The sequence below is a fragment of the Myotis yumanensis genome, unplaced genomic scaffold (assembly GCF_028538775.1).
Source record: "Myotis yumanensis isolate MYYU_CA2020_CCGP unplaced genomic scaffold, mMyoYum1.0.hap1 SCAF_16, whole genome shotgun sequence".
NCBI lineage: Eukaryota > Metazoa > Chordata > Mammalia > Chiroptera > Vespertilionidae > Myotis > Myotis yumanensis.
In genome coordinates this window covers 13,857,601-13,928,571 of record NW_027223767.1, presented here as the reverse complement: position 1 = coordinate 13,928,571, position 70,971 = coordinate 13,857,601, and the positions used below count along the sequence as shown (strand labels likewise).

The following is a 70,971-nucleotide window of genomic DNA, read 5'->3' as shown; positions in this document are numbered from 1 at the left end:
GTGCTGGGAAGAGAAATGCTCCCTCTCAGCCTAGTTCCTCCTTTCCCTGGGGTTCCATGGTTCCGGGTCTTATCTCTGGGATCAGAGATAATCCAGGTTAACATGTCTTGTTATTTCCCCTTTACACAAGTTTATGACCTGGTCCCAGGAGATCTGGGGACCAAACTTCCACCAGGTCTGGTAGCTCTGTGCCTAGGTGCCTAGGAGTAGACACACATTAGGTATCAATAAATGCCTGTGGATCAAAAGTGATCACTTGAATCCTTCCTTGATTGGGGGCAAGGACCTTAGGATTTCCCTCCATGTTTTTCTTCAAGTGCCCAGAGAAGCACATGGCATGCTCTGCAAATGCATTTGTCAGTTGGTGTTCAAAGAGTTTGCTGAGGTGGTTTCTTTGTTTCCCTGTCTGGCCCTGAGAGACAAAATCTCAATGGATAGAATAGAGTGGATGCTGGCTTTATCCAATGGCCTGCTTCTCTGAGGCACTCTAGAGCCATATTCTCAGACACTGTTCAGGGAAATCCAACACCCAATGTTACTTACTGAGCAAGCACATTGGGGGGTAGTAGTTTCTCAGTGATTCATATCTGAGTGAGGAGCTTGGAAGAAGCCAATCCTTGCTTGAGGCTTAGGCACACAGTACTCACGTCTTCTGGGCCCCAAGACCTTGATTGAGCCCTTGGGACATTGAGAGGAAAGAGTAATTCTTACCCAGGAGAAGTCCTGGATCTCAGGCCACTGAGAAACAGACAGAAGTAAAATCACCTCAAATCCCATCACCCAGAGACAATCACATGCAACATAGTAGTATATTTGTCTAGTACAGTATTTGCCCAGTTTGTCCAGTCAGTGAGCCCAGATGGTCAGTACCACACTGGTCCTTGGTTTTTCTCTTCTGTTCTGCCTCATGAGGATGGAGTTTATTGGACACCACGAGAGGGTAGTGCTGGGGCCACTGGGCTGGTTGGCAGCTGGGCCCAGGGCTGGATGACCAGCCTCTGTGTTCTGTCAGGTGCCCCCATGGGAGGCCAGCGCTGAGTCGGGCACACAGGGAAGCAGAGTCCAGGTTTCCAGGAGGGGCAGGTGTCGACTGTGAGAACCTTTCTCAATGGTGGTTTTGGGTCCTGAGGACCATCACCTTCAATGATTGTCCAGCTCAACACTGTCTGCTGACCTCCCGCTCACCAGAGCATCTGGGTAATAAGCAGAGCAGCTGGGGGCTCCCTGTGGGCTCCACCACGTTACTTTCCATGTTGTGAGCACATTCACACTCTGGTTACAGTTTGTGTTTCCAGAGTCTGTCTCGGTGCTAAACTGGGAATATGAACAGAAAAGCAGCTGGTCCTTCCTGGGTTGGCCAGGGCAGGGGACGGGCAGGGGACTGGCAGGCTCAAAGGTGGGGTTGGAGCTTCCAAAGATGCGGGTGGGGAAGTGCTTGACATGGGAGCTTCACGTTGTTCCCTTCCATACCGTTGACGAGGACCCACAGTGTGTTCTGCGGTGCTTGGCCCTGCAGGTCAGGCAGCTGATGCCCTCCAGGCACTGGCTCTGGTACTGCATGTCCTTGTCCTTGGTTTTCTTGGGAAAACACACTACCTTCTTGTTGTTCTCCTTGTCCACAGTCATGGACCTGGAGGGTGTGGCTGCAGCCTCACCACTGCTGGGCAACCTGCTGACCTGGAGAGACTGGAAGGGGCACTTGAGGGTGTTGTTGGCAGTAGCCTGGGCTGTGTTCTCAGAGTCTCCCTTTCTGTCTGTGGGCTGGGCTGCCGTCTAGTCATCCACCTGCAACCCCATCAGCTCAGCACCAGCACCCTGGCTTGGGGAGGACTTGTCTCCACTCAGCGACAGGGAGGAGAGAAGGTGTGATGCCTCCTTGTTTCCTGCAGACCTGTATGGTGGGTGGACGAAAGCACTCTAGAGCCCAAGCAGGCCACATAATCTAAGTGTCCTGAGGCGACCCAGAATGGTCCCACAATTCCAAGTTCCACCACTCCCACGAAGAGAATGATATTCAAGGAGTCCTCACTGGGGCTCTTCTGTTTGTAGGTGAGTGTGGCCTCCACGATGGACAGTTGGAGGACACAATTGGCTCCTGTGATGTAGAGTGTGATTCTCAACACCATGTCCAGGGTGTCCTGCACAGCCCTCTGGGCCACCTTGTAGAACAGGTCCCGCCTGGACAGATCTTGGAATAAGCTCTTGTAGTGGTAATGCACAGAGCCCGGGTACCTGGCCATGAGGTGGGAACCCAGCTGGATGACCAGGAAGTGAATGTAGCCCAGCCAGGGGGACAGGGGCACAGGTTGTAGGACAGCAGCTTCAGGAAGAGCCATAGCACAGCACTGAAGTACTGCTGTGCCCCTGACACCACGATATTCACAGGCTGGCGGGCTGGGCATTGTAGTGATGATATTTCTGTATCTATCAGATGATGGTGTTGAAGGCCGCCTGGACCTCAGCCTTGGAGCAGGTGCACACCCTGGGCAGCATGTTTTGCTGCAGGACTCAGGTGGGACCTGCCCCTTCCAGTCGGAGGCGTTGAGGAGGAGGATGTTCTGGGACAGCTGGCTGTCAGAGATGAGAGGTGGTTCAGCTGGTCGTACACCATCTCCCTGGGGATCTGCAACTGGCTCAGCGGGTTGGGCAGTGCTCGTTGTCCAGGCTGTTGGCCCGCTTGTTCCTGGCTGTGCCACCTGCAGTTCCTCGGGGATGTGCTCCAGCCCCAGCGGCCCTCCTGCTCCCCCTTGGATCTGGTGGAGGCGATGAGGGGAGACTCGGTCTTGGTGATGCGCCCGCTGGTTGCTTTGGGTTTATCTTCTCCGTCACCTGGGTTGGACCTGGAGGCTCCTGCTGGCGCTGGCACTGTGGGTGCTCTAGCCTCCATCTGCCAGCTGGGCTGGGACAGGTCTTCTAAGAATGGCCTGAGACAGGGCTTCAGGGTCCTGAGGACACTCTCATGGGCCACTGTCACGGTTCTCTAGTGAGTCATACAGCAGATCCAGGTCCTCCGCCACCTCAGGGACATATTCTGAAGACTCTTGCTCTGAGTCCAGGACCTCCTCCCACTCTTGCACCCTGAGCAGCCACACCCCAACTTTCTTGTTGGCATCTTGTTGCCTGGTCATGATTGGCAATCTTACTACACTTTGGTGTTGCTTTTTGGGCTCTTCAAAGTCGAAGTCCTCCTTCTTTTGGTCCTGCCCATGCCCGGGATCATAGCTGCCGTGCTGATCTGAGAATATTTCATACTCCATCTCTGAGTAATGAACCCGGGACTTAGCCTTGGGGCTGGCCTTCTGGGTGCTGTCCTTGGGGTCGATGGGCTGGCTGGACAGGGAGGCGATGTTGACCTCAGCCACGTGGGCAGATGCCTCCGTGATGGTGCTATGGAGGCTCAGCATCTGGCCACCCTCGAGGGGTCGCTGCATCCCCTCAGCCATGTCTATGGTGCCCATGGCGAGCGTCTGGTAACCCAGGCTAGTCTGGTTGTTAAGGCGCTGCTTCTGCTGCAGCATGGTCTGTAAGTTGTTGCCTTTTCTCTTGAGAGTGTGAGGGTACTGCAGGATGATGGTCAGCGCCAGGTCGGTCTTCACTTGACCACTAGGGGGCAGCAGAATGTCATCAGACCTCAAGATGTCTTTGGAGCCCTGTATTTTTACACTGATAACCACACCGCTGAGCTCCCTCTCCAGCTTCTTGTAGATGAGCAGCTTGGTTAAGGTGAGGCTACACAGCCTGGGCAGGCAGGTGGGGCTGGAGCATTCCACCTCCCAGGTGGAAAATAAGTTCATGGGCACCTGTGTGTTGAGTGCGGCGGGCATGCTGTCCAGCCCGCTGGTGCCGAGATGGGGGTCTGATTTCCATCCTGTGTTGGGAGAGGGGCACATGCCAACAGAGGCAGCTCATAAACTGCCAGGTGGGTTGGAGAGTCCAGCTCAGACTGAACCCCAAACACTCAGTGATTGGTGGCAAGAGGTGGCAAAGGTGTGATTTCAGGACCACATGCTAACCTGGTGGCCTTGAAAACTCAGAGACCTAAAGTAACCACAAAGGATGGTCTGAAATTAAAGTGCCATTTGGTTTTCTTGTTTTTTTCTTTTTTTAACTAAAAGCAGTTTATGGTGGGTAGTGGTGTCCTAGGCTGTCATCTTCCTTGAAAAAGGTCAGTCTTTATCTTAACTGAGCCTGTCTATTGTCTTTTTGTATCCATAACAACATATTTTTGGAATGTCAAAGAAATTTTCCTCTTTATTCAGACCCTCAGAGCACAGGCACCGCTCTGCTCTCTGCAGAGACCATACATCCCTCATTGTTACCGAGTTCACTGTTAACTGTCCCGCACACACCTCAGTGAAAGACGTGCGTGTCTATCATTTTCCCTCTTATCCAGGCCCAGAGACCTCCCTGCTGTGCTTTCTCCTGCTTCCCTCATCTATCAACAATGGATTTCATGGGACCCACACAAGTCTCCACTTTTGATTGTGATGTATACAATGAGGTGCAAAGCTGCCATTCTCCAGAGCGTAATTATCTCCTTCGGTTGAGATTTTGCTTCACCGCAATTGTCTATACTGTGGCTCAAATAAATTCACAAAAATTCTGCACAGGTTTTCATATTTTCTACATGGACAAAAGGTTCTCGGCAGGCACCGTAGACTTGGGGGTGAGTTATGATGAGATACATTGGTTTCTTAGTCATTTCTTAGCAGAGGATGGACAGCACCTCCCTGTGTTAACAAGGTCACCCTGGGATTTCTGACAGAACATCCCACTCTAAGATGGGAACACAGAGGCTTTTCCTGGGGTGGGAGGGTCTGGATATTAGGACATGTGGGTTGTTCAGGGCAGCACCTTGACATGACAACAGGAGGGGGTCACGTCCAGGTCCCACAGCAGTGAACAGCTGGATCGCCAGCCCTGAGGAGGCCCCGGCTCCTGACCTGGAGGGACCACAGGAATGTGGTCCTCGGGGCAGCAAAAGGCAAGGCAACAAACTTGGTACCTTGAGCCCCATGTCCTTCTGGGAAAAGCATCCCCACTAATCATGATGATGTGTAAGAGTGGGAGAAGGTGTGTAAGGATTGTCAGGCAAACATGGACACTTGGAGATGGGCATTAAAAAGGGAAAGTCTGTAGAAAAATGCAAAAATACTCTTTTTTATTATAAAGTGAAATTGAGCAAAGTCTTCTGATATTCCTAAAACTTTGTGGGCAGTAACTTTGCATCTCATCTGAAAGGGGCTGGACAGTGAGAGTGGGTTGTGAGGAGGATACGGGCCCCAGAATCCTTTGGAAATTGGACTCTAGGAGGCACCTAGGGGAGTAGCAGGGCAGCTTCTGGAATCCAGGGCTCCCTTTGACTACATGGACCCTGGAGTCTGGGTCACCTCAGCACCTGCACTCACCCTGCGGCCGTGCTGCACGCTGGACGATGTATGGGGCACCTGTGCCTCCTGCAGAGACATGGAGATGAGGACGCCATCAGTCAGCTCCTCTCTGTTCTCCTGTGCGGAGCTCTGTAAAGACAATTCCCAGTCACCAGGAGGAAAGCCTCAGAGCCCTGTTTTGCTGGTTCTGTGACCCTCCACTCCAGACACACACACACACACACACACACACACACACACAGAGTGTGATTCGCTCAGACCTCCACTGTTGAGGAAAAGGTGTGACCACCTGAGGGCTAGGATTCTCATCAGCACAGATAAGGGACCCCTCTGGAGCCCCATCTCCACCTGCCTGCCCTGTCCTGGGTGTGATCACAGCAGGACCTCTAGGGGATCTACTGCCCTGAAAGCCGTTCATGCCCCAAGGTTCTTCCTTCAGGTCCCTCTTCCCAACACATGAAGAGGAGGGAACGTGGCCTGCACAGGGATGGCGCACAGAGGTGGCCTGGCCTGAATGGGTCTGACCCAGGCCACCTTGTGTTACCTGAGACCAAATTCCAGAAAGTGGACAGATTGGTCAGGGACGAGGATTGAACCAACATCTGCACCGTCTGAAAAAGCTCTCACTGCGGAGTCTCCGGAAGCAAGAGCACCCATCACTGGAAACACAGGAAGAGAACATCTTGCTCTGGCAAATGCCTCTTGGCAAGTGAGCTGCCTTGTGGGCTAAAATGTGGTTGCCTGGTTACAGGGGTTGCAAGTCCTATTGGATAGTAACCTCATACCTGGGATTGTCTTCCCTGAGTCCCCTCATCTCATGACAGCTATGCAAGTAGTCCTGTGGGCTGCTAGCTGCAGACCCCTCTTCTCCATGAGACACCTTATCTGTGCACAGTGGCACCAGCATACCCCTGGTCCCTAGAAACTCTGGGTGCAGCCAGGGTCCCAGACTTGAGGAAACGGACCTGGGTTCAGACTCAACCCCTCATTCTTACCTCGTCTTGATCCTGGATAAGTCATTGTGCCTGTCAGGGCCCGTCTCTCTCCTGCCTGCAGTGGGTTATGGAGCAAGAGCTTCTTAGGGCTGTTCAGGCTCATGTGGGGGAGGAGCTATAAAGTACGAGGAGGAGAACAGTCACATGTAGGTAGTGTCTCCAACCTCTTTTTCCTTCCTGTTGTCACCTCCTCTGTGTCTTCTTTTCTTCTAATCTCACCCAAGGTCATCACATCCAGAGTGTGTGTGTGTGTGTGTGTGTGTGTGTGTGTGTGTGCTCGCACGCGCACAATGCTCCCTTTCTGGATCCCAGAACAAAATGCCCTCACATAGGGATAAACAGGCAGGAGCTGCCCAGTATGTCAGGATTTCTAATTTCCAGGCCAACTCTGTGGGAGATGGGAGCCTTGGCCTAGAAGGCCTGAACATTCCTGAACTCTGGGCTCTGAATGCCATGTACCCTGTCCATTCCCTGCCTGACTACAGGCTTCCGTTTCCCAATTATCCAAAGAGGATGTGATTCAGGACTCCATAAGCATGAGCTGAGCATAAGGGGACCCGGCTTTCTCCACTGCAGGTGGGTTGTGGACAGAGGTGCACCTTCGTGTTTCCAGATCTGGGCGCCTTTTCAGACAAATATTGTCTAGTCTGCCTAGTGCCCACCATTTTCCCCATGCCATCTCCATGTCTATACACGATTCCACCAGCACAGCTTTTTCCAGAACCCCTGAGGAAACCTGGGGGCACCTCGGACCCCCCTTTGAGGACACAGCTGGGTTTATCTCAGCCTCTGCATTCTGACCGTCTGTGATTCTGGGCAAGGCATGGACCTCTCAGGTCAACAGTTCCCTCCTCAGTGACTCCCCATGGTCCCCACCTTCCTCGTGTGGTGTGAATGTGTGCCCTGCCCTTAAGTGTGGGTGTCAAGCATGGCGGGATACAGGGGCTCTAAAATATATTATGTAGCAAATACGTATCCATATGTCTATGTTCCAGGCAGTGACTGGCCTTAGCATATGAGCAAAACCCCTGCCCTTTTGAAGACCCAGATGCATAAAGAATGTGCATTGTCACACCATCTCTCTGGTTCGAAACCATCAGGAAAGATGGTCCCCACAAAAGTCCTTGAAACCCTGATTAGACAGCCAGGGGTCAAGCTCCCACTCCTGAACCAAAAACTGCAACCAGGGGAACGGGATATGGTGGTTGGCTCAGACCTTGGTCTCATGATCCGAAGGGGAAATCGATGGTGGGGAGCAAAGAGCAAATGTCTTCTCGCTTCCCCAGGCCAGGGTCTCCTTGCTGGAGGCTCACTCTTCTCTTGGGATGTAACCAAGCTCCCTGATAAGCTGAGCGGGCTGAGTCATCTTCTTCTTTCTCCCTGGTTTCCTCCCGAAGGTAAAACAATAATAAAAATGTACAGACACATACAGTCTACCAATTACACATTAATTTCACAGGGATGTTGGTGTGTCTTCAGTTCAAGCCCTCAACAACCCCTGTGAAGGGGCAGGTGCTATGGCCTGAATGTTTGTGTTGCCCCAAAATTCACACATTGAAACCCTAATCCTCAAATTAGTGGTATTTGGAGATGGGACCCTTAGGACATAACTAGGGTTAGATGAGGTCATGAGGGTGGGGCCCCATGATGGTATTTGTGCCTTTAGAGAAAGAGACACCTGAGCGCTTGCTCCCCGCCTTCCCCACCCCACATGCATGCAAAGAGGCATGTGAGGACTCAGTGAGGAGGGGGGCCCTGCACGCCAGGAAGAATGTCCCCACTGGGGCTTGTCACACTTGGCACCGATCTTGGACTTCCTGCCTCCAGAACCATGAGAAAATGAATGTGTGTTTTTTAAACCACCCAGTCCATGGCATTTGGTTATGACAGGCTGACTCCACTCAGTAGGGCAGGCTTTACCCCTTGTGTCCCAAACCCCGCCAAGACCATCTGGAAGGGGAACAGGGGGGACTTTGAGGGAAGGCCTCCCGCACTATGTGCCCAGGAGGAGGAAGGCTGATGGAAGGGGGGAGGCGAGGGCACGGGATAGGGTCGCCCATCCCACATCTCCCCGACACATACTGCCTTGGATCCTGGGTGCAGGAACCGGACCCTCAGACTCAAGGAGAAGTTTTTGCCTCTTCCCAGGCTCAGCGTGAGAGTGAGACCCGGTGACAGCCTGGGAGAAAGGGAGCTGGCCCGGGAGCCAGGACTCGTGGTCCTAGTCTCCGCTCTGCCCCCTACTTGCTGGGGTCACTGCAGGTACCTCCCCTTCTCGGGGCCTCAGTCTCCACATCTGTGAAATGAGGGCGTTGACAAGGCGGGGAGATTAACAATGGCTGCGGAGGACTGGGATGCTGCACAGACACGCTCCCAGGAACAAACTGGAATTACAACTAAAACGTAGAAAAAATTCCTGAATAGTCAACAGAAGACTCGCTGAAGAGAACCCTGACACCCGAGGACCAAAAGTGAGACCGAATCGAGACTGGTAGGAGGGTTGGAGGCACAAAAGGGCTGGCCAGGCGCCCACAGACAGCAACTGAATTTCCAAAGAGGTATCTCAGGGGTAGGGGGTGGGGGTGGGCTGGAGGAAGTCAATGGGGGGAGGGGGGAAGGGGACATATGTAATATTTTCAACAATAACAAATTGTACATAAATAAATAAATAAATAAACTGAAGGCATTGATCCCAAGATCCTTTTCAGCTCTAGCGTGTGGGTCTTCCCCATGGAGGTGATAAAGAGCTGGGATGACAGGGAGAAGTGGGCAGCAGATGCCCAGGGTGTGTGGCCCTTGTCCCTCTCTCCTCCCTCACTCGGGCTCTGGGTGGGGAGGTGGAGCGCCAACAGCTCCAGGGAGATCGGCATCCATTTGTCCCTTGAGGATCCCCTAGCCCAGTCCAGGCCCAGATGCTTAGTCATACTTTTTTGAGTAAATATCATGGTAAAAAGACATGACATTTCTGGGGCCAGTCTTCAGCATTAATAAAGGATTCCAAGAACAGGTGACCTTTCCACGAAGGATTTGTAAATGCCAAAAACTACATGAAACCTCTCTTTGTGAGGCAGACAGGACCGTCACAGCTCAGCCTTTATTCCCTCACATGTGAGGCCGGCCCTTGCTTCTCCCAGTTACATGTGCTGTCCCAGGGGAGGAGGGGAGTAGAGGAGGAAGAGGGAGGGGAGGAGGAAGAGCAGCAAAGGGACAGGGTAGCCCTGAGAACAGTGTGGGGCTTATGGGACTCTCGGCCACTGAGCAGGCCCGTGAGGACGAAGCGCGAAGCAGCCATTCCTTAGCCACCACCGCAGGACCGTGTGTCCTGTCTATCCAGGACAAGGAAAGGGTGGCCCCTTCCAGCAACCATCCCTATAGTCCCAGGCTGGCCTCCTCCCACCCTCCGTAAGAGCCCCCGTGCCCCTCCCTCGCTGGCCTCCCCCTCCATATTTCACAGGCCCCACAAGGCAGGCAGCAGGTGCATGGAGAGAGCAGACGCGCCCAGTTCCGCTCTTCCCAAGTCTGTTTGCTCAGATCCAAAAGGGACCGCCCTCTTCAGGGTTACACGATGGGGCCATGACATCTGAGGGGCCTGAGGGAGACATTCCCATCACGTGCCTGCCTGCCCTTCAGCCTTTCTCATTTGCACAGGTTTCTGAGTAGGAGGCGGGCAGGGGAGTCTGGGCACCTTCAGAAGTGGGTTCTGTCCTCAAGCCAGAGATCGTACCAAATTCTTCCCTCTGCTGCAGGGACCAGGGGGGAGAGAGTCCCTGAGAGGGAAACCTCTGCGTGTAGCTGCCCTCCTCACATCAGTGGTGACGGCCCCAGGCGAACACTCCCTGTGGCTACCTCTGCCGGATGTGAGCTTGATGCACTGCCTTTGGCTGCCCCTTTGCAGGGTTCATCACATAATGGTGCTTGACAATCCTGATTTTCTTCTAAAAGGACACGCGTTGTAGCAGAGGAAATAATAACACACATCAGTGACATGCAGCAATTGTCCAGTTAGTGAGGACAGAGCGCATTTCAGGGCCCGGCTCAAGCGCCTCAGTCATGAGGGTTTTTAAAGTCTTGAATCTGAGGGGGGCGGGGAGTGCTGCAAAGAGCTTTTCAGCTCAACAGTCACGTTTTCAGGGCTGTTATTAATGGGCAAGGCCACGTGCTGAGCAGTAGGCAGCCCCACCTAGAGAACCCAGGCCCTGCCCCTCCCCAGCCCCACAGTAATGAGAGATGAGTCCTAGAATGGCCCTGTCAATTAGGTAACATGAAAAGGAAGCTCAGAGAGGGTAGGAAATTTGCCTCAAGTCACACAGCCCCACATGGAAGACTAGAGCTCAGGTCTTTGCTGTCTGCCCACCCCAGGGAGGTGAGCTCCAGCTGATCCCTGCCGTCTCTCAGGGAGGAGGGACAGTGTTAACACAGCTGAGCTTGGCATTCTCTGTTCTTCCTGACACCGGTTACGCCAGCCGAGCTCACTCCCTGGTTTGGTAGCAGGAATGTCCCTGGATTCAGCGAGGCAGGCGAGGGAGCTGGTAACGTCTCCTACGCTCTCTCCATGGACAAGGCGGAGAAGTGGGGACAAGGTAAGGCTGCAGTTGGTAAGATTCCCACAATCTGCTCCTCAGCCCACCCCTCACCGGGAGAACTCCCTGCACGGGATGCGGCCACAGGGTGTCGATTAAAGGAGACTTGGGATCAACATGCGGGAAGGTCTCTATTTACCCACATGGGCTTTCTCTGCTCTTGGTTTTGCCCTCATTACCCCTCCTTCCTTCCTTCAGTCCTATACACACATCAAGCACCTGCTGAGTCCAGCCTTACACCAGGCGGTGGGATATCATGGAGAGCAGAGCACACATGGTCCCTGACTTGATGGTGTTGACAGCTGGTGGGGAAGACAGGCAACTCAGGAAGCAATCGCCACGCAGGGTGGCGAGTGCCATGACTAGAAGGTCAGGTCTCATAGGAGCGCTGGGCTGGGATTTTAGCCTTGGGGGCAGGAGTGGTTAAGTATCCAGGTGAAGGGTGTGGGACAGGAGCAGATGCATCCAAAGAGAATAATATGCAAGGAAGTCCACATTTCAGACAGAACAGCGGATCCTGCAAATAGACCAGTGTGGCGAGAACACGGACATGAGGCTGCCACTGTCATGAATAAGTGAGCACAACGTGTCTCCCAGCCAGGAAGCCAAAACCAGAAGTAAGATCCCCCAGTCTAGATCTTGGCCAGAACAGATGAAGCCCCTGGCCTTCCCTGGGGTTGGCTGACTCACCGACGCCCGCTTCATCCCCGGCTTCTGCGGCCGATGCCTGACAGTGAGTCCCGCCTTTGAGGGCGTTAGAGCCAGGAGTGCGTGGCTGCTTCCCTCTATGAATGGACTCAGGCCCGAGCAGCAACCTGGGCAAGTCTGCTCTGTGCTCTCTTCTTGAAATTCCTGTTGTGTTATTTCCTCCGGAAGTCTGACTCCCTTGGTTTTTTTCTTTTTCTTTTTCTTTTTCTAAATGCTTTAGCCTCTGACTCTTCCTTTCACATTAAGGACTGCCTGGAATTGCTGGGCGGGGCAGAGAAACAGATTCAAGGCTAAGCTTCCAGAAGGAACATCTGAATCCTCGTCACAGAGCTGGCCTGACGGGAAACCTGTGGTGAGTGACAGGCTGTGGAGGAGCCGGCACCAGTGGGAGATGTTTGGGTCGGGAAACAGCCCCCTGGGCTTGAGGGCACTGTGGTCACTGCACCAGCACCCAGCACAGCCCTGCAGCCCCGTGGCGGTGGGTTGGAATCTGGTCCCCACCACTCGTGTCACCTTGTGAAAGTCACTTAGCCTTTCTCATCCTCAGTTTCCTCTTCTGTGAAATGGGAATAATTAAAACCCACTTCATCGGGCTGTTGTGGTGTATAAAGGACTAGGAGCTAAACATGCCTTCAGCACATGTGGCTTTGCTTCCTGTCCCTGGGCCCATAGGCACCTACACGGGGCTGGGGTCCAAGGACGGGTCACTGCCCCTGAGAAGGGGGGGGCCAACAAGGGAAAGGGGGGTTCAGCCTGTGGAGGGAACCGGGGCCCAATATTAACTAAAAGAGGTGAAGTGGGGAAGGGCCCAGCTGGGAGATAGGGGAACACATGACATTTGCAGGCAGGAGCGGGAAGGGCCGGGGCTCCAATGAAGGCTGAGGTCTGGTTAGCATAACTCAGCCCCAGCGTCAGGGTCTGATAAGATGACGGCAGGACCAATACTGAGCCCAGAGGGGGAGGCTGGACACCTCCCGCCTCACGTCGGGCTTGATCCTGGCACCTGGGCACCAACCGAGCCTAATGGTGGGTCTGCTGAAGGGGGTCTCCCAGGGTGGCCGCCCCAGATGACAGGCTGCTGGGGGCTGTGAGGGGAGAGGCACCATGTCCTACCTCCTGGTGTCCGCTTCTCACTACGGATGGGGACACAACTGTTGCCAGATGTGGCCACCTGCCTTACCACCTATTCCTCCTCCCCAGGGAGCTCCTTCCGAGCCCTCCCGACTCCAAGAGAAGCTCTGGCCGCTGCCAGTGACAGAAGTCAGGTTGCCTTTTGGTTCCAGTGCAGGTGAGCATCCCCACTCCCTCTCGGGGCAGCCACACTCCGGTGGGTCCTCTTGTCACAGCGGCCGGTCTCCCCTGCCACTCAGGGCTGGCAGGTCTGATGGAGGAGACGCCACCAAGTAGAAGCACCGACCAGCCTGCATCTGCCCCCAAGCCCTGGCTCACCCCATGGGCCAGAGGCTCCTTTCAGAGGAACTCACCAGCACGGCCATGGGGCGACTGCGAACTCTGAGCCTGTCCGCTCTCCCCAACTCCAGGTCCCTGCCTGGCAAGGGCAGCCTTGCCTCTGGGCCTGGGACCCAGGGACATCACAGCCATAGCTCCTGTGTAGACACTGCACAGGCCTGTGAGCTGACAAAGCACGTCCGTGTTTCCAATCCCATCAAACCCTCACAGCCCTGTGAGGAGGCAGAGCACACACGGCAGCTGCAGCCCTGAGAGGCAGGCGGCTTGCACAGGGTCCCATGGCCAGGCCAGGAGTGAGAGGAAACCCAGGTCTCCCATCCTCCAGGAGCAGGCCTTCTCCTCTCAGCCTCAGCGGCCCTTTCACAGCCTGAGCGTCCTGTCCGGCAGGTAGGCACGCTGGGCTGTGCGGGGCCTTCAGGAGGTTTCATCCACACTTGGGTTCGGGCAACATCGGCTGCAGATTCATGAACATTGGCTATTTCTCCTTCCTCATCACAAGGAGGCAGACACCAAGAATTAGGCTACTGTCACTTTCAGTTCTCCCTCGACGCAGGCACAGAAAGCACTGCGCTCAGGGCCAAGCCTTCAAGTTCTCGTTCAGCTGCCTCAGTCGTGTGGCTTTGGGGGAAGTAGCTCAGCTACCTGGCCTCCGTTAGTCATCCTTAAATGGGAATGATGCCGCCACAACCACCACCACCATTCCCATCTGTGGGAGCCATGCCAGAGTCACTGGATACTCAAGGTCAATTAGAGAGTGAAGGCCATGCTGTTAGCACACCAACGGCCAAGGCCACTCTGAATATGGGAATCTTAATCAGTATGTTTAAGACTAAGATGCCATACACAAGTGCAAGGACAGCAATCTCACGGTACACTGTGCACATGTGCCTTTTAGTAGCCAAAATATGATGTCACTATTGGCAAGAGGCCTCTTTGTCTAAGTGCTATAATCCACGTGACTGACCAGCTAGAGTGGTGTGGAAAAGGGGGAAAGGCTGGAGAGGCTTGAGAGAGGCTACTGAGGCTGCTAAGGTTAGGAGCTCAGGTGCTGCTGCTATGTGAGGCGGTAGGTCTAGAGGCAGCATATGGCTGCTCAGATAATGACTTGTAGGTACAGAGGCTACTGCTACTTTGTGGGAAAGATGTATTTGTTCATCAACTGGTGTGCAGCTGCCTATGGAGACTTTGTTGTGAAGAACTGTTTTGTCTGATGGCCATATGGCCACTGGCTCCTACAATAAAGACTCCTGCTTATACACCCACAGCTTCTCATGGCTTCTCTGTCTACCACCTGGCGTCCAAGAAGGTCCAGCCCCTGGCAGAGGGGCTCAGCCCTGATAGTTAGCATAGTAGGGCAGGATCAGGACCAGTGCTCCTACACTTGGACCAGCAGGCAGGATGGAGAGTGAGTGCTCTCACTCCTGGTGCTGTGAGGAAGATTTAGGAGTAAGTACTCCAAGAACTAGGTCCTGCTTTGACACTTGGCATAGCCGTTAGCAGAATTCAGAAGAATATACGGACTCAGAACAGCTATGCTCTGACACCATCTCAACATGCCCCGAGGTTCCTGCTTCCCACCTGAGGTATTAGATCCTCAGCTTCCCTTTCAGCCCCTCCCGGAAAAGAGAGGACCCACTCGGATCCTCTTCCTGATCACTAAACCTCCAGCTCCCGGTCCCAGCTCAAACCCAGTTTGCCCAAAGCCAAAACAAGAAACTCCCTTCAATGGTATATGGTGTCTGAGAGTTAAAATAATGCATTGTTTCATAAATGGGAACATACTTATTCCCTCAGCTTTGCACAGCATTTCAGTGTGCCAAGCGCTTCGCTTTGAGCATCTCACAGAAATCACATGGGAGAGTGGGAGGGGTGATCTTCCCGGGGTCCTGCCAGGGGTAACATGGGAGGGGCTGAAACCAACGGCTCTGGACTCGTGGGTAACTGTTCTTTCCAAACGATCCTCTAGAAATTGAGGAAACATTCATTCTGAAATAGCTAACATGGAAAGAGAAAGGAAGAGACATCAAAAGAAACTAGTACGTTTGGTGAAAAAAAGGCTGATATAGCTCAACAGAAAACCTTGCCTACAGGTTCTACTGAGCTGAACCCAGAGTGAACAGAAGCAGGTGGGGGGAGGGGGAGAGTGGACAATCAAAACAATCGCTTTTTTAAAGCTTCACTCTGTTTCAGACAGTGTACAGAGCGTTTACATTGGAAAATCCCATGTAATCTTCAATACAACCTTATCAGATAGGTGCTTATCAGAAAGTAGGGTAATAGAGCAACCACCAAACAACTGTTGTGGTTATATAGGGTCCACAATGGATAAAGGAGAAATAACATGAATCATAACAATAAGAAAATGTGAAACCAAAGCAAAAATAAATGAAACAAGGGCAGGTATTGAACTTAAGCAACAAGAAGTAAAATCAAAGGAAACGAATATCATGCAAGAAACAAAGGTGAATTCAGAGACTGGTAAAGACACATGGACAGATTTAATTGTTTGCTAAATAATTCTATTTAACTACTGTATAATTACTAAATAATAATAATTTCTAGACCATAAGACATGAGAATTCTGTGAATAAAGTATACTACCTGGTAGAGAATAGAAATAGTGAATAACTTTTGACTTTCTTATAAAAATTAATAGCAAAATAGAAATGCCAAAAATATAAAGGTCATTGCTAAAAGAACAGTAATACTTTAGTTTCCAAGTCAACGGGAGTAGGGAGGAATAAAAAAAAAGACAACTAACCATTTAATGACAGTTTAAAATAGGAAAACAGAAGTAAAGAAAAACATAAATAAGTTGGTAGACACAGTACAGCAGTAATCACACAAAAAGTTTAGCAGTTAAACTCATCTGATAAAGAACAGACTACCAGTTTAGATTTTTTAAAATACAACTACATGTTGCTTGCAAGTGACAGAGAAAACTTGAAAAAAAGAGAAAATAAAAAAACAAGGCCAGGCAAATATTAAAGGAAAGCAATACTAATATGAGACAAAATTTAAGACAAAAAAATAATAAAAGAAATAAAGAAGTACAGTACATCAAGATTTTAAAAAACACTCCACTAAAGAGATATAACAACCATAAACTTCTATCATCTAAATATCCTGTCTCAAAATATATAGAGTAAAAACTGGAAGAATTACTAGGAAATATTGATAATTACCCAAATGCAGAAGAAGAGCTTAGTTCACTCACCAGAAACAAATAGATCAGGCAATAAGAATATAGATCATTTGATCCACATAATTAAAAGATTGACCTAACAGAGAAATATGTAACCCTGCTCCCAAAATCATGGAATGTAATTTTTAAAAATTTTTTTATTGACTTCAGAGAGAAAGGGAGAGGGAGAAAGAGATAGAAACATCCTATCTAATAAAAGAGAAACATGCAAATTGACCATAACCCCAACACCCTTCCCATTGGCTAATCAGCAGAATATGCAAATTAACTGCCAACCAAGATGGCTGCTGGCTACCAGGCAGCTGAAGCGAACAGGAGGCTTGCTTGCTCCAGTGATGGAGGAAGCCAAGGTTCCCGCCTGCGGCAGCCCAGCTTTGAGTTCTGGATGCAACAAAGCTGCAATTAGAGAACCTAAACAAGCTCCAGATAGCTGCTTTCAGCCAGCAGCGGGCTCAGAGTTTAGAGCGGCAGTGATGGCAACAGAGTTTCAATTATAGAAGCTAAACAAAGCCCAGATATCTGCTTTCAGATATCTCCTCAAGCTGGAGCTGGCCTCAGAGCTAAAGCCGGCTCTCAGCTCCAGTGACAGCCATAGAAAGTAAATAAATCCCAGAATAAAAAAAAAAAAAGGATAGGCTGGGAGCTTCAGTCACCTGCCAGCCTGAAAACAGCCCTCAGCCCCTCAGCCAGACTGGCCAGGCACCCCAGTGGAGACCTCTACCCTGAAGGGGGTGCGGGCAGCCTAAAAACAGTCATCAGCCCATCATCCAGGCTGTCCAGGCACCCAAGCGGGACCCCCACCCTGATCCGGGACACCCTTCAGGGCAAACCAGCCGTCCCCCTCCCGTGTGTGTGTGTGTGTGTGTGTGTGTGTGTGTGTGTCCCCACTGGGGGTCTTCCCCCAGCCACATTGGACGCTCAGAGCAGGCACTGTGTGTGTGTGTGTGTGTGTGTGTGTGTGTGTGTGTCTCTGCTGGGGGCCTGCCCCCAGCCACACCATGGAGGCTTGGAGCAGGAGCCCCTCTGTGTTGATCTCTCAGGCTCCTGGCCTCCTCTGCATGTTGTACTCTCCCTTGAACTATGGCCAGTATGGGGGTGCTGCTTGCAAGCCAGGCTTTCCTGCTTCAGGATCGCCATGGCGACGGGGGAGCAGGCCCAGCTGGGGGCTGCCCTCAGGCCAGGCTTTCCTGCTCCCTGATCAGTCACAGCCGGGGGCTGCCTACAGGCCACACTTTTCTACTTACCGATGGCCGGATCACCACAGTGACCCAGGGCTCAGCGGCACTTTCCTGCTCTCCAGTAGTCATAGGGTCCCAGCTGGGGGCAGGGCTTAGCAGTGCAGGGCTTAGGCGGCACGGGGGTCCCGGTTGGGGACTCAGGCGGCACATAGGGGTCCCGGCTGGGGGTGGGGCTTATGCCCCACTGCCCAGGGCTGCACACGGGGCCCGGATGGTAGCTCGTGCTGTCCTGCCCTGCCTGTAGTATAGGATAGAGGCCTGGTGCATGGGTCGGAGCCAGCTGGTTTGCCCTGAAGGGTGTCCTGGATCAGGGTGGCGGTCCCCACTGGGGTGCCTGGCCAGTCTGGATGAGGGGATGAGGGCCGTTTTCAGGCTGGCAGGTGAATGAAGCTCCCAGCCTATCCTTTTTTTCTTTTTTTTTTTTAATTCTGGGATTTATTTAGTTTCTATGGCTGTCAATGGAGCTGAGAGCCAGCTTTAGCTCTGAGGCCGGCTCCAGCTTGAGGCCTCAGCTGCTGAAAGCAGATATCTGGGCTTTGTTTAGCTTCTATAATTGCAACTCTGTTGCCATCACTGCCGCTCTAAACTCTGAGCCCGCTGCCGGCTGAAAGCAGGTTTTTGGGTTTTGTTTAGCTTCTATATTTGTAACAATGTTTCTTAGACTAGAGCTCAGAGGCTGGCCGCTGCAGGCGGGGAACATTGACTTCCTCCATCACTGGAGCAAGCAAGCCTCCTGTTCGCTTCAGCAGTCTGGCTGCCGGCCGCCATCTTTGTTGGCAGTAAATTTGCATATCCTTCTGATTAGCCAATGGGAAGTGTTTGGGGGTATGGTCAATTTGCATGTCTCTCTTTTATTAGATAGGATATATCCACAGAGGAACATATTAACAAACTTCCACCCTAGCTGATTCGGCTCAGTGGAGTGTCAGCTACAGACTGAAGGGTCCTGGGTTCAATTCTGGCCAAGGGCACATGCCCGGGTTGTGGGCTCCATCCCCAGTAGGGGGTGTGCAGGAGGCAGCTTCCTCTCTGAAATCAATATAAATATATTTGGAAAAGAAAGAAAGGAAGGAAGGAAGGAAAGAAGGAAAGAAGGAAGGAAGGAAGGAAGGAAGGAAGGAAGGAAGGAAGGAAGGAAGGAAGGAAGGAAGGAAAGGAAGGTAGGAAGGAAGGAAGGAAGGAAGGAAGGAAAGGAAGGAAGGAGGGAAGGAAGGAAGAAAGTTCCAAGTTTATTTTTCCAAAATTTAATAAGATACAGAAGTTGGAGTGTATTGGTTCCTTTGTTGTCACTCATTAAAATAACCATGAGATTTTTACTATCGTTCCAGTTCATTATTTTTATTTGGAGCCTCCCAGCTGGTGAACTGCAAATGGGTTGTAAATATGGGCCCCTCAGACTGAAGCCCCAAGGCCAAATCCCTCCAGCTGGGAGCAGCTTCTTGGGTTTCACCACTTTACTTCCACGTGTCATTTCCTAAGTGAGCCACAAAGTGAAAATCTTCAGAACTGCCGTGTCCATGGTCTGCCCTGTGTTGTGTCTGGCTTCAGGACCTGTTAAATCCCACCGAGTTAAAAAGACATACTATATATTCTTTGGCCAATGTTTGATTTAGGATAGTTTTATCTAATTTCATTTCTTTCATTAGTCTAAAATATCTTTTTTTATTGTTAAACTCAAAATTATAAACATGCGGAGTAATATGTATTATTGCTCTAGTCCAGTGAAACCGTTTATAGAAATGTGACTACTATCTGCCCTTTGGGAGAACCCAGTGATGAGGGAGGAAGGGGGGGACAATAGGTAAGTGGGAGGAATAAAGGGAAAATGAGGCCCCTAGGTGGTGCGTCTAGAGTACAGTGTGTTCACTGTGGGCACACACAAAGCAAAAGGGACTCTCTAGGGAGGGAGGAAATAGAAAGCGGCCTGGCTGTGAGAGGAAGACTGAAAGCCCTAAGGCAGTGGTTCTCAACCTTCTGGCCCTTTAAATACAGTTCCTCATGTTGTGACCCAACCTAAAATTATTTTTGTTGCTACTTTATAACTGTAATTTGCTACTGTTATGAATCATAATGTAAATATCTGATATACAGGATGGTCTCAGGCGAACCCTGTGAAAGGGTTGTTTGACCGCCAAAGGGGTCCCGACCCCCAGGTTGAGAACCACTGTTCTAAGGGATGGGGCTGTGGGTTGGGGGAAGAGATGCTGAAACAACCACAGGCCGGGGGTGCTCATATGGCCACACTGTTTTCCACTCTGCTGGGTCGCAGGTACTCGTAGGGCATATAGAGCTTTGCATTCCGGACCTCAATTTCCTTATCCAGGGCAGCCAGCTCCTCCCTGAACTTCTTCAGCACAGCTTTGGGCTCAAGGCCTGAAAAATACTCCTCCTTATGCTGGCCCAGAGCCACCTGAGATGGAGAGAGAAAAGCCGCTGAGAGCCTTATGAACCCCAGTTTGCAGCGCCACACCTCCCCACAGCTGCCCCCTTCCTCAGGGACCAGGCCATCCGGCTCTCACACTAACAGACTGAGGTCTGCCCAGTTGCCAGGTAATGGACATCTGGAGAGAAGCCTGATGAAAGTTGGGCAGTGTTGCCATCACCATCTCTAGTGTCACATCCGTGTTGGTTGGTGGGGGCTGCCGCATTGTGCAGGGTGCGTTAGGGACCCAAGCATACCATTCCAGCTAAGAAGGGGCAGATATCCAGAATCAAAGTCTGCTAAGCATAAAAACCCCTTAGCCACCTGCACACAGCTCCCCACCCCCCGCCCCGACTCCAGGTGCAAATGCCCACTGCCCCCCTATAACAAGTACCTGGCCCGGGTGGACAGAGGCATGCTGGCCAGTGCAGGTGAAGATGCACATGGTGACAAAGTGGCAAAGCTGGTCCCAGGAATCTAAGGACATGGGAAATCCTGCAAGAGGCAAGGAGAGTTAGAAGCTGGGAGGCCAGGAACAGAAACAGAGCTCAGAGAGGCTGAGCAGGGAGAATACAAGAGGGAAGAAAGGGTGTCAAGGACTCTGAGGAACTATTGTGGGAACTGACTTGATCATGAGTTGTGGTGGGAGAAACGGGGACATCTCCTGGGCAGTTCCTACTCAATGAGGTACTGTTATGGCTCACACTGGTTCACACGTGTCAGTTATGTTCAATGTTGTGGTATTTAGCAAGCTGGTTGACATCACAACAGTAGCTACAGTGAAAATATTTACACCAAGGAAATGGGCAAACGCTAAAAATCAGGGCTTTTTTTTTCCCCCAGAGAGCCAGTGGTTAAGCATTTATGAGCAACTACTGGTCCCACTGCCTCTGGGACCTAGAGGGATTCTTCTTGCATAAGAATCTGAAAAGGCCATGGGCATTTTAATAGGGGTTGGACATGCTTCTGGACAGTTTCATAGGAGCAGGGAGGGTTCTGGGGATGTTCCCAGGAGGAATCTTCCACACTGGAGGTCTCAGGGGAGGGGCTCAACTCACCTTGGTCCTGGGCCCCTAGCAGGCCAATCTCAGTGATCTCTCGACACCAGGTCTGCAGTTCAAGGTCCTCTTTCACCGCCTTGTCCGTCTTATAGTGAAGACTCACAATTCCCTCCACATAGCTGTCAGCCAAGGGGTTGGGCCAAGAGAGCTGAAGCTGACAGGGAGCTCCAGGCCCTCTGCTCCTTGCCCACATGGCCAGGTCAGGGCACCCAGCCCTCCAACACAGATCACCTGTTCTCTCAAGCCACTCCCTGACCGCCCACCCTCCCCCCAAGCCCTGCCTTCCCCTTGCCTCACCGATACATGATTTCCCACAGCCGCAGAGCATCCTGAGCATAGTAAGAAGACTTGACTCCCAGAAGCCCCCGGTCAGTCAGGTCATCAGGGGGACAGAATGATCTATAGGTTAAAGAGGTTCTAGCGCACTTAAGCAGCTCCACGTGGCCCCCCCCCACCGGTGCTCACCACCTGAGAAGCAAGAATGGGCAGGGTCAGGCAACTCCACCTGCCAGAGGCCAGAGCCAGAGGGAGCATGAGCTCCAGGAGCCCCCTTCTCTCTTCATACCTGGTCAAAAACGCCCCTGTCTGAGATCAGCCCATTCCTGGCCCGCACATTAATTTCCATGGTGTATCGCAGGTGGGGGATTATCAGCTGGAGGAAGAGAGCAGGGAAGAACAAGTCAGGAGAGACCTGCAGCAAGTCCCTGCAGGAAATTGGAGCTGAAGAACAGGAAAGGTGCCAGGTCTTCAGGAAAAGCAGAGACATGAAGTTCAGTGGTCTCTCGACACCAAGAGTGTTCAGTCAAATTGTAATTCATTCCACAAACCATTGACTTAGCCTGACTGGTAGGTTAGCTTGCTGCTGTGGTCCAGCCAATCAGGACTGAGCAAGAAGGGCCAGAGATATCCTGGAGCCCTCCCGCAGTTCCCCCCTGGCCCTATCACGCACCATTGGGGTCCTTCAGCCTGGCCTGTGCCCTCTCAAAATGCGGGATCCCTAGGGGAATGTGGGAGAGTCGGTTTCAGCCCAATCCCACAGGCCACTCCCCTTGGGAGGGCACCAGAGGCAGGGCTCGTGGCTGGCGAGCGCTGCTCCTGCAGCATGAGCCTCTCCTAATCAGAACTGACTGAGCCCGAGCCCCTGGCAGTCACTGTGGGGCTGGGATGAGTGGGAGAGGCAGGTAGGGGCTGCAGGCAGCATTGGACTGCGGGTTTCGGCCCAATCCCTGCAGGCCAATCAGGGGGACCGCACCCATGCATGAATTCGTGCACTGGGCCTCTATCTAGTTGCTGTATGATAATGGAAGAAACCATTCTCTTTTTCTTTTCATATACTAGTAAGACTGTTCAAGTTCTAGTTCAATGTTTCTCAACCTTTTTCATTATCACTCCTGTACAGAGCCTTTTCAGATAATGTTTTCTCTCCTGCCCCCGGGAAATTTTAATGCTACATTATACTATATCTGTTATGTACTATATATATGTGTGTGTGTATATATGTATATATATATGTGTGTTTATTTTTTACTGACTTCAGAGAGAAAGGGAGAGGGAGAAAGGGATAGAAACATCAATGATGAGAAAGACTCATTCATCAGCTGCCTCCTGAACACCCCCTACTGGGGATTGAGCCTGCAACCCGGACATGTGCCCTTGACCAGAACTGAACCTGGGACCCTTTCGTCCATGGTCTTGACCCACTTTTACCCCCTGGGAGGGGTCTAATTGCCTCCATTGGAATGCATGCTCTACCCCGCCTACCTGCAGAACTTCCTCTCCTCTCTTCTCCCTTTTGGCCATTACACTCACCTCATTTCCGTTCTTCAAACAGGCCATGCTTGCTCCTGCCTTGGCACCGCTGCACTGTTCTCAGCTGTTCCCTCTGCCCAGAACAATGTGCACCTTGATCATCTCAAGGCCGGCTCCTCAGAGCCTCATTCTCTATGTCATCTCAACAAGGGAGCCTTTCCTGGCCACTCAGTCTGAACTCCACATCACATCGCTCTGCTTGGATTCTCTGCATTGTACTTATCACTGCTGATCTGTCATAATACAGTCTTTATTGTCTGATAGCCCGAAATGGAAATGAAAATCCCCAAAGATCAGGACCTCTGTCTAGCTTAGCACAATCATCTAGAATGGTTCTTGCCCCATTGGAGGTGCCCAAGAAGAAAAGTTAATAAGTAAATACTCAGTTCAAATTGTCTGTTAAAAAAAACCAAAAAATAAAAAACAAAAAAAACAGGCCACTGTTGTGGACTGGAGCCAGTCTAACTGGCCTGTGTGTTACTATTTTAGAACAGGTCAAAACTGGCTGGAAAAGTCTTCTATGTTATTTGCTTGGTCTTTTCTTTTGCTATGGAATCCGCAGTTATTTGTGTGCACTGTCTATATACTGTATGTTCATCTATCTGTGTTTTAAACATAAAAAGAGCAACACTTCTCATATCCCACCCCCTCATCCCCCACCTTGCCAATGAATCATTTCCACCTCCTTGGGAGGTGATGTCACCTGTTGAAAATGCAGAGCAAGCCACCTCACTCTCTTGCTCTCTTGTCTCTCATTGGTTGGCTTTTCCCCACAGCCTGAGATTCCACAGAGAGGGTGCCTCCAGAGGCAGGACTGTGCCATGGGGCAGAGAGGCAGGCAGGAGAGAAGGGGATAAGGTATTACCTTGAAGATAGGGTGTATCGATGGAAGGCATCTCATGGTAGCCATAGCGATAACCTCAGCCATGAAATGTCCCCTCAGAAGATGAGAGACAAGCTCGTGAAGCTGGAAGTCAGAGCTCCGGACCCAGCATTTGGCCAGGAGCCAGGCCATCGGGGGGTCCGTGGGCAGGAAAAGTGGTGGTGGTGGGGATCCCATGCGTGGCAATTGGAGCTGGAGCAAGGATAGAGTGTGGGGGCAAGAGGATGAGTGGCCAGGTGCCCAGCAGATTCCCCCCCTTTGCATATTTAACCCCTCCCTTCTTCCCCAAATTTGCTTAGCTTTCTCCATCTCACCGCTGCTACTCCCAGCAGCCACTATTCCTTCTCCTGACTTTCCTACCACTCAGTGCATTAACAATGTACATGCTGCACTGTCCGGCCTTCCATACGAGCTCCTCTTCTACCGACTTCCTGGCCTCCACTTGCCCTTTCACTCCCCTCAGTGTGGACACGATTCAAACCCCCTGCTTCCTTTATCCCACACTTTTTCAGAAAGTTCAGCTTCTCTCTAATCTTTCAAAACCACCCCCATTTTTCTGATTAAGTCTCCAGTTCTCAGCTAGTCACTAGCTAGATGTAACAATTTGAGTGTCTCCCCATCTATAATAATAAAAGCTTAATATGCTAATTAGACCGGACGTCCTTCTGGATGACCTTCCAGACGAAGCAGGGGCTGCAAGAGCAGCCCGGGTCCTGGGTGCCTGCCAGTGGCTGGAGAGAAGCCCGGATCCCAGGTGCCAGAGGGAAGCCGATGCTAGCAACCGGGGAAAGAAAGGCCTACTCTTGCACAAATTTCGTGCATTGGGCCTCTAGTTACCTCATAACTGCCCAGACAAAGGCCCTCCTGAGCATTTTTTCCTCTTTATTTGTCCTATTTTTACAGGTGTCTTGCCTAACTCTTCCTTTTCTCTTTCCTTGATTCCAGGCCAATTTAATTTTCCTCTGCATGCCCACCTAGCTTTCCTCTGCACTCCCACAGCTATTGCCCACAATTGAGTCCATTACCCCCATCTTGGGCAATTGCTGTAACATGACACCCTAATCTCCAGATTTAACATTTCCCTTCTCTGATCCATCCGAAACAAAATGACCCAAAGAATGTGCCTATAGCATCTTTCACAATAGCCTACACCAGCTTCCTGTGTCATACACCTTGATTTGGCATCCGCCACCCGCTACAGTCTGGACCCTCTCACCTCACATTACCCCCCAGCACAGCAGCCGAATTGTCCACTGACAATCTAACTTCTCACACTCTGCACACCCCATCTCTGCCCAACCATCTTCCCCTGGGAGGAGGTCCTGCTCCTTCGCCAAAGCTCATGCCCACCCCACCTCCCATGACCCCTCCCACACTATTTCCATCCTCAGGTACTTCCTTGGTACTGGAGCATATTTAGATTTTCCCAGTCTCTCTCTCCAGCTAGATTGCACCTTTCTGCCTTTGCCCATTGCCTCCTTTACTGCCGCCCCCAGGGCTTTAGCACAAGTGAATCCTCAGTGAAATTCCGTGAAGGGCTGAGCTGAGAGGGTCAACAACGGGGAGCAGAAATCCTGGGTCCTCTCACCTGGATGACCATGGGCAAGAGATTCCCATCAGGCTGCAGTTTCAGCATGACCAGAGGGACAGCCAGGTATTGCTGGCTACATAGGATGACGTTAGCCTTGATCCCATCCAGCAGGGAGAAGTCGGCTTCAAACAGCGTGCCTCCCTGGATGGGGGCACAGGGCGAGGGCTATCAGTATAAGGTATCTTCTTCCCACCCTGATTCCCCAAAGGAAGGAGAAGAATAAAGAAACTAACTTATCCCCATCACCTACTTTGTAACAGGCAATGAATCACATGCTATCGCTTCACATAAGTCTTACAAGCACTTGAATTAACTCCAGGTTTATATATTTTAAAAAAAGGAAACATAATAAAATAAGATAGGTAACTTGCCTGAAGTCACACAGTTTATAAACAGCACAGCCAGGGTTCAAACCCAAGTCTGTCTCACCCTATAATCCATGAATTTTCTCTACCCAACCCATCAATTGATCCTTGTTGACTCCTGATTAATAAGCCCACCCCTGATCTCATTCTCTTGCTACACACTCCCCCAAATCCTTAGCACCAAGGCCCAGTTATTTCTTCATTTTGATTGCATCTATCACCCATCACACACTTCCTCCACAATATGCTTTTCTCAGTCGAGGAGAAAGGCCATGTGGTTGCACACCTCCAGGATCACTCAAGATTTCCCCTGTAGAATCCCCTCTTGCATCTGGGGGCAAATTGGGCTCATAGTGGGGCCCAGAGCAGCATAAACACTGACCATACTCCCATTTCACTGTGTGGCCTCCTTTGGGCCATTATGTCCATACCTGCAGCTCCTGCTCCAGCTGGGTCTGCACCTCCTCCATCCCAGAAGGGAACACCAGGCGGGCAGGAAGGCGACTGGAGCGCCTTAGCAGCATGGGGTTGGCGCCATTGAGAAACTGGTACCCAAAGAAGGCATCCTCCTTCCAGGAGTCCCGCACCTTTTCTGAGGGTGGCAGTTGTGGAGCAGGTTGTGAGATCTGATCTCCTGGTTCTTCTATCCCCCACCAAACCATTCCCTCTTGCCCCCAGCCCACCAGAGGAACCCAGACCTCAGGTCTCTCAGCCCTGGTTCCCTAGATTGGGTGGTAAGGGTCCTGGGAGAAGTACTGGGATAGGGATACTGACTAGCCAGCTTGCTGTGGTCCCACCAGAAGATCCTATTGAAGTCATCCAGATCATTCCAGGGAACAAGAACGTTTAGAGAGTCTTTGATGGCTAATTTGGCCAGCCTTCAGGTAAGGATAGGCGAAGGGTTTGAAAGTTAGTCTCAAAATCACACATTGTAACTATAAGCACCCTCCTTGGGCTAATCCAACCCTGTCCCTGTTCAGTCCATAGGAGCCCCTGGACCAGGATGCCTCCCTCTCCTCCAGCCCCCACTGCTCTCACCCCTCGGCCAATGAAGTCTCAAAGTCAATTCTTTTGTCCTCCAGAAACCTCTCATCTAGCGGCAGGTCACCTAAATTGGCCGCAGCCACATTCAGGATCAGCCCATCCTTCCAGTTACCCCATCTGTGGTGTAGAAATGAAATCAGGCTTTGATGCCTAGAAGGGCCAGGACTCACTGCCTGGTCAGGAGGGGACAGGGTGGGGTAAGGCTAACCGGTACAGCTTCCTTCTCTCTTCCAGCTCCTCCTCCCGGTGTTTCTTGAACTGGCCTTGAGGGTCCTCTACCAATGTCCGGCCTAGAAGAGGAAAGGCCGCGGACAAGGGCATGGACTAAGAGGCTTCTCCTGAGAACCCCCACCCCACATCCTCCTCCCCCAGATCCCCCTCCCCCCCATCCCTGCCAGGGGTGCCTCTCAGCACACCCTTGCGGGGGAGGGGTCACCCTTCAGCATCTTCCCCAGCCTGTGCACCAACTCCAGCAATCCACCTCTTCCGAAAGGAAAGAAGACCAGCCCTCTGTTTCCTGCCCTCACACCCTGTTCCTCCTTCTCCCCCAGCCCCAGCCTCTCTTGGGCCCCGGAGGCCTCCTCACACCCCACCCTGCGCTCACCTGTGCCCTCGGGGAGGGTCAGGACGCCATTGCCCTCCACCCAGCGGTAGCATGGGAACCTGAACTCGTCCCCACCGGCCCCAGGGCCCTGCACGGAGATCCAGTTGCAGAACCAGGCGTCATCCTGCAGGAAGTGCCTTTTGCGCATTTTCACGAACAGCAGCGGCCCCAGGTACTCCTTCAGGTCCACCTGGAACTCCATCTCCTGCAGGCGACACAAGCGGCTCAGCATCCATGGCGATCGCCTGGAGGGGGGACTGAACTGAGCCCAGCTCCCCGCCCAGGCCCTTCTGCTGGGCCTCTGGGAAGCAGCGCCAAAGGAGCCAAAAAGAGAAAGGGGGGCGCTAACCAGGTGTTCCCAAGTCCCCATAATGGGCTGTGGAGCTCTACAGCCCAGATGAGGTGGAGGAGGGAAGATGTACTCCTTCCTGCCCTCTTTCCTCCTGGTAGTCACTGATCCAATGCAGCGCTGAGCTGGGCGCTGGGCACTGAGTGGGCGCTGGGCACCGCCGCGGGCGAGCACACCATTGCGTGGGGAGATACACTGTGGACCAGGCACTTGCAGCCTAGAGACCCAGGCGCCCCCTCAGCTTGGTGTGCGCGGAGACCTCTAGGTGTGGGGGGTTTAACCAGGGAAAGTGAGAGAGGGGGGAGGTTGGGGAAATGTTGCCAGGGAGAGGAAGCGAGAGCGCTGAGGCTATGCCCAGCACAGAGCGTGTGGGAGATGAGCATGACTAGATGGTGAACAGTCTTGAAGGGTAATCCAAGAATTCGGTCCTGAGAACCGCAAAAGCCATTCAAAAGTTTGCGGGGAGGGGTGTGTTAGGAGTGGGGGTGTATTTGGAAGATGTGGATCTGGCTGCAGGAGGGCTTGGAAGGGCAGGAGAGGAAGCTGCTGGGCAGGGAAGAGGCTGAAGGTGGCCACGTAGGTTCATGCGGACACTGGTGGTCGGGGGCGGGGCGGGCATTGGACCCGGAAGCCGGAATGTCCAGGAGGCAGAATTGACAGCGCTGGATTCTTGGTTGGAGGCGAACAGAGCTGGAAGCTCACGGGACCCCTGGGGGGTTGGGGTGGGGGGAGGCAAGTGGAGAGATGTGGGGGTGGGAAAGGGAGGACCTCGCCTGGTCAGGTTCCTTTGAGGCGTCCTCGGGACAGGCATCGGGATCTGGAGGGTTCTGGAAAGAGCTGGGTGGGCGACGGAAATGTGGGGATGGGAAATGGGGAAGGAAAAGTAACAGGAGCCCGGGGCGAACCAGGTAGATGTGATGAGAGAGGGGAAGGGGCCAGGAAATTCAGCTCTTCGTTTCTCTCCTCCCCCCACCCCCACCCCCCATGCCCCGCCTCGGTGGAAGAGGTTTGAAATAGAATCTCAGAATGGAGGAAACTTCCCGGGCCAGGTAGCTCCCTTGGTTAGAGCGTGTCCTGACACCCCAAAGTTCCAGGCTCATCCTGGGTCAGGACACATACAAGACTCAATCACGCATAAGTAAGTGGAACAAAATCAATCTCCCCCCCCCCCCCCTTACTCTCTCTTTTCCTCCCTCCCTCCCTCCTCCCCTCCTCTCAAAATAAAATCGAGGAAACCAGAGACAGGCAGCCCCTTCATGATCTCTGCATAAAGAGAGCTCTGTGAAGGAGGGTGGGCAGGAGCATCCTCTCCATCCCACGGAAGTCAGATGGCCCGAACATTTATTGAGCGCCTGCTGTGCGCCACGCTCTGCCCAACTGGTCTCTTCCCAGGAATGTGAGGGCCTCCGGGCTGGGGGCCAGCTCCCGCAGCTCACCTTGCCCCTCGCTGGCCACAGGCGTTCCCGGAGCTCGGCTTCCCCGTGCTGGCCCACCAGCCACAGCTGCACCTGGTTGCTGGAGCCCGCGAAGAGCGAGGACCCCGTGGACACGCGGATGCGGTAGACACCCATCTTCCACAAAGACGTTTCCTGCCTTCTGAGGGGGAAGAAGAGTGGAGGTGCTTAATAAAAGGGCTCAAGACCCCGCCCCCCTAAAGCCTTGTTTTGAAATTGCAGACTTGCAGGGTGTGGATGGATGGCAGGCCTCCAACCAACCCGGCCTGACCAAATGCAGCCCAGAACTGGGCCCTAGCTCAGGAAGGCGGGGCCTAGGCAGTTTCAGGTGCAGAACCTTATCTTTGTGGGAGGAGGATGGAATGAGAAAGCAGAGAGGATTTGGACCCAAAACGTGTAGGAAGAAGAAATTGTCGCCTAGCCCAGCAGGCAGGTGGAGTGTGGCTGGGAAGTTACCTCCATCTAAATGTTAGGTTGGAGAGAGCCCAGGATCAGATACATGCAGATGCATGATGAGATAATGGACCCTCCCTGGAATTTCTAACAGATCAGTGTGCCAGACACAGATATGGGCTCCTCCCTGGAATCCACATGACCCCCACACAGATACTGACTCCTACCTGAATACCCTGCCGACCCCTGCAGCGGGAACTTCCTCAGCTGAATACCGTGATGACCCCCACGGCAGGAACTTCCTCAGTTCAAGTCCCTGCCCCTCACCCAACCACAGTACATAAACAGTACCCCCCTCCCTGTTGGCGCCAATCCACTGGCCCTGTCTTTGGGGTTCCTGGGTCGCCCGGGGACGCAGAATAAAACTTTCTCCTTTCCTATTCTCTGACTGGCTTGGTTCTCCTTATTCTCTGCACCACCTCCTGAGCCACCTAACATTTGGTGCCTTGAAACCCGGGTGGTGCGAGCACCCCATTTGGCCATCCCTCCATGGCTCAGGCTGCCCGCCTCTCCCTCCTCATGGCTCTGGACCCCTCAGGACCGCATTTCTTCAGCTCGGCAGCCTTTTCCTGGTTTGGCAACTTTGCGGTGAGTCCTGTCCCACCCCCGTGCAGGTCCCTCTTGGCCACCGGCCCGCCGGCGTCTCTGTCCATAAGACGCGTCAGAGATTGCCTTTCAGGACCCTTCCAGGAAGGCTCCTCCGGACCTCAGAAGGTAGCAGAGACGTCTCTACCTGCCCCTGTCCCTCCGTCCGTCTGTAGCTTAAGTCAAACTGCTGGGACGCTGGCCTTTGACCTAGACTACAAGCCACAGGTATCGAGCACGGGGAATCCAAATTCTAAACCTGATCTGAGCACACCTCTAGGGTGCGTGCCCGCCAACCTGGCTAAACACTAGGCCTGCCCCGGACCTGCGTCCTATTTCTGTAACGTAGCACAGGACTTTGACTTTGCCATCTGTACTGATCTCAGTAATTTCTGCCAGCGAACTGGGAAATATGTCCAAGCCTCTCTCTCTGTCTCTCCCTCTCTCTGCATCCCCGTCCCTCCCCTCAATGCCCCTTCTGTCTTCTCTCCTCGCCCCATCCTCCCTTCTCCCCCCAAGCTGTGGCCGCGCTGCATTGTGCACCACAGAACCCGTGGTGTGTGCAGTGCGTGGGGGGGGGGGGGGTGGGGGGGGGGGGAGCGGCAACAGCACCGCCATCGTCCCCGCATCCTCCAACCGCCCCCCCCCCCCGCCCCCGACCCCACCAGAGACCACTGAGAACACCTCCAGCACAGGCCACCTGTTCTCCCGCCGGCGGGTGCTCCTGTCCATCCACACTCTCCCTTCCTCCCTCCCTGCCTGACCCTCCTCCAGCAACACCTTCTCCACTACCTGCTGACCTCACCTCCCCTCTTCCACCTGCCCCGGAGCTGCGGGGAAACTCAAGCAGCTGGGTGACTAACCCCGCCCCCACTCCCGCCTGCTTCCCTAGTCAGTCGTTTGCAGGCCCCTGGGAGGTTGTAGCATCTGAGTACAATTGAGAAGTGGCTGGGGTCCTTCTCTGCCAACCCCAACCTATTCGCCTGCCCAGGATCATTCATCCCCACCCCTCCCGTTCTCACTCCCCCTTACGACTCTGACATAGAAACCTGTACCTCACGCTATACCTACCCTCTGAGAGTTCTAACCATCCACCTTCCTCTGTGCACTCCACCGAATCTCCGCCCCCATGACTGCCACCAATTGAATTCACAGATGGCTGGCCAGTTCCCTTTGCGAGAGGTTGCAGCTGGGAAGGATTTTATCTGGGTAGCCATTCCCTCTCACTCTCTGATCTTCCTCAGCATAAGCCTGAGCTCAGAACAAAGGGACCCAGGTCTCTCCACCCTGGGTGGGTATTGGACAGAGGTGCATGCATGTGGTTCCAACTCTGGGCTCCTTTTCAGACAAATACTGGCCAAATGCCCATCTTACCTGCTGAATGCTCACCATGTCCCCCAGGCCTCTCCATGTCTGTGCATGATGCCACCAGCAGATCCCTTTCCAGAGCCCCTGAGGAAACCTGGGTGCAGCCAGGACCCCAACTTTGAGGACACACTGCTGGGTTCATCTCAGGCTCTGTTGGGCTCAGTATCTTGTTCATTTATTCCTAAATACCCTTCTGGAATATTACCCTTCTGGAAAAAGCATGTGTGGGTATCACTGATCTCATCAAACAAACAAACAAACAAAACACCTCTCCCTATCAGTTGAATTGGGGCAGATTCTATTAGCAAAGATAGATATTTGCTAATATTGCTATAACATTCCCTAGTTGGAAACAGGTTTTGATTAAAAACAGACATTGGTTAAATATTCCTGCCATTTGCACAGAAGCTTTACTCTGAAGGAGAAGACAATTAGCTGGATGTGGTTAGGAACAAATAAAGTAGCCCCAGTATCTACAGGGGTCTTAGTGGCTTCCCTTTCTGTGATAATTTCACCTGCTCCCAAACTATCAGTGAGAAGGGGAAACACCCATGGATCAACCCTATGGTGATTTTGTGTTGTTGTTATTTTCCTTTTTATAAATCCTATTTCAGTTTCTTATGATTCTAACAGTGGACAGACTTCTCTACAGGAATTTTCTTGCAAACCTTATTTAGAAAGTGTGTTGCATTTGCTGGCAGAAACCATTAGCTATATTAATTGGAATCGGTTAGAATAGCCAGGATTACATGTTCTAACAGTTAAATGCCTTTGTGAACCCATCAGGGTCATTGAGAAAATCTGGAACAATTGCTGGTTCCTCTCTTGCTGAGACAAGCTTTTCTCCAAAGGGAGCTGTTAGAATTCCTATTCTCATTTTTCTTTAAGTCAGTAGGGAGTGGTAGTGGAGGGGACTGAAGGGGAAGGAAGAAGGGATGGGAAAGTGCGAAGGATATAGTGGGGGAGCTAAAGAAAGCAGAAGAATGGGGTGGTGGCATTTATTAGCTTCATAAGAGTTCAGAGACAGTCTCTAAAATTTCTAATTCCTTAATTGTTTTTAAAAGAATTTATTTGTGCTTCTCCTTAGAATCTCCTGATTTCCAAATCAAGATATGCTTCCATTCATTCATTCAGTTTAATGTTAGACCTGGCATTTTTCTTATTTTTATTGCATGCCAAAAATTAATTTAAGCACACAAATAAAACTGCATTTTGGCCATTTGTAGGTGGATATTTTCTAGTTAAATCATAAAGCTGTACTGGTTAGCCTTACCCCACCCTGACCCCTCCTGACCTGGCAGTGAGTCCTGGCCCTTCCTGGCATCAAAGCCTGATTTCATTTCTGCACCACAGATGGGGTAACTGGAAGGATGGGTTAATCCTGAATGTGGCTTCAGCCAATTTAGGTGACCTGCCAGATGAGAGGTTTCTGGAGGACAAGAGAACTGACTTTGAGATTTCACTGGCCAAGGGGTGAGAGCAGTGCCAGTTACCTATCTTCTTTTATCATGTTTCTTTCTTTTTCTTTTTTAATAAACCTGGAGGAGAGGGAGGTATCCTGGTCCAGAGGCTCCTATGGACTGAATAGGGACAGGGTTGGATTAGCCCAAGGGGGGTGCTTATAGTTACAATGTGTGATTTTGAGACTAACTTTCAAACCCTTCGCCTATCCTTACCTGAAGGCTGGCCAAATTAGCCATCAAAGACTCTCTAAACGTTCTTGCTCCCTGGAATGATCTGGATGACTTCAACAAGATCTTCTGGTGCGACCACAGCGAGCTAGCTGGTCAGTATCCCTATCCCAGTACTTCTCCCAGGACCCTTACCACCCAATCAAGGGAACCAGGGCTGGGAGACCTGAGGTCTGGGTCCCTCTGGTGGGCTGGGGGCAAGAGGGAATGGTTTGGTGGGGGATAGAAGAACCAGGAGATCAGATCTCACAACCTGCTCCACAACTGCCACCCTCAGAGAAGGTGCGGGACTCCTGGAAGGAAGATGCCTTCTTTGGGTACAAGTTTCTCAATGGCGCCAACCCCATGCTGCTAAGGCGCTCCAGTCGCCTTCCTGCCCGCCTGGTGTTCCCTTCTGGGATGGAGGAGGTGCAGATCCAGCTGGAGCAGGAGCTGCAGGTATGGACATAATGGCCCAAAGGAGGCCACACAGTGAAATGGGAGTGTGGTCAGTGTTTATGCTGCTCTGAGCCCCAGTATGAGCCCAATTTGCCCCCTGAAGCAAGAGGGGATTCTATAGGAGGAATCTTGAGTGATCCTGGAGGTGTGCAACCACATGGCCTTTCTCCTCGACTGAGAAAAGCATATTGTGGAGGAAGTGTGTGATGGGTGATAGATGCAATCAAAATGAAGAAATAACTGGGCCTTGGTGCTAAGGATTTGGGGGAGTGTGTAGCAAGAGAATGAGATTAGGGGTGGCCTTATTAATCAAGAGTCAATATGGATTAATTGATGAGTTACGCAGAGGAAATTCTTGGATTATAGGGTGAGACAGACTTGGGTTTGAACCCTGGCTGTTCTGTTTATAAACTGTGTGACTTCAGGCAAGTTACCTATCTTATTTTATCATGTTTTCTTTCTTTTTTTTTTTTTTTATAAACCTGTAGTTAATTCAAGAGGTTGTAACACTTATGTGAAGCAATAGCATGTGATTCATTGCCTGTACTAAGTAGGTGATGGAGATAGGTTAGTTTCCTTCTTGTTCTTCTTCCTTTGGGGAATCAGGGTGGGAAGAAGATGCCTTATACTGACAGCCCTCGCCCTCTGCCCCCATCCAGGGAGGCACGCTGTTTGAAGCCGACTTCTCCCTGCTGGATGGGATCAAGGCTAACGTCATCCTATGTAGCCAGCAATACCTGGCTGCCCCTCTGGTCATGCTCAAACTGCAGCCTGATGGGAATCTCTTGCCCATGGTCATCCAGGTGAGAGGACCCAGGATTTCTGTTCCCCCATTGTTGGCCCTCTCAGCTCAGCCCTTCAAGGAAAATTCACTGAGGATTCACTTGTGCTAAAGCACTGGAGGTGGCAGTAAAGGAGGCAATGGGCAAAGGCAGAAAGGTGCAATCTAGCTGGAGAGAGAGACTGGGAAAATCTAAATATGCTCCAGTACCAAGGAAGTACCTGAGGATGGAAATAGTGTGGGAGGAGTCATGGGAGGTGGGGTGGGCATGAGCCTTGGCAAAGGAACAGGACCTCCTCCCAGGGGAAGATGGGTTGGGCAGAGGAGCTGAGGTGTGCAGAGTGTGAGAAGTTAGATTGTCAGTGGACAATTGGGCTGGCGTGCTGGGGGGTAATGTGAGGTGAGAGGGCCCAGTCTATAGTGGGTGGTGGATGCCAAATCAAGGAGTATGAACACAGGAAGCTGGTGTAGGCTGTTGTGAAACATGCTGGAACCAGAGATTAAGGTGACATGTTACAGCAATTGCCTAAGATGAGGGTAATGGGCTCAGTTTTGGGGAATAGCTGTGGGGGTACAGAGGAAAGCTAGGTGGGCATGCAGAGGAAAATTAAACTGGCCTGGATACAAGGAAAGAGAAAAGGGAGAGTTAGGCAAGACACCTGCAGAAATAGGACAAATAAAGAGTAAAAGATGCTCAGGTGGGCTTTTGTCTGGGCAGTTATGAGGTAACTAAAGGCCAGATGCACGAAATTATGCAAGAGTAGGCTTTTCTTCCCACGGCTGCCGGCAGCGGCTCCCCTCTGGCCCCCAGCATCTGGGCTTTCCTCCAGCCGCCAGCAGGCACCCAGGACCCAGGTTTCTCTTGCACCCCCTGCTTCGTCTGAAAGGTCATCCGGAAGGACGTCCAGTCTAATTAGCATATTATGCTTTTATTATTATAGATGAGGAGACACTCAAATTGTTACATGCCAGTGACTAGCTGTGAACTGGAGACTTAATCAGATGACTAAGGACGGTGTTGAAAGATTAGTGAGAAGCTGAACTTTCTGAAAAAGTGTGGGATAAAGGAAGCAGAGGGTTTGAATCGTGTCCACACTGAGGGGAGTGAAAGGGCAAGTGGAGGCCAGGAGGTCGGTAGAAGAGGAGCTTGTGTGGAAGGCCGGACAGTGCAGCATGTACAATGTTAATGCACTGAGTGGTAGGAAAGTCAGGAGAAGGAATAGTGGCTGCTGGGAGGAGCAGCAGTGAGATGGAGAAAGCTAAGCAAATTTGGGGAAGAAGGGAGGGGTTAAATATGCAAAAGGGGGGAATCTGCTGGGCACTTGGCCACTCATCCTCTTGCCCCCACACTCTATCCTCGCTCCAGCTCCAATTGCCAAGCACGGGATCCCCACCACCACCACTTTTCCTGCCCACGGACCCCCCGATGGCCTGGCTCCTGGACAAATGCTGGGTCCGGAGCTCTGACTTCCAGCTTCACGAGCTTGTCTCTCATCTTCTGAGGGGACATTTGATGGCTGAGGTTATCGCTATGGCCACCATGAGATGCCTTCCATCGATACACCCTATCTTCAAGGTAATACCTTATCCCCTTCTCTCCTGCCTGCCTCTCTGCCCCATGGCACAGTCCTGCCTCTGGAGGCACCCTCTCTGTGGAATCTCAGGCTGTGGGGAAAAGCCAACCAATGAGAGACAAGGGAGCAAGATAGTGAGGTGGCTTGCTCTGCATTTTCAACAGGTGACATCACCTCCCAAGGAGCTGGGAATGATTAATTGGCAAGCAGGGGGATGAGGGGGTGGGATATGAGAAGTGTTGCTCTTTTTATGTTTAAAACACAGATAGATGAACATACAGTATATAGACAGTGCACACAAATAACTGCGGATTCCATAGCAAAAGAAAAGACCAAGCAAATAACATAGAAGACTTTTCCAGCCAGTTTTGACCTGTTCTAAAATAGTAACACACAGGCCAGTTAGACTGGCTCCAGTCCACAACAGTGGCCTGTTTTTTTTGTTTTTTATTTTTTGGTTTTTTTTAACAGACAATTTGAACTGAGTATTTACTTATTAACTTTTCTTCTTGGGCACCTCCAATGGGGCAAGAACCATTCTAGATGATTGTGCTAAGCTAGACAGAGGTCCTGATCTTTGGGGATTTTCATTTCCATTTCGGGCTATCAGACAATAAAGACTGTATTATGACAGATCAGCAGTGATAAGTACAATGCAGAGAATCCAAGCAGAGCGATGTGATGTGGAGTTCAGACTGAGTGGCCAGGAAAGGCTCCCTTGTTGAGATGACATAGAGAATGAGGCTCTGAGGAGCCGGCCTTGAGATGATCAAGGTGCACATTGTTCTGTGCAGAGAAACAGCTGAGAACAGTGCAGCAATGCCAAGGCAGGAGCAAGCATGGGCTGCTTGAAGAATGGAAAGGTGAGTGTAATGGAGAAAAGGAGAAGGGAGGAGAGGAAGTTCTGCAGGTAGGCGGGGTAGAGCATGCATTCCAATGGAGGCAATTTGTCCCCTCCCAGGGGGTAAAAGTGGGTCCCAGAACCATAGAAAACTTCTAGGGTGCAAAAACTTAGAATATTTTATGTATAAAGCACATATATACAGCTCTAGCTGGTTTGGCTCAGTGGATAGAGCGTTGGCCTACGCACTAAAGGGTCCCAGGTTTAGTCAGTTCTGGTTAAGGGCAGATGTTGGGGTTGTGGGCTTGATCCCTATTTGGGGGCGTTCAGGAGGCAGCCGATCAATGATTCTTTCTCATCATTGATGTTTCTATCTCTCTCTCCCTCTCCCTTCCTCTCCGAAGTCAATAAAAAAATAAATAAAGCACACACACATATATAGTACATAACAGATACAGTATATTGTAGCATTAAAATTTCATGGGTGGGGAGAGGAAACACTATCTGAAGAGGTTCTGTAGAGAAGTGATAATGAATAAAGGTTGAGAAACATTGAATTTGAACAGTCTTATATGAAAAGAAAAGGAGAATTATCATACAGCCTCAAGTCAATGGTTTGTGGAATGAATTACAATTTGACTGAACACTCTTGGTGTCGAGGGACCACTGAACTTCATGTTTCTGCTTTTCCTGACGACTGGACACCTTTCCTGTTCTTCAGCTCTAATTTCCTGCAGGGACTTGCCACAGGTCTCTCCTGACTAGTTCTTCCCTGCTCTCTTCCTCCAGCTGATAATCCCCCACCTGCGATACACCATGGAAATTAATGTGCGGGCCAGGAATGGGCTGATCTCAGACAGGGGCGTTTTTGACCAGGTATGAAGAGAGAAGGGGGCTCCTGGAGCTCATACTCCCTCTGGCTCTGGCCTCTGGCAGGTAGAGTTGCCTGACCCTGCCCATCCTTGCTTCTCAGGTGGTGAGCACCGGTGGGGAGGGGGTGGGGCAGGGGCACATGGAGCTGCTTAAGCGCGCTAGAACCTCTTTGACCTATAGATCATTCTGTCCCCCTGATGAACTGTCTGACCGGGGGCTTCTGGGAGTCAAGTCCTCTTACTATGCTCAGGATGCTCTGCGGCTCTGGGAAATCATGTATCGGTGAGGCAAGGGGAAGGCAGGGCTTGGGGGGAGGGTGGGCGGTCAGGGAGTGGCTTGAGAAAACAGGTGATCTGTGTTGGAGGGCTGGGTGCCCTGACCTGGCCATGTGGGCAAGGAGCAGAGGGCCTGGAGCTCCCTGTCAGCTTCAGCTCTCTTGGCCCAACCCCTTGGCTGACAGCTATGTGGAGGGAATTGTGTCTTCACTGTAAGACAGACAAGGCGGTGAAAGATGACCTTGAACTGCAGACCTGGTGTCGAGAGATCACTGAGATTGGCCTGCTAGGGGCCCAGGACCAAGGTGAGTTGAGCCCCTGCCCTGAGACCTCCAGTGTGGAAGATTCCTCCTGGGAACATCCCCAGAACCCTCCCTGCTCCTATGAAACTCTCCAGAAGCATTTGCAACCCCTATTATAATGCCCATGGCCTCTTCAGATTCTTATGCAAGAAGAATCCCTCTAGGTCCCAGAGGCAGTAGGACCTGTAGTTGCTCATAAATGCTTAACCACTGGCTCTCTGGGCAGGGGGTGGGGGTGGGGGTGGGGGTGGGGCCTGATTTGTAGCATTTGCCCATTTCCTTGGTGTAAATATTTTCCAAGTAACTACTGTTGTGATGTCAACCAGCTTGCCACATACCTGAACATTTAACATAACTGACTCGTGTGAGCCAGTGTGAGCCATACCAGTACCCCATTGAGTAGTCCCCTACGTCCCCAGGAGATCTCCGCGTTTCTCCCACCACAACTCATGCTCATGTCAGTTCCCACAATAGTTCCTCAGAGTCCTTGACACCCTTTCTTCCCTCTCGTATTCTCCCTGCTCAGCCTCTCTGAGCTCTGTTTCTGTTCCTGGCCTCCCAGCTTCTAACTCTCCTTGCCTCTTGCAGGATTTCCCATGTACTTAGAGTCCCGGGACCAGCTTTGCCACTTTGTCACCATGTGCATCTTCACCTGCACTGGCCAGCATGCCTCCGTCCACCTGGGCCAGGTACTTGTTATTGGGGGGCCCTGGGCATTTGCACCTGGAGTCGGGGCGGGGGGTGGGAGCTGTGTGCAGGTGGCTAAGGGGTTTTTATGTTTAGCAGACTTTGATTCTGGATATCTGCCCCTTCTTAGCTGGAATGGTATGCTTGGGTCCCTAATGCACCCTGCACAATGCGGCAGCCCCCACCGACCACCAAGGATGTGACACTGGAGATGGTGATGGCAACACTGCCCAACTTTCATCAGGCTTCTCTCCAGATGTCCATTACCTGGCAACTGGGCAGACCTCAGTCCGTTAGTGTGAGAGCCGGGTGGCCTGGTCCCCGAGGAAGGGGGCAGCTGTGGGGAGGTGTGGCGCTCCAACCTGGGGTTCATAAGGCTCTCAGTGGCTTTTCTCTCTCCATCTCAGGTGGCTCTGGGCCAGCATGAGGAGGAGTATTTTTCAGGCCTTGAGCCCAAAGCTGTGCTGAAGAAGTTCAGGGAGGAGCTGGCTGCCCTGGATAAGGAAATTGAGGTCCGGAATGCAAAGCTGGATATGCCCTACGAGTACCTGCAACCCAGCAGAGTGGAAAACAGTGTGGCCATATGAGCACCCCCGGCCTGTGGTTGTTTCAGCATCTCTTCCCCCAAACCACAGCCCCATCCCTTAGAGCTTTCGGTCTTCTGCTCCCAGCCAGGCCCCTTTCTATCTCCACCTCCCAAGAGAGTCCCTTTTTCTTTTTGTGTGCCCACAGTGAACACACTGTACTCTAGACACATACCTAGGAGCCTCATTTTCCCCTTATTCCTCCCACTTTTCCTATTGTCATTCCTTCCTCCCTCATCACTGGGTTCTCCCAAAGGGCAGATAGTAGTCACATTTCTATAAATGGTTTCACTGGACGAGGCAATAATACATATTACTCCACATGCTTATAATTTTGAGTTTAACTATAAAAAAGATATTTTAGGCTAATTAAAGAAACGAAATTAGATAAAACTATCCTAAATCAAACACTGGCCAAAGAATCTAGAGTACATCTTTTTAACTCGGTGGGATTTAACACTTCCTGAAGCCAGACACAGCACAGGGCAGACCATGGACACCGCAGTTCTCAAGATTTTCACTTTGTGGCTCATTTAGAAAATGACACGTGGAATTAAAGTGGTTAAACCCAAGAAGCTGCTCCCAGCTGGAGGGATTTGGCCTTGGGGCTTCAGTCTGAGGGGCCCATACTTACAACCTATTTGCAGTTCACCAGCCGGGAGGCTCCAAATAAAAATAATGTACTGGGAAGATAGTAAAAATCTCATGGTTATTTTAATGAGTGACAACAAAGGAACCAATACACTCCAACTTCTGTATCTTATTAAATTTTGGAAAAATAAACTTGGAAGTTTCTTTCTTTCTGCTTTCTTTCCCCTCACCTCCCCCCCAATATATTTTTATTGATTTCAGAGAGGAAGCTGCCTCCTGCACGCCCCCTACTGGGGATGGAGCCCACAACCCGGGCATGTGCCCTTACTCTGAATTGAACCCAGGACCCTTCAGTCTGTAGGCCTATGCTCCACTGAGCCAAACCAGCTAGGGCGGAAGTTTGTTTCATCTGTGGATATATATATTTTAAACCTTTATTATTGAGAGTATTACAGATGTCCCTCTGTTTCTCTCCATTTTCCCTCTCTACCTGGTTCCTGCCTCACCCAGGCCTTAATCACCCTATTGTCTGTGAAATGGATTATTTCCAATTTGTCAATACTACCTCTGCGACCTGGTGCAAAGTCAATTTTTGAAACTTTATTTTTATTTTATTTATTTGTTTTTTCCAAGTCAATTTTTATAATGTGCTTTATGTGCCTGAAAAAATTTATATTCCACACCAGCTGGTGTTGCTCATTGGATAAGTGTTGACCTATGAACCAGGAGGTCACAGTTCAATTCCCAGTCCGGGCACGTGCCCCAGTTGTGGGCTTGATCCCCTGTTGGGAACATGAAGGAAGCAGCTGATTGATTATTCTCTCTTATTATTAATGTTTCTCTCTCTCTCTCTCTCCCTCTCCCTTCCTGTCTGAAATCAATAAAAAATTTTTAAAAAATTTACATTCCATGCTTTTTGGGAGCAGTGTTACATATTTCTCTGCTTGATCGATCTTTTAATTATGTGGTTCAAATGATCTATATACTTATTGCCTGATCTATTTGTTTCTGGTGAGTGCACTAAGCTCATCTTCTGCATTTGGGTAATTATCAATAGGTCCTAGTAATTCTTCCAGTTTTTCCTCTATACATTTTGAGTCAGGATATTTAGATGATAGAAGTTCATGGTTATTATATCTCTTTAGTGGAGTGTTTTTTTAGATCACGATATACTGTACTTCTTTATTTCTCTTATTATTTTTTGCCTCAAATTTTGTCTCATATTGACATTGCTTTCCTTTAATATTTGCCTGGCCTTGTTTTTTTATTTTCTCTTTATTTCAAGAATGATTGTTCGTAGTTAAAGTTTGTCTCTGTCACTTGTAAGCAACATGTAGCTGGATTTTTTAAAAAATCTAAATTGGTAGTCTTTTCTTTAACGGATGATTTTAACTGCTAACCTTTTTGTGTGATTACTGCCGTACTGTGTCTACCAACTTATTTATGTTTTTCTTTACTTCTGTTTTCCTACTTTTAAACTGTCATTAGATGGTTAGGTGTGTTTTTTTTTTTCATTCCTCCCTACTCCTGTTGACTTGGAAACTACAAAGCAGCGGTTCCCAACCTGTGGGTCGCGACCCCTTTGGCGGTCGAACGACCCTTTCACAGGGGTCGCCTACGACCATCCTGCATATCAGATATTTACATTATGATTCATAAGAGTAGCAACATTACGGTTATGAAGTAGCAACGAAAATAATTTTATGGTTTGGTCACAACATGAGGAACTATATTTAAAGGGCCAGAGGTTGAGAACCACTGCATTAAGTATTACTGTTCTTTTAGCAATGACCTTTATATTTTTGGCATTTCTATTTTGCTATTAGTTTTTATAAGAAAGTCAAAGGTTATTCACTATTTCTATTCTCTATCAGATAGTATACTTTACTCACAGAACCCTCATGTCTTTTGGTCTAGAAATTATTATTATTTAGTAATTATACAGTAATTAAATAGAATTATTTAACAAACAAATTTGTCCATGTTTTTAAAATATATTTTATTGATTTTTTACAGAGAGGAAGGGAGAGGGATAGAGAGTTAGAAACATCAATGAGAAACATCAATCAGCTGCTTCCTGCACGCCCCCCTACTGGGGATGTGCCTGCAACCAAGGTACATGCCCTTCACCGGAATCGAACCTGGGACCCTTCAGTCTGCAGGCAAACCCTCTATCCACTGATGCAAACAGGTTAGGGCTGTCCATGTGTTTTTACCAATTTCTGAGTTCACCTTTGTTTCTTGCATGACACTCATTTCCTTTGATTTTACATCTTGTTGCTTAAGTACAATACCCGCCCTTGTTTCATTTCTGTTTGCTTTGGTTTTCTCATTTCCTTATTGTATGATTCATGTTATTTCTCCTTTATCCATGTGGCCCAGGACCTGGGACCACAGAGCTCACAGGAGCTGAGGTGGGTCCACATCTGGAAGTTCAGTGACAGCTGTGCCTGGAGCCGGCTCTGGCTCTGGAGAGGGCACCAGAGTTGGCGTTTCCTCTTCAGGTTTTTCTTCATCTTCCTCTGGAGCTGCTTCTGTAGATCCAGGAAGAGACCATGTTACCACCATGACTGTGAAATGGGAATAATTAAAACCCACTTCATCGGGCTGTTGTGGTGTATAAAGGACCAGGAGCTAAACATGCCCTCAGCACATGTGGCTTTGCTTCCTGTCCCTGGGCCCATAGGCACCGACACGGGGCTGGGGTCCAAGGACGGGCCACTGCCCCTGAGAAGGGGGGGCCAACAAGGACAAGGGGGGTTCAGCCTGCAGAGGGAAGTGGGGCCCAATATTAACTGAAAGAGGTGAAGCTGGGAAGGGCCCAGCTGGGAGATAGGGGAACACATGACATTTGCAGGCAGGAGCGGGAAGGGCCGGGGCTCCAGTGAAGGCTGAGGTCTGGTTAGCATAACTCAGCCCCAGCGTCAGGGTCTGATAAGATGACGGCAGGACCAATACTGAGCAGTAACCTGGGCAAGTCTGCTCTGTGCTCTCTTCTTGAAATTCCTGTTGTGTTATTTCCTTCTGAAGTCTCTGACTCCCTTGGACTTCTTTAAAGGGTAGTTTTTTCTTGTTGTTTTTTTTTTCTTTTTTTCTAAATGCTTTTGTCTCTGACTCTTCCTTTCACATTAAGGACTGCCTGGAATTGCTGGGCGGGGCAGAGAAACAGAGTCAAGGTTAAGCTTCCAGAAGGAACATCTGAATCCTCGTCACAGAGCTGGCCTGACGGGAAACCTGTGGCTGAGTGACAGGCTGTGGAGGAGCCGGCACCAGTGGGAGATGTTTGGGTCGGGAAACAGCCCCCTGGGCTTGAGGGCACTGTGGTCACTGCACCAGCACCCAGCACAGCCCTGCAGCCCCGTGGCGGTGGGTTGGAATCTGGTCCCCACCACTCGTGTCACCTTGTGAAAGTCACTTAGTCTTTCTCATCCTCAGTTTCCACCATGACTGCCTTTTGTGTGCCTTCCAAGGAAGGAACCTCCCATCTCCATCACTGAAGTCCCAGTTCAAGCCCCCACCCCAGGAAGTCCTCCTACTGCAGGGCATGGGCACTGACCTGAGCGGCTCTGAGCTCCTGCCTAAGCCCAGCCTCTGGGAGCTCTTCTCTGTGTGGCCCAGCCACGTGCCCTCCCCTCACACACACTACCCACTCCTCCTCCTCCTGTGTCTCCGCCTCAGTGGGCTCAGGTGCTCCAGCTGTGAATGGAGATGCTGGGCCTGGGTTGGCAGGTCTGGGACTGGAAAGGTGAGTCTATGGAGGCCAAAAGCATCATCAGGCTGGGAAATTCCCGTGGCTGATAAAAATCCTGAGGGTATCAGTCCAGCCAAATCCCCAGGATACAGGAGATGGCCCTGGGGAGACAGAGAGGTGGAGACAGAGTCTGAGGCCTGACCTTTCCTTCCACACGGCCCTCACAGAGCACCACTCAGAGAGCCTGGGGTCCTGTGCTTGCTGCTCCTGCCCATCTAGAAGCCAGACCTACTCCTTGTCCACCTTCAGTCCTGGCAGAGATGCACCTGTTCACCTAGGAGGGGCTGGCAAAAAAGACAGCTCTTGATCAATGAGGGAACCACCTGTCCCCTTCTTCAGGGGAAACTGACATACTATCTGTGTCCCTGTCCCTACCACTACCCTCCCACCAAAATGTCAACTCCATTGACATTTTGAGAACAAGGGGGCGGGGGTGGGGGGCTGGTGACTGCTCTGTTCATGTCACTCATTGGCACACAGTAGGTGCTCCAGGAATAGCTGACCAATGAGCAAACAAACGAACTCTGTCTCCATCCCTGGCTTCCCAGGGCCCATGTAACACCTCAAGCTTTGGCTCCTGAACCTACATGCTGCCTAATTCACTAGCTGCCCTGTGGGGTTCTTCTCCTCCCACTGAGTCAACTCCTACATTTGGGGAGAGCACTAGCCAAGCTGTCACTTTCCAGGTTCTACCTGATTAGTGAGTGGGGTGCTCTTCACATGCCCTATTGTGAGTGCCTGTATAGGGGTGGAGGCAGATTAGGAGGGGATGGATATGAATTTGCTGAGGGGCTGACCCTGTCTACTGACCAGCACACTACTCTCCCACACCACCCATATCCACGTCCACAGCTCTCTTTGACTCTTGTCTTTTTTTAAAAAAAAAAAAAACTGTTGTTTTTTTTTAAAAAAGCAGCCCTCAGAAGAGAAGCCCTCAGACCTCTGCCCTTTTGCAGAAATCCCACCATGTGTGGGGTCCAGGGTTTTGCCAGCATTGTGAATTCACAGTCCCCATACTTCCCTCATGGCTCTGATTCAAAGCCAACTCAGGTTTCCTGTGGTCTATAGGTCCATCGTCCTCTACACAATACAGGAAGATGCAACTACTCTTGGAGGAGGATATCACATCAACTGTCCTGTGGATACTACGAGTCTGTGCAGCCTAGTGTGACTGAATCGCCCCAGACTAAAAGGAAGCTCTGCAGTGCAGGCTTGGGGTCTGCTCTAAGCACTGGATTATGGTCAGTGCCTAGAGACCTGTCTGTACCTGGCAGGGCTTCTCATATATTTGCTGAATGAATGAGCCCAAACCGGCCCCCCTCAAATAGCTGGGTGACCCTGGAATCCCACTGCTCACTCCTGGGATTTCTGCTATGGCTTCAGTCAGAACAGGGACCCCTAATGGAATCTCCAAATCTTTATCAAATGAGAAAAGAGCTTACTTAGCCCAAGGCCCAAAGGAGAATCACAAATGAGGCAGAGACTTCATCATGAGGAAGAGAAAGTGACCAATTAACACAACCGCAGCCTGTGCAGCAGACCTCCCCACTGTCCAGGCACCAAGAAAGCACTTTCCAGGAAGGACCCCACAGAGTCTCTACAATAACCCTATGAGGTTCAGCCTCAGTGTTCAAATGAGCAAACACTCAGAGAGGTGCAGTGACCTGAACATTCACAGCAAGCAGGTGACCAAGTGACCACTGTGCTGTGGAGGGGCAGGGCTCACCTGATAAATAGTTGGTCCCATGGCTGTTGGGTGGTAGCAAATGATCTGGAATAACATAGAAAGTTGAAAAGAAAAGTGGGGTCTGTGCCCAGGAAAGTGGGCACCAGGTGTTTGACCAGATTCCCCAGTCAGTGCTTTTGGCGGTCTGTACCCTACTGGTCCTTTTAAGCCTTGTGATGCTGGAGTTTACTAGGAACCACAAGTGGATGGGTGCTGGGCCACAAGGCTTGTTGGGAGTTGCGGCTCAGTGCTGGGGTGACCAGTTGTTAGGGTCCAGCCCCAACAGGTCCAGGGGTTCCCCAAAGGTGTGGACAGAGTCGGCGAAGAAGGAATGACATGGAGGCCACGTTCAGGTGATCATCATGGTGAGGTTCCTCTTAGCCAGGTTCCACTCTTTATTGTCCTCTTACATTGGTATTTATCCTATTTGATCTTAATCCCATCCATTCTATTCCAAAGGTTAGGGCATTTCTTATCTCCATTCCAAGCTTACTCTATTGTTCTATTAAGCTACAAGGAAGTAACTGAAGGAGGTTATTCTAAGTAAAGACTATGTAGTTTAAGCGTGATTGTTCATAAATAAAGTAATTAACTACCCCTCTGGCACTTAGTTAAAGGGTTTACTGATAAAAATCCTCACCTGGGGAAACAACCTTTCTCAGGGAGCATTAAGAGGGGGAGCAAACATATTAAGAACAGTATGCCATATACGCCAGGTCCCTTGAAACATAAGCTGTGCAGATGTTTCTTCCCTGCAGCGACTGCGTCAAGCAGCAAGGGTGGATCGGCTTCCAGCAACCAGTCTTCATGTTCTCTCAGGATGCCCCCAGTGGAGGTGCAGCCCTTGGCCTCTGGTCACCCAGTCCTGAGTCTGGGCACACACCGAAGCTGACTCCCCAGGGAAGCAGAGTCCCGGCTTCCAAGAAAGGCAGATCTTGAAAGAGAGAGAACCCTCTCTCTGGTGAGTTTAGGGATCCTGAGGCCACACCTTCCTGATTCTCCAGTTCAGCACTTCCCGCCTGACCTCCCACTCGCCAGAGCCAGAGCATTCTGGTTGATAAGCAGAGCAGTTGGGGGGCTCCCAGCAGGATGACCAGGAATCACATGTAGCCAAGCCAGGGGGGACAGGTTGTAGGACAGTAGCTTCAGGAAGAGCCACAGCACAGCACTGAGGTACTGCTATGTGCAGTCACCATGATCTTCATAGGCTGGGGCTGGGAATTGTAGCGACGGTATCTCTGAATCCACCAGATGATGGTGTTGAAGGCCACCTGGACCTCAGCCTTGGAGCAGGTGCACAGCCCGGGCAGCATGTGTTGCTGCAGGACTCAGGCAGGAACTGACCCTGCCAGTCGGAGGCGTTGAGGAGGAGGATGTTCTGGGGCAGCTGGCTGTCAGAGATGAGAGGTGGTTCAGCTGGTCGTACACCGTCTCCCTGGGGATCTGCAGCTGGCTCAGTGGGTTGGGGCAGGGTTTTTTGTCCAGGCTGTTGGCCCACTTGTTCCTGGCTGTGCCACCTGCCGCTCCTTCAGGGATGTGCTCCAGCCCCAACAGCCCACCTGCTCCTCTTGGATCTGGTGGAGGCGATGAGGGGAGACTCAGTCTTGGTGATGTGCCCGCTGGGTGGCAGCTCTCAGTGAACATGTCCAGGGTAGAGGTCTCTGCCTCTTGACAGTCCCAGGGCTGTGCCAGCTGCTTCCTGGGGCTGATGTGCTGTGGGTCACTGAGTCTGAGACACTGTTCCTTAGTGGCTTGGAGGACCTGGATCTGCTGTATGACTCACTAGAGAACCGTGACAGTGGCCCATGAGAGTGTCCTCAGGACCCCGAAGCCCTGGCTGAGGCCATACTTGGAAGACCTGTCCCAGCCCAGCTGTCAGATGGAGGCTAGAGCACCCACAGTGCCAGCGCCAGTAGGAGCCTCCAGGTCCAACCCAGGTGACGGAGAAGATGAGCCCCAAGCCACAAAGGAACAGTGTCTCCGACTCGTATTCACATTACAATTCATAACAGTAGCAAAATTACAGTTATGAAGTAGCAACGAAAATAATTTTATGGTTGGGGATCACCACAACATGAGGAAGTGTATTAGAGGGTCGTGGCATTAGGAAGGTTGAGAACCACTGTTCTAGGGGCTGTGGAGAGGGTGTGTTGGTGTCACTGTGTACACTGTTGGTATTTCATAGAGAAGATGGATGAGCACTCAGCAGCCCACAGGACTACCTGCATAGATGTTATTAGGTGAGCGGAGTCAGGGAGGCAATCCCAGGAAGTGAGGTCACTTCCTGATAGAACTTGGAACCCCCGTAACCAGGCACCCACTTTCTAGCAACTGCCCAACTGCCACTCACTTGGCAAGAGGCAGTTGACACTTCAACATGTTCTCTTGTTGTGTTCCCAGTTATCGGGGCTCTGGTTCCCGGAGACCCTGCAGGGAGAGTTGTTCCAGATTCTGTAGACGGTTCAACACTCGTGCCCGGCATCTCTGGCCGTTTTCAAGAAGATCCCCTCAGGTAAGAGAAAGTGGCCTGGGTCAGACCCATTCAGGCCAGGCCTCCTCTGTGGGCCATCCCTGTGCAGCCCACATCCCTCCCCTTCACGTGGTGGGAAGAGGGACCTGAAGGGAGAACCGCGGGGCAGGAACAGATTTCAGGGCAGTGGATCACCTAGAGGTCCTGCTGTGATCACACCCCAGGGCAGGTCAGGCAGGTGGAGATGGGCTTCCAGAGGGGTCCCTTATCTGTGCCAACGGGAGTCTTAGGCTCTCAGGCTGTCCTGCCTTTTCCTCCTGTGGAGGTCTCAGCAGATCACACTGTGTGTGTGTTTGGAGCGGAGGGTCACAGGGGGAGAGAACCAGCAAATTCAGGGCTCTGAGGCTTTCCCTCTGGTGACTGGGAACTGTCTTTACAGAGCTCCGCACAGGAGAACGGACCAGAGCTGACAGATGAGGTCCTCACCTCCATGCCCCTGCAGGAGGCACAGATACCTGATACATCTTCCAGCGTGCAGCACGGCCACAGGGTGAGTGTAGATGCCCAGGAAACCCAAACGCCTAAACCCCAGGGAGTTAATGGGACTCCAGGTTCCAGAAGGCTTCCTGCTACTCCCCTGAGATCCCTCCTAGTGTCCAGTTTCCAAAGGAATCTGGGGACCTGTCTCCTCCAGGTCAGGAGCTGGGGCCTCTCTGGACTGCGCATTGTACCAGGACAGGATGGCTTATCATGGCGATCTTGTTTTCATTGCTGTGGGACCTGGACCTTGTAACCTTCTGTTGCCATGACAATGGTGCCACCCTGAACTTACTTCATGTCCTAATATCCAGACCTTCCACCTCAGGAAAAGCCTCTGTCTCTCATCTTACATTGGGATGTTCTGTCAGAAATCGCATGGGTGACACTGTTAATACAAGCATGTGCTGTCTGTCCTCTGCTAAGAAAATGACCTAAAGTACTAATGTGTTTCCTATTCTTCACCTCCAATTCTACTTTTCCTGCCAAGAACCTTTTCTCTTATCCATGTGAAAAACTTTCAAAGCTGTGAAAAAGTTTTGTGTGTTTATTTGAACCAAAGTGTCGACAACTGTGGGCAAGCAAAATCTCAATGGGTTGAGATTATGCTCTGGAGAATGACAATTTTGCACCTTATGTGGGTTCCATGAAATCCATGGGCGATAGATTAGGGAGAGAGGAGAAAACAAAGCGGAGAACCCTCTGTGCTTGGATAAACAGTAAAATGATAGGCACATACTTCTCTTACAATGGTGGACGTAGGATAGTTACAAGTCAACAATGGACTCAATAACAATGAGGGGATTTGTGGTCTCCATTGAGCACAGAGCGGTGCCTGTGCTTGTGTTGTCCAAAATAAGGAAAATTCCTTTGATAATTTAAAGCTATGTTATCAGAGATGCAAAAAGGCCGTACACAGGCTCAGTTATGGTAAAGATTGACCTTTGTCAGGGAAGATGCCAGACTAGGACATGACTACCCACCATGAGCTCCTTTCAGTTAGTGTTTAGTTTCAGACCATCCTTTGTAGTTACTTAAGGTCTCTAAGTTTGCAAGGCCTCCTTGCAGGACTTCCCTGAGCTAGTCAGGTTAGCATGGGGCCCCTTTTTGTGTCCACACATCCTCCTTTTGTTCATAAATCAATACAAAGTATGGATTGATGATGAATGTTAGTGTTTTATATTGCTGAAAAATGGATCATTGGGGATGAGGCAAAACCATAACCTGAGAGAGCATTCAAGGTTGAATTTTTATTATTATTCATAATAAAAAGGCAGGTGAATTGGAAGCCATTAAATCTTATATTTCCTTGTTAAAAAATATTCTGTATTAATTTTAAATTGTGAGCTACTATGAGCAGAGTCCTTTTGCTGCTTGTTTTAAATTTTGTTATTTTGCATCTAGTATAACATTTACATACCAGGAACAAAAACAATGGCATTAAAGCAGGAACACTGTTTAGGAATAGAAAATGTCTAATGATAGACTGAGGGGAATAACCATCCCAGCCAACCAAAAAACCCTTTGCATGTATTATCATAATTGTTTATTAAGCTAATTATGTGTTTTTCTCCTTCATCCACTGTCCCTTGTACTTATGATATGTTTGGTCAGATGAATTAAGACTCTCTACTATTTCTGTATCATAGCTGATCATCAGAACGTCATTGTCTAGTACAGTTGTCGGCAAACTGCAGCTCGCAAGCCACATGCGGCTCTTCGGCCTCTTGAGTGTGGCTCTTCCACAAAATACCACATGCAGGCGGGCACTTACAGTGCAATTTAAACTTCATGGCCCATGCGCAGATGTCAGTTTTCTGCCTGGGTGAGTCTATTTTGAAGAAGTACTGTTGATATTTGGCTCTGTTGACTGAGTTTGTCGACCACTAGTCTAGTAGGTGGGAAAAATTAGGAGGTATCCAAATTCAACTTTTCATGTGTAATAAGGGAAAGGCCCGGGGTGACAGATATTGTTTCCATTAAGAAACCATAAGGAGGATAATAACAATATAAAAATCAGTTAATGTACATTTAATCAATAACAGTTAGGAGATAGAAGAACAAGGTTTGAGCAGCAGTAATTTGTCAGCATCCAGGCCTTGCTGACTTCTTGGGGAAGCTGTCAGCCCCCATGGCCAGTGGTTTCTCGTCCTTGACAAGTCTTCAATGTCCATGGTGGATGGAGGCCAGTGTCAGAGACAGATGTCCATTTGCGGTTAGACCTCTGATAAGGTAACATCCCTTTTAACACATTGGAGAGAGTCTTTAATTAATATGTTTCAATAAACAAAATCTCCTGGTTATAAGTTTTGGTCTTTGAAGTCTTTGTCTCTTGGGGTTACTGTGAAATGAATGTCACTAATTTATCAGTCCTGGTAACCTTCTTAGAGAGTCATGGATAGTAATGTAGAATGTCTGCTTTTAGTTTTCCTTATGTTTGGAAAACAAAGATTTAAAAATCAGCAGTATTTTAAACAGAGTCATAACAACAATAATCATCTTCACTTCATTTAGTTTCATACCCATTTTTTGTTTATTCTTATTATTTGCCAGTATTTTCATAAATTCAGTTACTCCTTAGAGTTCTATACTTCTTCATTCAGTTCAAAGATGTGACCTGCTTAGAAACCTGTAATTTAGAGTAAGTCAGAATCTTTCCATGGATTTTTCTAAAGATGTAACATATTTGCAAATGCATTAGAGCAAAACAATAACTATCTACGAATGACAAAAGATAAAGTGGCATGATTATAGATTTGATTACAATGCAATTGATAAAAAATTTTGCTTTTTTGGTAAACTATAACATTTCAAGGCAATAATTTTTGGAAAATAATAATTACTATAAAATGACAGAAAATAATATAAAAATACTTAAGTATATATATGTACATCTACACTAATAAAAGAGAAACATGGTAATTAGCATACAACCGCTACCCTTTTCATTGGCTAATCAGTGAGTCTATGCAAATTAACTGTCAGCCAAGATGGCGGCCAGCAGCCAGGCACTGAAGCGAGCATGAGGCTTGCTTGCTGCAGATTCCAACGTTCCCCGCCTCACTTCCCAGCCTCTCAGCTGCAACTCTAAGCAACTATGTACTATGTTGCAAATAAGAAGCTAAACAAAACCCCAGAAACTAGCTTCCATTCAGCCAGGCTCAGACCACAACATTGTATCGATGTTTTCAGCAGCAAGGCCTCAGAGCTAAAGCTGGCCCAGAATAAAAAAAAAAGAAAAGAAAACAAGGAGTGGTTGGAAGCTTTAGTCACTCGCCAGCCGGAAAACAGCCCTCAGCCCCTCACCCAGACTGGCCAGGCACCCCAGTAGGGACCCCCACCCTGATCCAGGACACCCTTCAGGGCAAACCAGCCAGCCCCCACCCATGCACCAGGCATCTATTCTATATAGTAAAAAGGTAATATGCTTCCTGGCACTGGGATCAGCATGACAGGGGCCAGCACCCAAACCCCCTGATCGCCCTGCGGCTCTGTGTGTGACAGAGGGCGGGGCCACAACCTCCCTATCTGCCCTGCTCTGTTCATGACAGGGGAAGGCGCCCCAACCCCCTGATCAGCCCTGCTCTGTGCCTGATAGGGGGGAGCTCCCCAACCCCCTGATCGGCCCTGTTCTGTGTGTGACAGGGTAGAGCCATAACCTCCCCATCGGCCCTGCCTTGGGTGTGACAGTAGTGGTGCCCCAACCCCCTCTCGGCCCTGCTCTGTGGGTGATAGAGGGCGGTGCCTCAACCCCTGATCCACCCTGCTTTGTGTGTGACAGGGGGCGGTGCTCCAACTCCCCTATTAGCCCTACTCTGTGCATGACATGGGGAAGCTCCCCAACCCCCTGATGGGCCCTGCTCTGTGTGTGACAGGGGGGAGCTCCCCAACCCCCTGATTGACCCTGCTCTGTGTGTGACAGGGTACGGAGCCCCAACCCCCCTGATGGGCCCTGCTCTGTGAGTAACAGGGGGCAGCGCCCCAACCCCCTGATAGGCCCTGCTCTGTGCGTGACAGGGGGTGGCGCCACAACCTCCCCATCGACCCTGCCTTGAGTGTGACAGGGGGCGGTGCCCCAATCCCCCAATCGGTCCTACCCTGAGCGTGACTGAGGGTGGCATCGCAACCTCCCGATCCGCCCTGCTCTGTGCATGACGGGGCGGCACCCCAACTCCCCAATCGGCCCTGCTCTGAGCCTGACCAGGGGCTGCACTTAGGGATTGGGCCTGCCTTCTGCCACCCAGGAGCAGGCCTAAGCCAGCAGGTCGTTATCTCCAGAGGGGTCCCAGACTGCGAGAGGGCACAGGCCGGGCTGAGGGATCCCGCTCCCCCGCACCGAGTGCACAAATTTTTGTGCACCAGGCCTCTAGTATGTATATATTTAGATTCAATACACAATTTCAATATTAAAAAAAACAAATAATATATAAGATCTTAAAACATTGTCCATGGCTTCTTGTATTGAGCATTGGAAATAATTCATAAACTTCCAATGTTTGTGCCACAAATACCCGAAGTCCCACTGCCAGACGCCCTCACAGGGAACTATCCCTCTTGGCTGGCCTGGTGTCGCTGACATCAAGACCACTGTTACACCTGAGAGTTTTCAATTTGAACTTTTCTTTGAATCTTTTTACGTTCTTTCCTAGAGCAGGGTGAAATCTTTAGAATATCCATTTTAATAAAAATATATGTACACAAATAGCACAGTTGTTTTTATTTTTTAATATACAAAGCTTCCCATGTAATTTCAAGCATATTAAGTAGGCCTAATTTAGTTCAAAAACAGCCCTTTAATAAGGAGAGAGAATAAGTCATTAAGGTATTCCAGTCATTAAGGATGACCATTAAAATTAACTCAAAGTCATCTTTTGTTTAAAAAGTCTCTTAAAACGGAAACTTTGAGAAGGTTGTCAGATATACTTGTGCAAAAGATTATACCATGGATTTTTTGTACTAGTAAATCTGAGGAAAGCACACACATATTTATGGCAATAATTCTAAAAGACATTAATCATATTTACAAACAGTTTTTATATTAAATATCTTGTCCAGACTACAGAATTCTCCTTAGTTTCCATAAGTATTTAATTTTTTTAGGCCAATAAAGGATTATATCCTAGTAATGCCATCTGGAGGCTGAAAATTCACTACACATAACACAGAGATGAACACATATCACATAAAGACCATACACATAATTTGAATTATTAATTTTTGCAGAGAAAATACAAGAATGATTTTTATATAAAACTTTCACAAAATTTTATAGCCTGCACCCCCTTATACAAACCTTTCCTCAATGTCCACAAACCTTCTTACCCATTCAGAAATAACTCTCCTTACAGAAACTTGCATTTGTCCTTTTCCTTCAACTATGACTCTCCCTACCTCAAGCCTTCTATTGTCACAACTATATAATTTCTCCAAGTTAACTGTAACTTTTAACTCTTAGAAGCCTTAATTTCCAATGATAACCACAGAAATGAACAACCAGCATTCCTTAGGTTGACGCTGATGAACATATTTTAATCACACTCTTATGTTCAAGAAACATACATTCAACAAAGCACAAAACATTACATCAACAGCTCCGAATCCATTTTACAGACCTTCTGTAATAAAAAATCCAAAAGCAGATGAAGTTAAGACTTGTCTAGCAAACAATGTTTCAGTATTTCATGTTATTTCAAAATATCTAGATATTCAATAAATTTCATTAAAACTTACTAAGTTAGAAAAGAATAGTTGAAATAAAGTGATTTGTGTAGATGGGTAAGGTAATTTTTTTTCTATTGGGATAAGATTTCTATTTTAAAAAATGGACCAGACAAGAGGTCTTGGTGAACTTAGGTATTTTCACTTCAAAGGTTCTGGGACTTTGGTTGCATGAAGCCAATTATCTATAAGCCTCTGAAATGAATAGGGGAGGTTTGGGGAAGGTAAAAGGACTTGGTGGGCTTTGAATTGCTTCTGGAGCCAAACCTCTGGTCCCGTGAAGACTTCATTTCTAAAACAAAGATAGTCATTTTCAATACCCCAGGGACTGGGTTGCCCCCCAAATGTTGGCAAGGGACTGACAAATTCATTCGCCCATTTTTGGATTGTTTCTTTCTATTTGGGAACATTTTTCTAGTTTCCAGAAAGCACACACCTCTGCGAGGTATAAAGGCTTTCAGAAATATGAAACTTCTGTCCATCTCCCATGGGAATGGCAACACAGGTCCCAGCTGCAAGATAGTCTTAAAGTTAATGGTGCCAAACCTCTCCATTACCCACTTTACACTGGGACTAGGTAGATGGTGTAACAAAAGAAGATTGGATTCTTTCTTGGGGGACTCAGGGTGAATTTTCTCCCACCTGGTGAATATGTACCCCAAAAGAAGACTCTCAAGTCACTGTAGGCTGGTTCCCCATCTATAGAGAGACCTATGAGCAAGCCCAGTGTTAGAGACATGTCTGCATGTATCTGAGCTGTCTGGGGCCATTCTGAGTAGGGTGGGCACCCTGTTAAGCCATCTCTCATCCTCTCGTGGAAGATAATGAAGAAAAGATGATAATCAAATATTTGGTCAGTTTCAAGATTAGTTTCCTCTTGGGAGGTTCCTTTAAAATCATTTTCCCTTTTGGCTCAGTATCTGGTTCATTTATTCTAGATATGTATAACTGTTCTGGGAAAAGCATATATGGGCATCATTTATTTCAAAAAAAAGAAAATAAACCTCAGCTATCAGTTGAATTGGGGCAGATTTGATTAACAAACCATATATGTGTATATATATATTTGTTCCATGACATTCCCTAATTGGAAGGAAACAGGTTTTGATTAAAAAGAAGATATTTGTACAGAAGATTTACTCCAATGGAGAAAGCAATTAGTTGGGTGCGGTTAAGAAAAATAAGATAGCCCCAGTATCTACAGGAGCCTTAGTGGCTTCCCGTTTTATGATAATTTCAAGTTCTCCCAAACTAACAGTGAGAAGGGGAAACACCCTTGGAGCAACCCTATGCTTGATTGTTTTGTTTCTTTATTCTAAATCCTATTTCAGTTTCCTATAATCCCTAAAGTGGGCAGACTTCTCTATAGGAGTTTTCTTAGAACCTTATTTAGTAATTCTCTTCCTTTTGCTCCCAGAAACCAGGAGTATATTAATTGGAATAGGTCATAATAGCCAGGATTACATGTTCTAACAGTTACATTTCTTTGTGAACTAATCAGGGCCATAGAGAAAATGGAGAACAATTGCTGGTTCCTTTCTGGCTGAGAGCAGCTTTTCTCCAAAGGGAACAGTGGGAATTCCTATTCTCATTTTCCTTAAGTCAGTAGGGAAGGGTAGTGGAGGGGACAGAAGGGGAAGGAAGAAGGGAAGGGAAGGACAGGTTGGACAAGGAAGCTCAGAATGCAAAAGAGGTAGTGGACGTGCTATAGAAGGGGGAGAATGGGGTGTTAGTATTTATTAGCTTTCAGGAGAGTTAAGAGATAGTCTCTATAATTTCTCATTAATTTATTTTTAAAAAGAACTCTCTGTTTCTCTTTAGAAGCTTTGAATTTCCAATCAAGATATGCTTCTTATTCATTAAATCAGTTTCATTTTCCGGCCGACATTTTTCTAGTTCTTTTTGCCTTCAAAAAATTAATTTAGGCATCCAAAGACAACCCATCTTGGCCATTTTTCAGTTAATATTTTCTTTTTAATCTTCTCATTTCTGTAAAGCACTTGCAAGTCAAGGCTTCCTATCAGGGGTTAATGTGGGCTGGAATCTGGGAGTTCCCTGCCTTGGAGGCACAACTTCCCATGTTAACTATAGGTGTGTTTGTTTTTATTGTTATTGTTGTTATTTTATATTTGCAGAATCTGAGCAAGTTTTCTAGAGATGTTATGGGGTGGGTGGAAGTGTGCTGCTTCTGGGTTGAGCTCCATTATGCTCACACCCCTCAAGTCTCATTCAGCCCTCTAATGTGCTTCGGCTTCTCTCCCAGCTATCTAAAGCGACCTGAAGCCTCAGTGGATAGAATGCAGGCCCTTCGAGGTCCTGGGTTTGAGTCCAGGTTAAAGGCATGAACCTCGGTTGCAGCTTGACCCCTCACCCTTGTTGGTGTGTGGAGGGGAGGCAACCAATCTATATGTCACTCTCATTCTCTCTTTCTATGTACCCCCGTCCCTTCCAGTTTCTCTAAAAACCAATGGCAAAAATATACTCGAGTGAGGGTAAATAAATAAAAATAAAACCACAGGAAGGGCTAGGAACACTGGTGGACCAAACTTTATGGACTCTCCTCTGGAGGAGCCAGTCAGTTGAATTACAGTTGAATTGGAGTTTCCGTATGGGGCTCCTGGTTGGTATGAGGAATGACCTCTGACACCTCCACAAAGATTCTGTTTATTGTCTAAAGTTTTACATATGTCTCCCCTCTAACCCCCCACTAAGCCCCGCCTTCAATCAATCCCACCCTGGGCATGCCTCCACCACCCCACCTTCTGTGTCCATTGGTTATGCTAATATGCATGCATACAAGTCCTTAATTGCTTAAGAAAAACTGATATTTGGGTCAGAAGGAGGATGTGCCCTGTTATCTTTGGAGCTGAGCAAGTACAGCTCTCACTTACACAGTGAAGGTTTTTTGCTCAGACTCTCAGAAAGCAAATCCAAATGAAAACCCAGAGTCAAAAACCAGCCACCCATGTTTCCTCTTGTCTCTTCTTAGACTTGGTTCTGTCAACCCTTAACCTTAGTTTTACCTTGAGGGTATAAAAATACAGCTAAGATAAAGTCAGACCCTTTACCACAAGCAATGGAAGATTCTGGATATAATAGACAACTTAGCCAAATTCACCTGACAGGCAGGGAACTGGCGGGACCAATGGGCCCTTTGCTGGATCCTAACACCAGGTCTGGGTCTGCAGGGCAGTCCGGTGTGAGCTTCAATGGAATCCTGCCGCAGTAAGCCAAGTAAATATCCATGTAGGCAGCATTCAACCCTGTGCAGAACTTTTGTGAGCTTATTGGAGCCCAACTGTCAACAGTGGCCGGAAAACAAAATCTCACTGTATTGAGGTAGTGCTCCAAGAATGGCAGTATTGCACCTGCTTTTACACATACAATCAAAAGTGGAGATGTATGTGGGTCACATGAAATCCATTGCTTAGGGAGGCAGGAGAAAGCAAAGCAGGGAAATCTCTGGGATTAGATAAAAAGTAAAATGAGAGACACATACCTCACTTATACAGGTGCTCACAGGATAGTTAGCAATGAACTCAATAGGAATGAGCAGCTTTGAGGTTTCTGCAGAGCACAGATCAGTGCCTGTGCTCCTAGGTGACGAGAAAAAGGGAAATTCCTTTAACATTCCAAAGGTATGTTATCACAGATGCCAAAAGACAACAGACAGGTTCAGTTAAGGTAAAGATTGACCTCTGTCAGGGAAGACACTGGCCTAGCACATGACTACACACCATAAACTGCGTTTAGGTAACAAGTTTTAACTTCAGGCTAACTGTGTGGTTAATTTAGGTCTCTGAGTTTGAAAGGCCACCATGCAGGCCTTACCTGTGCTAGTCACAGATGAGAGTGTGACTATTTGTCATTTACTCTCTCCTTCGATCACTTGTGCCCCACCTCTTGCCACCAATCATGTCCCTCCTCTGTCCCACCACAGGGGGAGAAACCATCAAGTACCTGTTCGCTGGAAGCAGCTGCAGCTTCCTCGCCACCTGCGGGCCTGGCCCGCTCGCCCACTGTGCCCAACACGCCAGTGCCCATGACTTTCTTCTCTACCTGGGAGGTGGACTGCTCCAGACCTAGCAGCGTGCCCAGATTGTGCACCTTCACTTTAAAGAAGCTGGTGGTCTTGAAGGAGCTGGAGAAGGAGCTCATCTCCATGGTGATAGCAGTGCAGATGCAGGGCTCCAAGGGCATCTTGAGATCCCAGGAGGTTGTGCTCCCCAGCAGCGGACCAGTGGAGACAGACCTGGAGCTGACCTTCTCCCTGGAGTACCCCCACTTCCTCAAGAGAGGAGGCAACAAGCTGCAGATCATGCTGCAGCAGAGGAAGTGCAATAACAACCGGACCATCCTGGGCTACAAGACACTGGCCACAGGTGCCATCCACATGGCCGAGGTGATGCAGCGACCCCCCGACTGTGGCCAGGTGCTGAGCCTCAGCAGCAGGATCCAGGGGTCCTCCATCACGGTGGCTGAGATCTGGATCTCCTCCCTGTCCAGTCAGCCTATCGACGACGAGGATGGCAGCATGCAGGGCAGCCCCAAGGCCAAGTCCATGGATCGCTACATGGAGGGGAAATCTGAAAGCTTCACTGAGCTGGACGCCAGCTACAATCTCACACACAGGCAGGACCTGCAAGAAGCTGACTTTGACCTGGAGCAGCCCAAGAAGCAGCAGCGATGCCTGCAACAAAACTTGAAGCAGAAAGTCATGGCACTGCTTCCCAGGTCCAACATGTCAGAAGAGGTCCTGGACTCAGATCAGGACATTACAGAGCATGCTCCCAAGATGGAGGAGGACCTGGATCTTCTCTATGACACCCTTGAGAATCCCAGCAACAGTGGCCCAGACATAGAGGATGATAGCAGCATCCTCAGCAACACCAAGCCCAAGACCAGACAACACTTTGAAGGACTGGAACACTCCAGCTGGCAGACGGAGACGAGGAGCTTACACAGTGCCCGGAGGCAGAATGAGCCTCCTCGGCCGGCCAACATGCCCATGAAGACCCAGGGCCCAGGCAGTAAGCTGTTCAGTGGCAATGTCTCTGATTTGATGGGCTACAGCACCCCACGCACCGCCGAGGTGGTCAAGAGCTGGATCTTGTCCCTATCGAGCCAGACTGTCGACCATCTGGACAACGCCATGCCGGCTGGCACCAGGGCGGAAGCCACGCATAGCTTCTCTGAGGGAGAGTCTGAGCTGAAGGTCAGCTATAATGCCGCCCACAAGCATGACCTGGACGAGGATGACTTGGACCTGGAGAACCCGATAGGAAGGAGGAGATCCACCATCAGGCAACAGAACTACCAGCAGAGAGTCGCAGAGTGGCTGGGCAGGTACCAAATGACAGTGGAGGTCCTGGACACGGAGCAGGAGTGTGAGGAGCAAGTCCCCGATGCGGACAAGGACCTGGCCTTTCTGTTTGAGAGCGTGGTGTGCCCTGGCGACAGTGGCTCAGACATGGAGGATGATGACCGCCTCCCAACCCCTCCCATGCCTGAGCCCATGACATATTCTGAAAGCCTGTCCAGCCCAGATATGGAGGAGGATGACAGAGTCCTCAGGACCCACAGGCCCAGATTATACTGTGAAAGCCTGTCAAGCGACAGTAGCTCCGACTGGGTGGCCCACAGCATGCCCAACCCTGGGCAGCAGCCGGCACAGCCTGGGGACAGCCCGGAGGCAGGGACCTCTGGCCAGGACATGCTCACTAAGAGGCGCACCACCAAGACCGAGTCTCTGGTCATCCCTTCCACCAGCTCCAAGGGGAAGCAGCCTGCCCGCCGGGGCTGGAGCAGGTCCCTGAATGAGTCGTCCAACAGCCTGGTCAAGGAGCACTGTCCAGTGCCACAGAGCCAACTGCAGGTCCCCAGGAAGACTGTGTTCAACCAACTGAACCACAGCCTCATCTCCAATGACTATCTGCCCAAGAACATCATCCTCATCAACACCTCCGACAGGCAGGGGCAGTGCCTGTCGGACGTCCTGCAGCAGCACACGCTGCCCGTCGTGTGCACCGGCTCCATGGTGGATGTCCAGGAGGCCTTCAGCTCCATCATCTCCTGGATACAAAGATACCGCAACTGCAATACCAAGGCCACAATGCCAGTGAAGATCGCGGTGGCGGGGGACCAGCAGTACTTCAGCACGGTGCTGCGGGTCTTTGTGGAGCAGCTGTCCCACAAGGCCCTGGACTGGCTGGACTCCATGCGCTTCCTGGTCATCCCACTGGGTTCCCACCCCCTGGCCAGGTACCTGGGCTCCGTGGATTGCCGCTACCACAAACTCCTACAGGACCTGGCCTGGTGGGAACTGTTCTACCACCTGGAGGCCCAGGATGCTGTGCAGAACATTGTGTTGAAAATCAGAGAGTACCTCACTTGGGCCAACTGTGTCCTCCAGCTGCCCATCGCAGAGGCCATGCTCATGTCTAAGCTGAAGAGCCCGTACGAGTTGTCCTCACAGAAGTTCATTCCCTTTGTGGGGGCAGTGAAAGTTGGAAGAGTGGAGCCAATTTCAGCCACTTCAGGAGACTCAGCTGAAGCCGTCCCCTCATGCTCCAATGTGCTTCTGTCCACCGCCAGGGAGGCCACACACAAGCTAATTTCCCTGTCGTCAGTGAGTGGGGGCCTGTCCTCCCCCGGCCAGAGTGTGGGTGCTGAGCTGATGGAGTTGCAGGTGGATTACTGGGAGGCAGCCCAGCCCACAGACAGGAAGAGGAATGAGGAGAAGGGAGACCTGCCTGCCACCAAAAACACACTCCGGGGCACCTTCCGGTCTCTCCAGGTCAGCAGGCTGCCCAGCAGCGGCGAGGCTGCAGCCGCGCTCACAATGTCCATGACTGTGATCACCGAGGAGAAGAAAAAGAAGGTGATGTCTTTGTCCAAGAAAGACAAGGGCACAGACTTGGAGTCCAAAAGCCAGTGCATCCAGGGCATTGGCCGCTTGGTCTGCTCTGCCCAGAACCAGGAGCACAGGCAGCGGGTCCTCATTGACGGCGTGGAGTGGAATGACGTGACGTTCTTCCAGCTGGCAGCCCAGTGCTCCTCCCACGTCAAGCACTTCCCCGTCTGCATCTTCGAACACAACAATTCCACCTTCTAGCCCCGCCCCTCTCCCTGCCCTTCACCCTGCCTGTGCCAAGCCCAGGAGGACCCAGCTGCTTTTCTGTCAACAGTTCAGTTTACTGTAGACACAGACGGTGGAAACACAGAGAAACTGTTTTGAGTTTCAATGCGCTACAGCCTGGAACCTAAGGTGGTTGCCCTCACTGGGACCCCCAAATGGTCTGTTCAATAACCAGAACACTCCGGCAGGTGGGAGGTCAGGACATCATAGCTGAGATGGAGCATCATGGAAGGTGTGTTTTGGCCTCAGGACCCCCAGCACTGTCAGTGAGAAGGGTTCTGGCCTTGGAGACCTGCCCTTCCTGGGAACCAGGACTCAGCTTAACCCTGGGAGCTGGCACCAGCTTGTGTCCAGACTCAGAGCTGAGTGGACAGAGGCAAAGGGCTGGGCTCCCATTGGAGTATCTGCAGCACGACACAGAGGCCAGCCAGCCCAGCCTTGGTCCCCAGCTGCCAACCAACCAAGTGGCCCCAGCACCATCCACTTAGGGTTCCCAATGAACTCCGGTCTCACAGGGCGAAATAAAAAGAGCTGTATGGTGCAGATCACACAGGCACATGGGCTGGACAAACCAGTGCCCTCCTCGCTGGGCAGGGACCCACCTTCGTTCCTACCTCTTCAGGTTATCAAAGACCATTTGCTGCCACCCAACGGTTGTACCAACTATTTACAAGGTGAGCAACCTGCCCCTCCACAGCACAGTGGTCATTTGGCCCCTTGCTGGCTGTGACCTCTCAGATCACTGCATCCCTCTGAGTGTTTGTTTCCAAGAACATGAGGTGAATCAAGGAGCAGCATCACAGGGTTTTTGTTGGGACCTGTAGGGTGTTCCCCTAAAGCTTTCTCTGGGTGCCTGGACAGGGGATAGGTCTGCAGCAGGGGCTGTGGTTGTGCTAATTGTTCCTTTCTCTTCCTCATATGTGATTCTTTCTGGGCCCAGGGCTAAGCTCTTGTCTCATGTCATAAAGAGACTGGAGATTCTGTTATGGGTCCCTGTCCTGGCTGAAGCCAGAGCAGAAACCCCAGGGTGAGCAGTGGGCACCAGGGTCACCCAACTATCTGTGATGGGGCTGGTTTGGGCTCATTAATTCAGCAAATATATCAGAGTCTTCCAGGTACAGACACGTCTGTAGGCACTGACCATAATCCAGTGCACAGAGCAAACCCCAAGCCTGTACTGTAGAGCTTCCCTCTAGTCGGGAGCGACTCAGTCACACTAGGCTGCACAGGCTCGGAGTGTCCACAGGACAGCCGATGTGACATCCTCCGCGCCTCCTCTTCCTGTGGCTGCATCTTCCCGTATTGTGAAGAGGAAGGTGAACCTGTGTTCCAGCAGAAAACATGAGTCGCTTTTGGGTCAGAGCCGTGAGGGGAGTATGGGGACTGTGAATTCAAGGTTCTGGCAGAACCCTGGATGCCACACATGGTGGGATTTCTGCAAGAGGACAGAGGTCTGAGGGCTCCTCCTCGAAAAAGGACAAGAGTCAGAGAGCTGTGCATGTGGATTTGGGTGGTGTGGGAGAGCAGTGGGAGCCCAGGGGCAGAGTCAGCCTCTCAGAAAATTCATAGCCGTCCAATCCTAATCCAAGTCTGCCTGCACCCCTAATCAGGGATGATGTTCACTAATGTGGTAGAACCTCCTCAGGGCCAGCTTGCCAAGTGTACCCAGCCCTGAGGGAGTTGAGTTTCAGTGGAAGGCAAAGAACCTCACAGGGGAGCTAGAGAGTTATGCAGCATGTAGGTACAGGAGCCAAAGTTTGAGGTGATAGGAAGGGCCCTGGGAAGCCAAGGACGGAGACAGAGTTCATTTGTTTGCTCATTGGTCAGCTATTCCTGGAGCACCTACTGTGTGCTAATGAGTGACATGAACAGAGTGGACACCAGCCCTCCCTGTCCTCATGGAGTTGACATTTCAATGGGAAGGTATGGGAGGGGACAGGGACACTGAGAGAGCATGTCAGGTTCCCCTGAAGAAGGGGACAGGTGGTTCCCTCATTGATCCAGACTCTCAGTGAGGAGGGCTTTTTGCCAGCCCCTCTTGGGTTACTACGCACTCTCTGCCAGGACTGCCAGGTTGAAGGTGGACAAGGAGTAGGTCTGGCTTCTGGTTGGGCAGGAGCAGCAGGCACAGGACCCCAGGCTCTCTGAGTGGTGCTCTGGGAGGGCCGTGTAGAAGGAAAGGCCAGGCCTCAGACGCTGCTTTCAACTTATCTCTCTCCCCAGGGCCGTCTCCTGCATCCTGGGCATCGGGCTGGACCAGCAACGCCAGAATTTCCCAGCCTGATGATGCTGTTGGCTTCCATAGAGCTCAACGTTCCAGTCTCCCACCTGCCAAAGCAGGCCCAGTGCCTCCATTCACAGCGGGAGCACCTGAGCCCACTGAGGCCGAGACAGGAGGAGGAGGAGGCCTCTGGGGGTGGTGTGGGTGAGTGTGCCTTTGGAAGGCACACAAAAGGCAGTGAGGGTGGTAACATGTCCTCTTCTTGCATCTACAGAACCAGCTCCAGAGCAAGATGAGGAAAACCTTCAAGCGGCAACGCCACCCTAGTGGCCTCTCCAGAGCCAGAGCCGGATCCAGGCCCAGCTTTCACTGAACTTCAAGAGGCAGAAGAACCACCTGCAGCATTGGAGCAACTCACCCCAGTTCCTGCGAGGCCTGTGGTGCCAGATCCCGGGCCACAGCGCGTGTCAGCAGCCACGGCAGAGAGGGCGCCCTCCCCCCCGACCCCCCGCACCCTATTTAGATGCAGTGTTAGAAGTTTTCTCTTCATGTTACATATACTTATAATTTTACTATACTTTTATGATATTTAATAACATACAGTGTACTGTTGAAAACATTTACTGAAATACTCCCAAATATTAACTTAATTTAGATTCTATAAAATTTAACCGTATAAACCCTCAGAGCTTTGAGCAAGTCTGTTTTTCTGGACCCTGACCCACCCAGGGAGAACTGTCCTCACCTTATCCACCTGCCCTTCCTGGAGCCAGGACTCTCTTTGCCAGGGAGCTGGCTCCACCCTGTGCCCAGAATCAGAGCTGGGTGGCCAGAGGCCAAGGGCTGGCCTCCCAATGGGGACATCCTGAGCCATCATGGAGGCCTGTCAGTCTAGCCCTGGGCCTCAGCTGCCAACCAGCCAAGTGGCCCCAGCACCACTCACTCTGGATTCCAAATAAACTTGACCCTCCTAATTGACAGTCTGTACCTTGCAGACTGCCCAGGAACATGGATTAGATAAACTGGTCATATCCTTGGTGACTAGCTTCCTAGGCAGCTTCCCCACCTTGGTCCCACCCACCCTTCTGTGTTAATACAGAACATTCGGGACTAACCAATGTGTGTGGGACCAACCACGCACCAGGTGAGCCCTGCCCCTCCACAGCACAGTGGTCACTCAGCCCCCTGCTTGCTGTGAGTCTTCAGGTCAATGCACATCTCTGAGTGTTTGTTTCTCTGAACATGGGGAGAGCCTAGGCCCATCCTCATGGGGTTATTGGGAGGGTCCCCCTGGGAAAAGGCCCGCTGGGAACCTGGACACTGGAGAGGTGTGCTGGAGGGGCTGTGGTTGTTCCTATTGGCCATTTTCTCTTCTCCTTAACCAAGCTCCTGCCTTATTTGTGATTCTCATGCCTTAGGCTAAGCTATTTTCTCGTTTGATAAAGATGTTGGAGATTCCATTAGGGGTCCCTGTCCTGGGTGAAGCCAGATTAGAAATTCTAGGGGTGAGCAGGGGGACCCCAGGCTCACGCAGCTATCTGAGATGGGGGTGGTTTGGGCTCATTCATTCAGCAATGCGCTGCCCCAAGGCTCCACTCCAGCACTTCCTTCTAGTCAGGAGTGATTCAGTCACACTGGGCTGCCCAGGCAGGTAGCGTCGACATCACAGTCGACGTGACTTCTTCCTCAAAGTATCCCTGACCTACACGTATTGTGAAGCAGAAAGTGGATCTCTAGACCAGCAGAAAAAGTGAATGGGCTTTGGATCACAGCCTTAAGGGGAGTATGGGGACTGTGACTTGGAGAAGGTGGCAACACCCTGGGTCTGCAAGATTTCTGCAAGAGGGCAGTGGTCTGAGGGCTTCTCCTCGCAAAAATGGAAGGAGTCAGAGAGCTGTGCATGTGGATTGGGTGGTGTGGGTGAGGGGAGGGGATGTGGCTGCCCATACAGAGAAGAGCTCCCAGAGGCTGGGCTTAGGCAGGAGCACAGAGCCGCTCAGGTCAGTGCCCAGGGCCTGCAGTAGGAGGACGTCCTGGGGTGGGGGCTTGAACTGGGACTTCAGTGATGGAGATGGGAGGTTCCTTCCTTGGAAGGCACACAAAAGGCAGTCATGGTGGTAACCTGTTCTTTTCCTGGATCTACAGAAGCAGCTCCAGAGCAAGATCCAGAAACACCTAAAGAGGAACCGCCAACTCTGGTGCCCTCTCCTGAGCCAGAGCAGGCTCCAGGCACAGCTGTCACTGAGCTCCCAGATGTGGAACCACCTGCAGCATTTGAGAAACTCGCCTCAGCTCCTTCAGAACCTGAGGCCCTAGATCCTGGGCCACAGCGTGTGTCCGCTGCCAGGACAGAGAGGGCTCCCTCCCCTCCTTTATATGAAGTTTTAAAATATTTGTGTTTATCATATACATGTTTATAACTTTGCTGTATTTTTCTTATACTATTCAGTAACATACAGACTAATTAAAGAAAATGTAATGAAATACTCTTAAACATAAATTTAATTTAGATTCTATAAAATTTAACTCTACAATCCTTCAGAGCCTTGGGCAAGTCTGTTTCTTCTGGGCCTCCGCTGTATTACTATGAGTCATAGTTTGGGAAGAATTAGTCTCTCAGGAGCCATCTGCTCTAAGGATGTGACGTTCCTGAGGCCCAGGACAATGGGACTTTAGGGGAAATTGACCGATGAGCACTGGGGCTGGGACCCTTTATGTCAGGGCTGCCCCTGGGAACCCACATTTCATTTAACTTCATCTCCCACCAGCACATGGACAAAGCCTGGTCCTAAGCGCCCCCTGGCGTCCACGTTGCAGAATGCTGTAGGGTTTAACCAGCAGCAGGCAGTTCCTGAACCCTGACTGCCACCTGCACCTGCACTTAAAGTCCACCCTGCTCCATGCGCACTGAACAGCATTCTGAGCATCTCCTCTGTTGGCCCACAGCACTGAAGAGGGGACAGGGAATGTCCCAGGGCCCGGGGTCCACACACATCTCCTCCACAGGCACCGCTTCCAAATCTCTGGGGTCAGAGCCTCTCTCTGCCCTCAGACCCTAGGCTCTGGTTCAGCTGGGCTTTTCCTGAGGCTCTTCTGTCTCACCAGAGCCCAGCAGCCACTCTTTCTGACGCCCGAAGGCTGAACAAGGTTGTGGAGACAGCCTGGCTTCTCCCTTTACATCAATCCTCCTCAGTGCTCTGAACCCCCTGGTGAGGATGGACTGCAGCCTTGTACGGCACCCGCCATGGCACAAGCTACACTGACTCAGGGCAAATGGGTGTTCACTGTGGACCACACCAGGGTCCCTGCTCTCAAGGAGATCAGCCCTGTAGGTTGACACGGAGAGAAAGGAAATTTGAATGGAGTCTGATGAGACCTACCGCTGACCCTGAGGGCCATAAGCACTGAGAACGTGAGCCCACCGCGGGAACATTGCACAGGCTCTTTTGGATGCGATTCCTAAACCAGAAAGATGAATAAGTACTTGTCTGCCCTCTTCATCCTGATTTCACAATGGCAGCCGATGAAGGCCAGTGAAATTAAATGAGGTCTGGGAATCAGGGGGCAGGTCTACCTTAGAGGCCCATGGTGACGGCAGTGCACTTGCGCGCACTAGCAATGGGCCTGGAGGGGCAGCCGCCTGCCTTGCGTGGAGCGTCTCCTTACCTTGGAAGCTCAGAACTGTGCTCTCAACAGAAGCTGTTTCTTATTTCAAATTACACTTTTCAGTTTGGCTCTACTTTGCAGGGTGCTTTCTAAGTTTCACAGCCATCCTCCAAACTGGAGGCAGAAGGTGTTAGAAATGAGGGGCGGGGGCTGGAGGGAACTGGGAGGAGAAAAGGAGGGAGATAGGAGGGCAGGCCCAGGGCCTGGTGTGGGACGACTGTGCTAGTGACCTATTGCTGAGAGTTACCCCACACTAGAGACTTAACCAACACACACTTATTAGCTCACACGTCTGTGACGAGGAATCCCGCAGGGCTCAGCTGGGACTACTGTGGTCTCACCTGAGGCAGGATCTGTCACTGAGGGTCTGAGCTCACTCAGGGAAGGTGGGTCTTTGGGATTCAGTTTGGATGGAAGGCCTGACTTTCTATCTGTTGGTCTCATTCAGTGCTTGGCCATGTGGTTCTCTCCAGATAGCAACTCATAGCACAGAGGCTTATTCCTCAGGAGAGAGAGAGAGAGAGAGAGAGAGAGAGAGAGAGAGAAACAGATCAGAGTGAGCAAGTGGGTAAGCACCAGCTTTTAAAAAACTTTTCAGGGTGGGAAGAGAGCAACCTAAGAACTTGTATGCATGTATGCATAACCCAGGGACACAGACAGTAGGGTGGTGAAGGCCTGGGGTAGGAGGTAGAGATCGAATAGAAGTTGTCAATGGGGAAAAAGGGAACATATGTAACACTTTCAACAATAAAGATTTCAAAAATAAATGAAATGGATTTGCTTTTAAATTATTAAATTAATTTTTTTTTTCAAAAAATTGACGAGAGAGAGAGAAACATCAATTTGAGAGAGGAGTATCAATTGGTTGCCTCCTGTATGCACCCCAACCAGGGATCAAACCCACAACCTAGGTAGGTGCCCTGATCCTGAACTGATCAGCAATCCTTCAGTGCACAGGATGATGCTCAACCACTCTGGCCGGGCCAGGCACTGACTTTTAGAACCAAATCATGGAGGTCGTGTTGGATCCCTTTGTCGTCTTCTATGGAGTCACTACTGACACCCACACTTACGGGGAGGCACACATTCACACCACACGAGGAAGGTGGAGACCGTGGGGAGTCACTGAGGAGAGAACCGGTGACCCGAGAGGTCCATGCCTTGCCCAGGATCACAGACGGTTAGAATGCAGGGCCTGAGATAAACCCAGCTGTGTCCTTAAAGGTGGGGTCCTAGGTGAACTCAGGTTTGCTCAGGGGCTCTGGATAAGGCTGTGCTGGTGGAATCGAGTACAGACATGGAGATGGCATGGGGGAGACGGTGGGCACTTGGCAGTCTCAACAGTATTAGTCTGAAAAGGCGTCCAGATCTGGAATCACAAAGGTGCACCTCTGTCCACAACCCACCCGCAGTGGAGAGAGCGGGGCCCCTTATGCTGAGCTCATGCTTACACAGTCCTGAATCACAATCTCTTTGGAAAATTGGGAAACAGAAGCCTATTGTCAGGCAGGGATTGGCCAGGGTACATGACATTCAGAGCCCAGAGTTCAGGAATGCTCAAACCTTCCAGGCCAAGGCTACCCCTTTCACCACAAAGTTGATCCTGAAATTAGAAATCCTGACATACTGGGCAGCTCCTGCCTGCTCCTCCCTATGTGGGGGCTGTTTTGTTCTGGGATCCAGAAAGGGAGCACTGGTATGTGCGCGCGCACACACACTCACACACACACATATCTAGATGTGATGACCTTGGGTGAAATTAGAAGAAAAGCAGACACAGCGGTGACAACAGGAAGGAAAAAGAGGTTGGAGGCACTACCTACATGAAACAGCCCTCCTGGTACTTCACAGCTCCTCCCCCACATGAGCCTGAACAGCCCTAAGAAGCACTTGCTCCATAACCCATTGTGCAGGCAGGAGAGAGACGGGCCCTGACAGGCGCAATGACTTATCCAGGGTCAAGAGGCATAAGAATGAGGGGTTGAGTCTGAGCCCAGGTCCTTTTCCTCAACTCTGGGACCGTGGCTGCACCCAGAGCTTCTAGGGGGCTGGGCAGAGGGGTATGCTGGTGCTACTGTGCACAGATAAGGTGTTTCATGGAGAAGAGGGGTCTGCAGACAGCAGCCCACAGGACTACTTGCATAGCTGTCATGAGATGAGGGGACTCAGGGAAGACAATTCCAAGTATGAGGTCACTATCCCATAGAACTTAAAACTTAGAACCTCTGTAACCAGGCAACTAATTTTAGCCCAATAGGCAGCTCATTTGCCAAGAGGCATTTGCCAGTGCAAGATGTTCTCTTGCTGTGTTCCCAGTGATGGGTGCTCTTGCTTCCGGAGACCCCGCAGTGAGAGCTTTTTCAGACGGTGCAGACTTTGGTTCAACCCTCTTCCCCGATGTATCTGTCCACTTTCTGGAATTTCGCCTCAGGTAACACAAGGTGGCCTGGGTCAGACGCATTCAGGCCAGGCCACCTCTGTGCGCCATCCCTGTGCAGCCCATGTCCCCTCCCCTTCATGTGTTGGGAAGAGGGACCTGAAGGGAGAACCCTGGGGCAGGAACAGCTTTCGGGGCAGTGGATCACCCAAAGGTCCCGCTGTGATCAGACCCCAGGACAGGGCAGGCAGGTGGGGATGGGCTTCCAGAGGGGTCCCTTATCTCTGCCAATGGGAATCCTAGCCCTCAGGTCGTCACACCTTTTCCTCCACAGTGGATTTCTGAGCGGATCATACTGTGTGTGTGTGTGTGTGTGTGTGTGTGTGTGAGTTTGTGTGTGTATGTGTGTGTGTGTGTCTAGAGTGTAGGGGCACAGGGGTCACAGAACCAGCAAAACAGGGCTCTGAGGCTTTCTTTCTGGTGACTGGGAACTGTCTTTGCAGAGATCTTCACAGGAGGACAGAGAGGAGCTGACTGATGGCGTCCTCATCTCCATGTCTCTGCAGGAGGCACAGGTGCCCCATACATAGTCCACGGTGCAGCACGGCCGCAGGGTGAGTGCAGATGCTTAGGTGATCCAGACTCCAGGATCCCATGTAGTCAAAGGGAGCTCTGGGTTCCAGAAGCTGCCCTGCTACTCTCCTAGGCCCCTCCCAGTGTCCAATTTACAAAGGAATCTGGGGCCCGTATCCTCCTCACAACCCACTCTCACTGTCCAGCCCCTTTTAGATGAGATGCAAAGTCACTGCCCACAAAGTTTTAGGAATATCAGAAGAGAGACTGCTCAATTTCACATCATGCTCAGTGAAGAGTATTTTTTCTTTTTTCTACAGACTTTCCCTATTTAATGCCCATCTCCAAGTGTCCATGTTGGCCTGACAATCCTTATAAACGTCCCACTCTTACATATCATCATGATTAGTGGGAATGCTTTTCCCAAAAGGACGTGGGGCTCAAGGTACCAAGTTTGTTGCTTTGCCCATTGCTGCCCCAAGGACCGCATCCCCATGGCTCCTCCAGGTCAGGAGCTGGGGCCTCCCCGGGCTGCACAACATACCAGGAGGGGACCTGTTATCAGGGCTGGCGATCCAGCTGT

The 70,971-nt window shown here is 50.5% G+C and overlaps 1 protein-coding gene and 2 pseudogenes across 1 annotated transcript; 2 read left to right on the top strand and 1 right to left on the bottom strand.

Moving 5' to 3' along the window:
• Positions 1 to 19,816: 19,816 nt before the first annotated feature.
• LOC138994352 (polyunsaturated fatty acid lipoxygenase ALOX15-like) lies at positions 19,817 to 29,290 on the bottom strand (annotated as a pseudogene).
• An 820-nt stretch (positions 29,291 to 30,110) lies between these two features.
• Positions 30,111 to 39,623, top strand: LOC138994972 (polyunsaturated fatty acid lipoxygenase ALOX15-like; annotated as a pseudogene).
• An 18,823-nt stretch (positions 39,624 to 58,446) lies between these two features.
• On the top strand, positions 58,447 to 61,527 carry LOC138994856 (phosphofurin acidic cluster sorting protein 2-like). The gene is made up of 2 exons (XM_070395056.1): positions 58,447 to 59,447; positions 60,018 to 61,527. Exons 1-2 carry the CDS (start codon positions 58,456 to 58,458, stop codon positions 61,525 to 61,527), a joined length of 2,502 nt encoding a protein of 833 aa, XP_070251157.1. The 5' UTR covers positions 58,447 to 58,455.
• The last annotated feature ends 9,444 nt before the right edge of the window (positions 61,528 to 70,971 follow it).

Excerpts from the sequence above, each read along its gene's own strand:
- LOC138994856 (XM_070395056.1), top strand. The coding sequence starts at position 58,456 with ATGACTTTCTTCTCTACCTGGGAGGTGGACTGCTCCAGACCTAGCAGC. Across the intron at positions 59,448-60,017 it reads ACCCAGGGCCCAGGCAGTAA|CCTGTCAAGCGACAGTAGCT; the intron begins GCTGTTCAGTGG and ends ATACTGTGAAAG.